General features: G+C 47.9%; 2 protein-coding genes and 2 long non-coding RNA genes across 15 annotated transcripts in view; 2 read left to right on the top strand and 2 right to left on the bottom strand.

Moving 5' to 3' along the window:
* AZIN2 (antizyme inhibitor 2) overlaps positions 1-15650 on the bottom strand; it is a 23341-nt gene extending 7691 nt beyond the window's left edge. The window contains exons 1-8 of one of the 3 annotated variants that reach the window (XM_036351563.1): positions 15530-15650; positions 15310-15430; positions 14341-14568; positions 12576-12749; positions 4679-4851; positions 3590-3724; positions 2736-2901; positions 677-839 (exon numbers count right to left, since the gene is read on the bottom strand). In XM_036351563.1, the coding sequence (XP_036207456.1) occupies positions 677-839; positions 2736-2901; positions 3590-3724; positions 4679-4851; positions 12576-12749; positions 14341-14445 (916 nt within the window). In that variant the 5' untranslated portion in view covers positions 14446-14568; positions 15310-15430; positions 15530-15650. Of the gene's footprint in view, positions 1-676; positions 840-2735; positions 2902-3589; positions 3725-4678; positions 4852-6332; positions 6503-12575; positions 12750-14340; positions 14569-15309; positions 15431-15529 lie in introns of those variants that run through there. The other 2 variants (XM_036351565.1, XM_036351564.1) reach the window with 2 other exon arrangements.
* A 186-nt stretch (positions 15651-15836) lies between these two features.
* On the top strand, positions 15837-21966 carry LOC118677319. Its single transcript, XR_004974371.1, has 3 exons — positions 15837-16073; positions 16158-16286; positions 21306-21966. It is a non-coding gene; the product is annotated as an uncharacterized LOC118677319 (long non-coding RNA).
* An 11765-nt stretch (positions 21967-33731) lies between these two features.
* LOC118677292 lies at positions 33732-36680 on the bottom strand. The gene is made up of 3 exons (XR_004974365.1): positions 35692-36680; positions 34623-35032; positions 33732-33880 (listed from the first exon to the last, which is right to left on the bottom strand). It is a non-coding gene; the product is annotated as an uncharacterized LOC118677292 (long non-coding RNA).
* Positions 36681-46351: 9671 nt separating this feature from the next.
* On the top strand, positions 46352-67580 carry AK2 (adenylate kinase 2). 10 transcript variants are annotated; one of them, XM_036349011.1, is made up of 9 exons: positions 52080-52813; positions 52930-53026; positions 54245-54308; positions 56449-56574; positions 58084-58194; positions 58323-58417; positions 63332-63404; positions 64299-64494; positions 65688-66681. In XM_036349011.1, exons 4-9 carry the CDS (start codon positions 56500-56502, stop codon positions 65792-65794), a joined length of 657 nt encoding a protein of 218 aa, XP_036204904.1. In that variant the 5' UTR covers positions 52080-52813; positions 52930-53026; positions 54245-54308; positions 56449-56499; the 3' UTR covers positions 65795-66681. The 10 variants fall into 10 exon arrangements, with proteins under 10 accessions (XP_036204911.1, XP_036204902.1, XP_036204903.1 ...); XM_036349012.1 differs by lacking the exons at positions 52080-52813; positions 52930-53026 and adding an exon at positions 46378-46515; XM_036349015.1 differs by lacking the exons at positions 52080-52813; positions 52930-53026; positions 54245-54308 and adding exons at positions 46378-46515; positions 47761-47805.
* Positions 67581-70099: the final 2519 nt, after the last annotated feature.

Below are 70099 nucleotides of genomic sequence, written 5' to 3'. Positions count from 1 at the left end.
ACACACACACACACACACCATTCACCATTCTACGTGAAGCCTACCACCCCTCCATATGGATTCTCTTGTGGGGCTGCCGAGAGAACTGATCTATCAGGAAGTGCAGGAAACAGTGCTGATGTTAGCAGGGTGGGCAGAGACATCTTGAATCAGCCCAGCCTAAACTTGAATACCAGCACTGCCCCTTATCAGCTGTGTGACCTTGGGCTAGTGACTCAACCTCTCCTTGCCTACCTCTGTCCTCTGATTAGTGGGCTTAGACAAATATAAGTTGTCATTAATAGTTTTCATTCTGTTAGAGATGCAGTTGGGTGAGTAAGAGCCTGTACTCAGGAGAGGAGACGAACTTGGGATCAAATGCAGGCTTTACCTCTTTACAGCTTTAAGCAATTCACTTATATTTTCTTTAAGTCTCAATGTCCTCATTTGTACAATACAATTAATAAAATACCTGTTTTACCTAAGGTTGTTTTGATCTTAATCTTCATAAAATACGAGCATGCATGGGATGAAAGATGCTACATGAGTGTCGGGAGTGAGGCGACTTGCTTGTAAGTCTTCCTACAGCAAGGACCCAGTCTCTAGATTCCCCCACTCCCTTACACCAGACCCTGCTCAGCCAGCCAGTCCTTAGCTCCAGTGAAGAACGAGGCTCCGCGGGCCGACTGGCACCTACCCTCCCTGCCAGGCTGGTCCAGAAGAACCTCCTTCTTGGCGATGATGCTGACTGCCAAGGTGAAGGCTGAGGTCACGTAGTAACGCCCCAGCTTGGCAAAGATGTCCACGCCACAGCCCTCCGGGAAGTACAGGTCCAAGGCCGAGCTGATTACAGAAGCAATCTGGTGGTAGGAGAATGGGGTGGACAGCTACATGTTTGGAAGTGGGGTTTATGCTGAAAACTTGCTACAGCTCCAAGTCTATTTCTTTTTCCTTTTTTAAAAAATATATTTGTATTGATTTCAGAGAGAGAGGGAGAGGGAGGGAGGGAGAGAAGCATCAATGATGAGAGAGAATCATTTATCGGCTGCCTTCTGTACGCCCCCTACTGGGGATTGAGCCCACAACCTGGGTATGTGCCCTTGACCAGATTCAAACCTGGGACCCTTCAGTCCACAGGCTGACGGTCTATCTACTGAGCCAAACCAGCTAGGGCCCAAGTCTATTTCTTGAAAACTTCTTTGATTTCAGAAAGAGGGACTTGGCCCACACACACACACAGAGCCGCTAAGGCCCCAGCTGGTAACCATGAACAGCTGGCCAAGAAGGTAGGCGGGAGACAGAGCTGGGTAAGGCCCCTCACGCTTGTGTAAATCAGCCTTCTCAACGCCCCCACAGTGGGAAGAGGCACTCTTAAAGTAACATGTGGTACTCAGATTCCAGAAGCCCTGGGTGGATTTTTCTTTCATAAATAACCACTTTGTTAAATGACACGATTTTTTTTTTTTTTACAGAAAATAGAGCCACAAAGAAGGATCAAAATCACCCCTAATTTCAGCATGGATGGATCTAGAGGGTATTATGCTAAGTGAAATGAGTCTGTCAGAGAAAGGCAACTACCATATGGTTTCACTTATATGTGGGATCTAAAGAACAAAATAAAGGAACAAACAAAATTGAGCGGACTCATAGACACAGGGAGCAGACTGATGGCTGCCAGAGGGGAAGGGAGCTGGGGGATGGGTAAAAAAGGTGACGGTACTAAGAAGTACAGACTGATAGTTACAAAATAGTCACAGGGTTGTAAAGTACAGCATAGGGAATGTAGCCAAAAATATTACAATAACTATGTATGGTGCCAGGCGGATATTAGAAATATTGGGGAGAACATTTTGTAAAGTATATTATTAACCACTATGCTGTCCACCTGAAACAAACACACAACAATACTGAATGTAAACTGTATTTAAAGTTCTTTTTTAAAAACACCATTCCTAATTCTGTTATCCAGATGAACCTAATCATTAACTTTTTGGAGTAGCTCTAATTCTTTTTTTTTATACAAACACTATTTTTTATGATAAACAAGATAGAGTTATACATATGTTTTTTATAACCTGTTTTACTCAATAGACTCAATAGACTGTGAATGTAAATGTTTTCATCATAAGAATGTTTCATAACTTAACCAACCCCGAGTGTTAGGTGGACCAGGGAGGTCCCGTGGAATTCTGTGACATGCAATGCTGCAGTTCATCTGCGAGGCTCATTCTTTGTGTCTGTAGCAGGTTATTTTCCTTGGCTCAGTCCTGGATGTGGATATTCCCCAAAGAAGCTCTTACTGCTAAGGAGAAGCGACCCCTAGTGGTTGGAGTGGGGATTGAGCGACACATTTTTCTGGGTTTCATCTCAGATGGGAAGGTGAACAGGTTTGCTTTCCTTTTCCTGCCCTCTCAATTGATTTCTTATCAACCCAGACCTTCAGAAAGCTTTATGAATTATGAAAATATGGCCTGGTTAAGCCTCAAACAAGTGCATGGTCTGGAGCTAGGCAGAGCTGGTGTGAGGCCAGCTCTACCGTGGACTCAGGAAGTGACATAACTTCTATAAGCCGCATTTGCTCAGCAGGAGCACAAGGTTAATAATAAGATCCAGGTAAAGCACCAAGCACAGGACTTAACACATAGGATCAGCTCATAGTGGACTCCCTATCGGCATTATAACCCTCCCCGTCCCTCCCCCCCCCCCCCCCCCCCCCTGCACAGAGCCCATTGAGACACTTCTGACCCCAGGATTACCTCTTCGAATCTCACTTTGGCCCCCTCCACTCCAGGGAAGCCACCACCAAGGTCCAGGATGTGCATCCTGTGGCCCAGCTCGGTGCCCATTTCAAACACAATCCGGGCGTCAGCGATGAACTGAGCATAGGCCTCAGGGTCAGGACAGCAGCTGCCAACGTGAAAACTGGGGGAGGAGGAAAAGCCTTGGCTTACACACAGGGCCCCAGGTGCCACGACCTCAGCCCCAGCCAGGAAAGGCACACTGGACATGTGCCCATTTGACAGATGTGATGACTGAGGGCCTAAGAGGTTAAATGGGTGGCTGAGGGCCATGTGGCAAGTGAGGAGTGGGCAGGAAGCTTGGCACTTGGTGCCCCTGCCATCCCTCCATTCTACCTGTAGGACTGAGCCTTCTGGGACAAGTCAGCCAGATCTGGATGCCTCCCTCCGTCAGTGGTGTGGCCTGCGGGAGCTTTAGCTTCCTCATCTGTTATGCGGGGATAAGACCCCACAAGGCTGTGAGGTAATGCACATGTAACATGTAACAGGGCCTGGACTGTCCTAAGTACAGAATAAATGAAAGCTGTGTTGTTAAGTCATTGCAAGGGTGTGGCCTACAGGCTGGTAAAACTCCTAAAAAGCCAGGTCCCTCCTGAGACCTCCCAGGACAAGACTTGGGGAGTGTGAGGTTGGGGCAGTAGGACATGCCAACCCCTCTTTACAAAGAGAGGACACTCTCAGAAGACAGAATCCCAGGCCCAGGGACAGGCCTTCCTTGGAGGACCTTGGGGAGGTCTCATACAGAATGAATTCCTGGGAAAGAGGCAGCCGGCCTGGTGTGGGAGGAGGTGGTGGGGCTTCCAGGCACTCACCTCACACCCACCACCTCTGCGTGGCTCTTCTTGGCATTCTGGAGCAGGTGTCTGCAGGAATCCAGCAAAGCTCCAAACTTGAGGCTGAGGCAGCTCTGGGAGTGGGAGTCATCGGTGGCGATGCACAGCAGCATCCTGAGGGGAGACAGCACCTCTGCCGGGTGGGCCCGCCTCCCCCACCCCAACCACTTCTTCTCTGAGTCAAGGGGTGTGAACCCCTGTGGCTCAGAGCCCTCCAACCCTACAGGCCCCCAACCCCTTCCTCTCCCTGTACAGCCAGTGGGCCTCTGAGTCCCGTCCATTCCATTCCCTAAACATCCCTAGGCCCTTCCCTGCAGCCCCTGCCCTGGTGGCGACCTCTCTAGTTCTCCCCGGCAGTTCCACTTCCTCCGACTCAGCCACTACACCCGCCCGGCTTTTCCAGCTTCTCTTGTGTGAGGGAAGCCATTCTGTTTTTCAAACACAGTCTTGCTGAGAACCCCGATGTCGTGTATAACAGACAAAATGGAAGCTGCTGTGGGTGAACCAGAGTGGCCCACCCCCTGGCCTCCCCTCCACCCAGAGGCCTCTCCATGGAATCCCAGGGCACAAGTGACCATGTGAGGGCCTCAGCCTGAGCAAACCGTCCAGTGCTGACCCCTGGCCAAGCCCAGGTCCCTGCCCCGTGACCAGCATCATTCACTGTCTCCCTCACTCCTCGCACATGGTATGCTCGCACTGCATTTCTGCTTGTCTCTCAAAGGCCCCGTGCGATTTCTGACCTCCATGCATTTGCTTACACAGCTGGCTCTGATGCACTGTATGTGCCCTCCCCAAATTCGATTCACTACTCCAGGCCCAGCTGAAATGCCACCTCCTTCACGAACCTTCCCCAACCACCCCATCTCAGCCATGACCTCGAACTCCATCACACTATGGCTGTAATCAGTTATCTCTGCCTTTGTCGGTGGCAGGCCCTGGCATCCTTGGTCCAGTCCAAGGGTGCCTGCCCCCACCCCCTGTGACCGTGGGTGGGGTCAGGGCAGGGTCCTTGCTCCGGCTCCACTCCTCCCACCCCTCCGCCTCCCATACGAGTGGCTCTCAGCTTACTTGGCACTGGGGTGGTTCTTCACCACCTTTGCCAGCTCCATCTCGTTGTCAAAGCTCAGCAGCTGGATCCCGTACTTGGCAGCATACTTGATCTGTGCAATTTGCTTACAGGGATTGGCGAAGATGATCTTACTGGCAGGGACGCCAATACGCTGGACCAACTCCATCTCTGCCTGTGGGGTCCCAAAGGTGGTAGTGAGGAGGCACCAGGGCCTGCTGGGCCCACAGAAGCCAAGGAAACACAGATGAGGGGCAAAATCCTAGCTATGCATGCAGAGATCCCTACGAAGTAGGCCTCGCTGTTCAATAGCAGATATTACAAACCAGGACTCCCGCTGGCTCCCCACTGTTTGACAGGCAGGGCTGCCAGGTATGGCTGCACAGGTGATGCTCTGCACAGTCCGAGGGGTCCCATTCACAAACATCACATGGTAGATGTGTGTATTTATTACAGCTTCCAGGCAGTAAAGCATCTCCTTCTAACAAAGAGTACATTATTATAACAACTGAGTGTCTTAAGGAAGGGGCACATTTCCTAATTCACACAAAGGCATTATGTGGGCTCAGTGGCCCTGGCAGCAGACTTCTGACACGCTTTCCTGGCAGGTTTAAATGCTTATAGAATGTTAGTTGATGTATAAGGAAGTTCACAGCATCCGGAGTCTTTGGCACAGGCCTGCTGTGTGTATAGCCCCTCTCCCCAGGGGCCCCCTCTCCCTCGCCTTTACAGAACACTGCTCCACCTGATGGTTGCATTAATGATACAATGATGATGACAATGACAGCCACCATGATCATTGAGCACCTACCACAAGCAGGTGCCCAGTGAGATGCTTACTACATCAGGTGCTGGCAGACTTTTTCTACAAAGGGCCGGAGAGCAAATAGTTCAGGCTCCGTCCACACAGTTTCTGTCACAGTTACCCCACTGCCATTGCAGCCACAGACAATGCATAAGTGAATGAGCAAGGCTGGGATCCAATACCACTTCACAAATCAGGCGGGCTGAACTGGGCCCACACCCACTGCTTGCCAACCCTCACTGTCGATTCACTGTTCTATTTACTCCTCACGGCAACCCCATCAGAGGGGTGTTAGCTCCATTCAACAGAGAAGGAGCCTGGTGCTGAGAGAGGCCATGTAGCAAGTAGGTGGCAGAACCAACTTTCACACTCGGGTCTGACTCTCCATGATTAAGGGACGGAAGTTGAGAGGAAGTCAGTTTGGAAACATGGTAGGAGACAGAGGCCATTTTTAACCAGCCTGAGTTTGGAATAAGACTCTAGTTTTCATTTAGCACCTTTTCAGCACAAGGTGTTGATGCGCATCATCTCGAGTGATGCCTATAACTATCCTAGGAAATATTCATTAGTCGCATTTTCCAGATGCCAGAGAGGTCCGCCTGCCTGTGGTGACACAGCCAGGACACAAAGGTCCAAGTCCAGGGCCGGACAGCTCGCTCCCCAAGAGCCTGGGTCTGAGTGGCTACAAAGCTGCTTTATTCCCCACTTCACCACATGAGGTGAGAGAAAGAAGCAGTGCTAGCCCTTCGGGGACCTGAGGTTTAGCTTTGATTATAAATATTTAAATAATAACCATCATTGTCATCATGGAAATATGCAAATCAAAACCACAATGAGATATCACCTCACACCTGTCAGAATGGCCATCATCAAAAAGAAACAAGCAAGAGCTTGCTGTGCAGAGAAAAATGAGCCCGCACACACTGCTGGTGGGAAGGTAAATTGGTGCCACCACGATGGAAAACAATACGGAGGTTTCTCAAAAATGAAGACCTGTGATCCAGCAATCCCACTTCTTGGTATTTATCTGAAGAAATAAAAAACACTAATTCAAAAAGATATATGCAGCCCTATCCTGCTTGGCTCGATGGATAGAGCATTGGCCTGCAGACTAAAGGGTCCCGGGTTTAATTCCAGTCAAGGGCACATGCCCGGGTTGTGGGCTTGATCCCCAGTAGGGGGCGTGCAGGAGGCAGCCAATCAATGATTCTCTCTCATCATTGATGTTTCTATCTCTCTCTCCCTCTCCCTTTCTCTCTCGGAAATCAATAAAAATATATTTTAAAAAAGATATATGCACTTCATGTTCACTGTAGCATTATTTGCAATAGCCAAGATGTAATATTCCATACATATACAATGGAATATTACTCAGCCATAAAAAAGAATGAAATTTTGCCATTTGCAACACAATTGATGGGCTTAGAACGTATTATGCTAAGTAAAATAAGTCTGACAGAGAAAGGCAAACACCATATATGATTTCACTTTTATGTGGAATCTAAAAAGCAATAAACAAAAGACAACAAAAACAACCTCATAGATATAGAGAACAAACCTATGGTTACCAGAGGGAAAGGGAAATGAGAGAAGGGGGGAAAAAGGTGAAGGGGAAAAATAGGTACAAATTTCCAGTTATAAAGTACATACGTCACCCGGCCTGATTCCTTGTCAGGGCACATACCTAGGCTGCAGGTTCCATCCCCTATTGGGGCGCATACAGGAGGCAACCAATCGATGTTTCTCTCTTTTTCTCTCTTTCTCTCCCTTTCTTTCTCTAAAATCAATAAACATATCCTCAGGTGAGGATTAAAAAAAATACATAAGGCATGGGAATTAATGTACAGCACAGAGAATACAATCAATAGTATCGTAATAACTATGTAAGGTGACAGATGGTTACTAGACTTATCACGGTCATCACTGCGTAAGGTGTATAAAAGTCTAATCACTGTGTCATACACCTGGAACTGATATAATATTGCATATGTCAACTATAATTTTAAAACAAATTTTTAAAAAAACATAAACGTATGCCAGCCACTGCATCAAATATTTTATTTATATTCTTATTTAATCTTTATAATAATCTTATGAGATCGGAAACAGAGGCTTAGAGAGGTTAAGTCACTTGTCCAAAGTAACATAGTTCATAAGCGGCACAGCTGGAATTCTACCCCAGAACTGTCAGACTTGAGCAGCCAGCTCTTAGCCACAGGACCATGGAGAATTAACCCTCGATCCTGAACTGGCAGGTGTTCCTGGAGCTCTAGGAGCTGCCAGGCTCCGTGCTGGGTGCTATGAAAAGAAGTGGTAGGTAAGGCAGACGGGCCTCTGACCCTGTGTCCCTTCAGGCTGGAGGGGCGGACAGGTAGGAATGAATGAACACTGAATTAGAGTGGAATTACAAATGGATAAGAGCCGTGAGGAAAACGTACAGGATATCGGAGAGAATGTGAGTGGGGAGACCCGGGTGTAGGGGAGGACGGCCGTTCTGAGGGTCAGAAATTTAAGCTGAGACCCACAGGAGGCCTGGAGGGCCAAGATGGAAGGAAGGAAAGGAGGCTTCCGGTAGTAAAGGAAGTGCCTGTGCAGAGGCTCTGAGGCCAGAGGTGCTCAGCCTGATCCGGGAGGACGGGCAGTGGCCTGGGCAGGGTGCACACAGTGGGGACGATGAGGTTGGAGGGAGGTGGGCAGAGCCCATGGGGAAACCAAGGAGGCTGATGTGGATTCACCTTTTGTCCTGTGAGTGATGGGAAACAGGTTGAAGGGTTTCAAGAAGGGAACTGACATGCGCAGATTTGCATTTTAAAGGCAAGCTCTAAGTCTGGTTCCCCTGGAGGGCCTGAGCAGGGGGAGGGGGAGACAGGTCCCAATCACCCTGGCAGAGACAGCAGAGTCTGCAGAGAAAGGCAGGGAGCTGTGTTCCGGAAGCAGGGCTGGCAGGCTGGGGGGTGGGGTACACGTGGGGACGCAGGGTGAGGATGTCTGAGGGGGACTCCATGCCCAGCAGACCAAGGGACCCCTCTCGAAGAAGATTGTTAGTGCATTTGAACGCACTGGATTCCAGGCATCCCATGTCATTATCAAGCCAGCAGCTGGGTAGATAGGTCTGGGAAGGAGATCAAAACGTGGGAGGTGGTGGCGTACTGATGGCATTGAAAGCCATGGGAGGAGCTGGAATTCCCTAAGCAGAGGGAGAGTTTATAAGAGAAGGGAGCCTGAGATGGAACCCAGAGGGACTCTCCCATTGAGAGAGCAGCCCGGCCTGTGTGGCCCAATGGTTGAGCGTCGGCCTATGAAACAAGAGGTCACAGTTCGATTCCTGTCAGAGCACATGCCCAGGTTTTGAGTTTGATCCCCGGGGGGGGGGGGCATGCGGGAGGCAGCCAATCAATGATTCCCTCTCATCATTGTTTCTTTCTCTCCCTCTCCCTTCCTCTCTGAAATCAGTAAAAATATTTTTTTTAAAAAAAGAAAGAGCAGTAGAAGACGAGGAAAGGCTGGCACCCAGGACCTGCAGAGAGGTGAGGATAATACAGAGATTATAATGCCATTCGTGTCCAAGCAAGGCCTGCCCACAACTCACGTCTGTATGAGAGGCCATGTCACTGTGGGAGGCACCCCGTGGGGTGGGGCAGGGGCAGAGCAGCATTCACTTTCATCTGATTGCCTTCCCAAGTCTTTAAAAGCAGGAGCACCTGTTACTATTGAATATCTTTTGTCATTAAATGGGGAGTGGCTACTCAGTGGGCATCAGGTTTCAGTTTGGCGAGATGAGTAAGATCGAGAGGCCTGCCAACAACATTGTGCTTAGTTAACCACACTGAACCAAAAATGCGTTAAGAGTATCCTAGGTCTCATGTTAAGCGTCCTTACCAAAAACAAACAAAAAGTCCCTGCATTGAATATTGTTGAGAGGCCAAATAATTAGAGGACCAAGGAGTGTCCCCAACAAGGTCTAAATGCATCAACATGGACCCATATTCAAGACCTGCTGAGTTGAAAGCTATTGCTGAACAGTACATACATGACCATCTTTTATATTTTATTGCAAAATCACAAGATATCGTGTATACAGTGGGGCCTTGACTTACGAGTTTAACTCGTTCCGTGACGGAGCTCATAACTCAAATTACTCGTATGTCAAATCAACAGTGAACGAGTGAGACATGTGATGCTGGGGTGATGTTGTGGCGTTCACTGTGACGTTCGCTGGGCCAACTAGCGATGGGGTATCTGAAGCTGGCTCGTAACCTGAATTTTAGCTCGCAACTCAAAGCAAAAAATCGGCCGAGAGACGGCTCATATCTCGAAAAAGTCGTCAGTCGGGACACTCATAAGTCAAGGCCCCACTGTATTTTCTACAGGTCACATTTAAATACTGTATACCTACCAAACTCAAGTTCATGATGGCAGTTAACTCTGGAGACATAATGCTGATGTCCTATGTGTGCGTGCTTGCGCGCGCGCGCGTGTGTGTGTGTGTGTGTGTGTGTGAATACATATGCTATTTGAATAATTCAAAATGAAGGTTTAAAATAAAGTGCTCACTGCATCCTGGGGACGTTGGCAAGAGGAGTTTCCCTGGAGTGGTGAGAGTGGATGTCGGAAGCAATGGCATAAGGAGTGGGTGCGAAGAAAAGTGACAAGCACAGACACACGAGTGTAGACAACTCATTTTGGACTTGAAGAAGGAGCAAGGGATGAGTGTGGGCTACGATGTGTCCAGGAAAGGCTTTTTAAGATGGAAGCATGCTGAGGGAGACAGCCAGAGAGGGCAAGGGATGGGGTCAGGAGAGATGACATAAGGTCTTTGGGAAGGTGGACCAGAGCCCCGTGCAAGGCGTGGCCTGTGCCCTTGACCCTGGAGCCCTTTGATGTGGATTTGTACTCCCAGCCCCAGCTCACCACCAAGCCTTCAGTCGATGTGCTGTGTGGCCACCAGCTATGGCTGACCAGAAGAGGGCAGCCTTGGACTTCCATAGAAAGCTGGGCGCCCCACAGTCACCTCTCAGAAAAGGCACCCAAAGGACTGCGTGATTCCTGCCACCAGCAGGGGGTCTTGGCCTCTTCCGCCCTCCAGTTATCATCTGTCACTAGCCTAGTCCCAGCTCAGCCACCCTCTCCCTAGGATCTTGGAAAATACAGCGGCTATAGAATCAGAGACCCCCTTGCTATACACAAGCAGCCACTGCCCAGTGAGTCACTCAAGCTCTGTGCTTACACACTAAATGCTTCCTCACGGGACTGCAGTCAGAATCAGGATAATAATAATTGCCTCACGGCGTTGTTGCAAGAATAAAATGAGATCACGTACAGAAAACGCTTGGCAAAGCACCTGGCACAACAGGAGCGCTCAGCGAATGGCAGATGCTTTTAAAGTCCCCACTAACTTCAAGGTCTTTCTAAGCCCTAACTCCCCTGGGAGGCCAGCCCCTGAGGCTAGAGGGCCAAGGGCCCCAGCTTGGTTTCCAGAAGCAGAGGACTGTAGTAGTGGGGTTCGGTCCTGTTCTTCACCCCTCGACCCAGGGGGCAGAAAAGATCCCCTTCCTCCTTGCCCACAGCAGAGGCCCATGGGTGCAGGGACAGTCCTGGCTCTGCCACGAGCAGGCTGTTAGCTGGTCCCCACAGGCCTCCAGTGTAAAATGGCAACCCCTCTCCCTTTACCCTCCCAGGGCTTTATAGACCACACGCACAACACTAGGTGCGTAAAGCAAGAGCTCATGCAAGGGGGCTTTGCGGGTGACAAGAGGGAGAAACTCATTTGTCAATAACAACATTAACATCAGTCTCTGATGATAAAGGTTCACCTGCTCGTTCTGACAGTCCCACCCTGGTTCACACCTGTGTCCCCCTGGGACCCCACCAGCCCTGCATTCCGACCCAAGGCTAGCTCTTCTCCTTTCTCCCCAGGAGCCCCTTCTAAACTCTCCTCACAACACCCAGTCATATTGCCGCCGTTAAGGGGCTTAAAATGGGTCATAAAAAGGGGTTCCCCTCAAAACAATCATTTCTGACTGTTACCAAAAATGGCAGGAGTGACACTATCACAAACCAAAGCACCTCAGGGCATCTGCACTTGCTTCTGCAGAGAACGCCCTTCTCCTCGTTACCCGCCTGGCTGGATATTTTGCTTCCTTCAGGTCTGTACTTTCTCTGGCCAATCTAAAAGTGCTATATTCTTACCCAATATTCCCTACTTCCTTTTCCCGTTTTCATTTTCTCCATAGCATTTACCATCTAAAACACTATCGATTTTCATTGTTTAACTTATTTTAGAAAGCAAGCTCCATGAAAAGGGGGCCTCTTGTTGTGGTTTCATTTGTTTTGTTCTCTTGCTAAATCCCCACCTAGCATAGTACTTGGCGCCACAGTAAGTGCTCAATAAATGTCTGCTGAGTAAATAAATACACCCAAGGCTGTACTCCGAGGAAATTTTATAGCTGAAAATTTCTCAAGTAAGAACAGAATGAAAATAGGTAAGCTAAGGCTTCAGTTCAGGGACAGCAGAGCCTGTCTTACTCAGCACTCTAAAGTCAGCCTCACCCAGCACAGTGACTAGCGCACTGTAGGAGAGTTCAGTGAATACAGAATAACAGTAAATAAGCAAAGTAAATCCAAACTGAGCAAAAGAGAATTAAGACAACAGCATTAATAAAATTGAAAGGCAATAGAATTGGCAGCAGTAACAAAACTCTAAAAGGATTAAGAAAATGTAGCGACATATTATTAAGATTATAAAAGAAAAAAGAAAACCATCAATAAGAGGATGTTTTTGTTTTGTTTTAACTAAAAGAATACCATGTATAATTCTATGCCAAGAAGTTTGAAAGACTCTATTTAAAAAGGCGACCCATCTACCCCAGGGATACACAAGGTTCTAATTTGGAACTTCAAGGCTGGCAAATTCCATGCTTGTTTTTCCCTCCCTTACCCTTAACACCCCTTCCAAGGGAGTGGCCTTTCCCAGAGGGCAAGGGGCCAACTGCAGGTCACTCCTGCCTCCCCAGGGCCCACCCACAGCGGCCCGGCCATGTGTGTGTGCTCAGTAGGCAGCGAGGGTCAGTGTGTTGGTGGGGGCAGGGGCTCACCTTGTTGGCACAGCTGAAGCCCAGCCCCAGCTCAGCCAGGACCTTCAGCACGCCCAGGCTGCTGTTGCACTTGACAGCGTAAAAGGGCCGGACTCTAGGCAGGCACTTCAGAAAGCAGAAGTGCTTCCTCACTACCGCGCCCAGGTCGGCCACGAAGAAGGCAGTGGCCTCACCCTGCACAACAAGATGGGTGAATGTGAGAGAGACCCCCCCCCCCAGCTCCCGCCTTGTGCATGCCACCCCTGGTCTTCTCAAGTATCTGCCCCAAATGTGGCTGTGGCCACAAAGCTGCCTGCTCTAAGTCTTCTGGGGGGCTCCCAAGTCTACAGGACAGATGGCAAACTCCCCAGCCCGGCATGCAAGGATCTGTGGCCCAGCCCCTCCCTGCAGCGCCAACTCCAGCTGCAGGCTGAATTCTTTATTTTCCCACCCCCCAGCCTCTGTTCCCACCCTGCCCTCCACATGGAATACCCTACCCCCACTGTGCCTGGCAAATACCTCATCTACCTTCAGTTTCACCTGGGACACTACCTCCCCCCAATCCCAAAAGGCAGCTCTGCTTTTAACGCTCCCACTGCATTTTGCACTTGCTTCCAAAGTATCACAACTGTGTGCGCATCTGTCTTCCCCAGAAAAAAGATAAATTCCTTGGAGGCCAAAGTTGTGGCCCGCAGCCCATTGCTTTTCACATACTGGTGCTTGCGGGAGTACCACTGCCACTGTCACCCATGCCTGTCTGTGGTCAGCTGGTTACCACAGATTTGCTGAGGGCTGACTACGCATAAGGCTACGGGTGAGACCACATTGCTGAAACCTCCGCTGGGACTGTTTCCCTTTATGCAACACTTTTTTTTTTTAACTGACGCCCACTTGGTGTTGGACATTATGCCAAGGGACAGAGACGACCAGGCAGGGCTCCAGCCCTGAAGGGACTAGGGTCTGGAAGAGAACACATCCCTATGCAATTACAAGTGCGTTCAGTAAGTGCCAGATGGAAGTTTCTATGCAATGCAGTTGGGGCCATGGGGAAAGAATTTACAAAATCTGCCTGGGCCATCAGAAAACGGTGACACTGGTGAGTAATAAGGCATGAGTAGAAATAGGTAAGAGGCCGGGAAAAGAGTGTTCTAGGCACAGGGGTGATAATAGGGCACATGGCGTCACTGGGACACAAGGCAGAGTAGTTCAGCTCTGATGGAGCATATACCATGGGAGAAGCCAGAAATGGAGCTGTGAAGGCAGAGGGATTCTGATTTGATCCTATAGGCAACTGGGAACAGCCAAAGAATTCTGATATCGAGCAAGGCTGTGTAAAGCGAGTGTGTGTGTGGCAGGAGGGGGGGGCTGGGAGATGAGGCAGGAAAGAGGTTGGGGGGCCTTTAGAGAGATGGAATCTGAACTAGAAAGAGGTTTAGGAGGAGCACACTGGAGGGTATTTTAAGGCGGCTGAACTCACAGAGCTTGGCGATGCCTAGATGAGGGGGGGGGGGGGGGCGGGCGGGCAGGGGAAGAAGGGCCCCCAGGTTTCTGACCTAGATCTAGGGCCTGGGTTGATGATAGTGGTGCTGTCCTCAAGGCAGGAACAGGAGGGGCAGGTTTGGGAGGCAAGGACCAGGAACTGGGGATAAAATGGGTCTGGCTCTTGCAATTAGCAAGTTATGAATAGCAAGTGAAAGAATAAGATGAGGCCCCAGGGGTCCTTTCAGAGGAGGTAGCTGGGCCTGCACCAGGGACCGGGGCTCCAACCCCACCCGCACCCCCTCACCGTGGTGGCCTGAGAGGCCCCCATAGTGAGCTCCTCCAGCAGATCTCGGGTGCTGAAGCCCTCCTCCACCATCACAAAGTCCGTTTCGCTCAGGTAGCCTGCCATGCCGAGGAGGAGGAGGAGGAGGAGAAGGAGGAGGAGGAGGAGGAGGAGCCGATGGGCTGGATGGAGCCGCCGCCGCTGCCTCTGCCTCCGCCGCCGCTGCCGCCTTAGAAAGTATGCAACACACTGCGGGGGAGAAGGAGGTGCTGCTGGCCTGGGGTCGATGGGGCGGGGGCGGGGAGGGGGGGACTGGCCTGGGGTCGATGGGCGGGGTGGGGGGGCGGGGCCTCCGCTGACCCCCTCACTTCCCCAAGCCACAGTGCCCAGTCCTGTCACACCCGCCACGCCCCTAGCACAAGCCTGGGGAGCTCAGGTTCACTGGGAAGGGTAGAGACAATCGCGAATCCTGGACTGGGACTCGGCATTATAGGCTTAGATGTCAGTGCCTCTCCGAGCCTCAGTGTCCCCATCCATAAAATGGATGCATTGTTTTGGAGATTCTTTCCAGTTTTAGTAAAAAAAAAAAAAAAAAAAAAAAAAAAGGGAAGAGAGTAAGGGAGCAGGAAAGCCGAGCGTCTCGGGAGGCCGCTTCCAGCTGCCCCAGCCCTGACCACGCCCACCTAAGGAGGCTGCAGAGGCTGCGCCGAGCCCAGCACCCGAGCTGAAGTTCGAGCCCGCTCTCCGCTGCGTGACCTTGGGGACTCCCCATCCCCTCTCAGAGCCTCAGCTTCTACATTTTTAAAGGGGGGCAGCTGGCCTTGGAGTGCTAGGATTCTAAGCGTGCATGGGGGCGCCTTGCGGGCTCCAGGGGCGAGGACCAAAGGCTGAGGGTCCTTCCCGGGGAGCCCTCCCGAGTGCAGGGCCGAGGTCCCGCCCCCGACCCCCATACACACACACACACACACACACACACACACACACCCTTACCACGCCCCGTCCTCCTTCGCAGGGGCCAGAGCCAGGCGCACTGCTAGGGGGGGTCGCCGGTGACCTCGAAACTTGTGCAACACCCCGAGGAGGAGTGGCAGTTGCGGAGCCGAGGCCCCTGCTGAAAGGAGGCAAGAGAGGCCAGGGGCACGTCAGCACTGGAGACCGGAGCCGAGGGCGCCCGCCCCCTGAGGCTCCCCGCGCCACTCCCCGCACTCGCCTTAAAACGCATTTACACGGCTTCGGCCCATAGATCTCCCCAGCGAGTGAATCGGGTCCTCCGCGCCTCCGCGCCTCCGCTCGCTCGCTCCCCCCCGATCCGGCCCGCGGCCTGCGCCCCGCCCGCCCAGCAGCCACCGACCCCACGCTCCGCCTTCCTCCCGCGGCCGCTTATATAAGCCCCGCCCCGGCCCCGCCCCTGCCGCTCAGGCCCCGCCTCCGCTCGGCCGCCCCGCCGTAGCCCTGGCAACCGCGTGCCGTCATCCCATTGGTCAATTCTGACATAAAGCATTCAGCTCTGCCAGAGGGTCCGCAAATCTGAGCATCTGTCCTCCCGGCCGGCCGATCCCTTGCCCACCCGACCCCTGGAAATCGGAACCGCAGCGTCACCATCTCACAATTCCCGGCGTCGACGCGGTGGGACTCTTAGTTCCTGGTCGTGGATCGTAGAGAGTGGACAGGAAGCCAAATTTCCTATTTGCTCCTGGGAAGACTTTTCTGTGACTACCTCCTCTGCCCTGTCTGGCTCCTCCCTCGCAGTCCAGGTAAAAGGTCATCTTGTATTACTTTTTGAATAAAACCCGTTTTTATTTCATTACCTCTTCCAGCATCTTCTCTGACACCTCCAGCTCGAACCCAGCCGAAGTATCTTCAGAGAGCCTTCTGTGATGTTCTCAGCTTAGGGCCATCCCTCCCTCATTTCATCCTCTGAATCCGGCAAACGCCTAGCAACTCTCCTAGGAAATGTGCCTCCTAAGGTAAGCGTTCTCTGACTCCCCACTCAAAGCATTTCTCCTCTTCTATCCCCGAAAAACTCCTCCTCATCCGTCTAAGTCCAGTATGCCACTCCCCTGTTGAGCCTCCCCGGACTTCCCTAGCGTGGGGACTCATATCTGTGGGGACCCCTCAGGCCTTCGGCTCTGGTGACCCACAGGGTGAGAGTCCTGACGTCGTTTTACACCTCTTGTTCGGTCACACTTCTCGTGGAGTGTGTGAGCTCTCAAGGGCAGGAACCGCGGGCGTGGCTCCTCCCAGTGCCCAGTGAGTGCCTGGCACAAATAAAAGTGCTGAAGAGGATTCAATATCTGTTACTCAAAAGCTAATTTAGAAGTTCATCTGGAACAGTGATGATATGAGAACAACTAAGACATTCTTGAAAAAGAAGAAAGAGGCCTCCCTGTACCGGATAAAAACATATTTTTAAAGTGATAGTCTTTGAAATAGCATGGTGGTGGTGCAGGACGAGACGGCAGTAGCACCGAACAGAGTCTAGAGTAGCCTGGTGCACATTGGAGGATGCAGTACACAGTGAAGACAGCATTTCAAATCAGGGTGGCCAAAGAGCTCATATGTGTTCATGTCCCCTGTCAGGCTGCAGGCTTCTTGAACGGCAGGGGCACTTCTGGTCCTGCCGCAGTACCTGCCAGGGGCGACCTGAAAAACCTAATCAGAGCATGCACAGATGGTGTAGAGCAGTGACCACGGAGTCTGGAGGAGCCATTTTCTACTTCTCACCCAGCCTGGCCACAGGACTGCTGGGTGTACTTGGTTGGGGTCATTCTGCTTAGATAGTCACTTCTGCCTGGCTTGGGTTCAGACTGAATGATTCCTCTGTGCCCTTCTACTTGGAACCTTTTTGCTTTCTATGCATAAGTACGGCCTTTCAGGAGGCAGTCACTTTACAGGAGGGGTCAGTTGCAAGCCCCTTCTTTGAAAGATTCATAGTCATTTCCACTATAGTATGAATTAGTGACTGAGGTCCTCCTGAGAACAAGCATCTACTGACTGTAAGGAGGTAGACCAGGACAGCCATGAAATGCTGAAGGGAACCCTCAAGAAAAGATGAGAGGAGGGGAGGGGCGCCCAAACAAACTTTGGCTCTATTTTTTTTAATATATTTTTATTGATTTCAGAGAGGAAGGGAGAAGGAGAGAGAGAAACATCAATGATGAGAGAGAATCATTGATCAGCTGCCTCCTGCATGCCCTCTACGGGGGATTGAGCCCACAACCCAGGCATGTGCCCTTGACCAGAATCGAACCTGAGACTCTTTAGTGCGCAGGCCAACGCTTTATCCACTGAGCCAAATCAACTAGGGCGGCTCTATTTTTTTTAAACCACTTTTGAGCTGGCTGTATTTGGCTTCCATGGTCTAAATCTATCTCACGAGCTCATTTCATCCCTTGGTACAGAGTAGGCACATTCACTATGCTTACCGAATGAATGAATCAATGAAGGTAAGAAGGAACGAATCAGAATCCAGTCTGTTCATATATTATCTGTCAAGGGCTAGTGGACAGGATACAAATAAGCTGGATGTATCTTTTTCCCTACTGCATATTTATATCACTAAATCTCCATGGCAACCCTATGTCACAGGGGCTATAATTGTTCCCATTTTACAAATGAAAAATCTGAGACTCAGAGAAGTTCAGGAATTTGCCAAGGGTCACATAGCAAGTAAGGGTGGAGCCTGGATTCAAAGCTATCTGTCCTGACTCCTACCCTTTATGTTTAACTGCCAACCAGTGGCTGAGCATTCTGGCTGCAGCTCAACAAAAATCACCCAGTCATCCTGCTGGCATCCAGCCCAAAAATTGTCAGCCCCTCTCCTGCCAGTCTCTCATGCCACTGTTATCCATAAATGCTGTGCAGAGCCCTCAAGAATATGTTGCTGCCCTAGCCGGTTTGGCTCAATGGATAGAGCATCGGCCTGTGGACTGAAAGGTCCCGGGTTCAATTCTGGTCAAGGGCACATGGCCAGGTTGCAGGCTCAATATCCGATATCCGGTTGGGGATTGCAGGAGGTAGCCAATCAATGATTCTCATCATTGATGTTCCTATCTCTCCCTCTCCCTTCCTCTCTGGGAGATATATATATATATATATATATATATATATATATATATATATATATATATATATATATATATATATTGCTGAAGCAGGACAAAAAAAAACTCTGATCTCTGGCCAGGATCGTGTCAATCAATTTCAATCTATTTTTCCTAAACCAATCATAATCATCATCACAAAGACTGCAATAAGAAAGATGTCTTATGTCTGCCTAGAGCTGGAGAATTTGCAAAAATACTTTCCTATTGATCATTTCATTCAGGCTTCCCAGTACTTCCTGGGATTGGATGTGAGCTAAATTTAGGTTTGGCTGAGGAAAATAGAAAATCCCCAAATAACAGAGCCATAAACAAACATAGGTTTATCCTACCAAGTATGTCGTCGATAATATTGGAGGCATGCCATGCCCAGCTCCTAGCTTCTAGCTTCGTGGTACAAAATGGCTGTTGGAGCTCCAGCCACATTCCCAGGGCTAATATGTAACCCAGTGGTCGGCAAACTGCAGCTCAAAAGCCGCATACGGCTCTTTGGCCCCTTGAGTGTGGCCACAAAGTTTCAATTGCACTGTACGTGCGCGCCCGCATGTGGTATTTTGTGAAAGAGCCACACTCAAGGGGGCGCAGTTTGCCGACCACTGATCTAAGCAATATGTGAATGTGTGTGACCACACACCTTGTTCTTGGTCCATGTCCTTTTTGATTGATCAGTGCCATCTCCATACACAGGTTGTTAAATATTATAAACATCAACCCTGCACATTCCAAGCATCAGGAAGCCTCCCGTTAAGCAGCCACCTTCAAATTCCACCTGTGTTAATTTCCTAGGGCTCCTGTGAAAAAGTACCAAAATCTGGGTAGTTTAAAATAGATATTTATTGTCTCACAGTTCTGGGAGCTAGAAGTCCAAGCTCAAGGTGTTGGCAGTGCCATGCTCTCTTTGGTGGTTCTAGGGGAGAGTCTTTGCTGCTTCTAGCTTCTGGTGTTTGCTGGCAATCCTTGGAGATCCTTGGCATTCCTGGGCTTGTAGGCTTATCACTCCAGTCACATGACTGTCTTCTCCCATTGTGTCTTCACATCATCTTCCCTCTGTACATGTCTGTCTCTGTGCTCAAATTTCCCTGTTTAATAAGTATTCCAGTCATTCTGAATTAGGACCCACCCAAATGACCTCATTTTAAATTGATTGTGTAAAGACCCTGTTTTCAAATAAGGTCACATGCTGTGGTATTTGGGTTAGAGAGGTGGGAAGATATAGTCAGTAGTTGGGTATGTTGTTACTTCCTCCCACACCCAATAAAGTCAAAATACTAGGGAAGAAAGGGAGACTGGATATTGTGTGAAGACTGGCAGTCTCTGCCACAAGTAGGAAAGGTTATTCCCCCTTCTACTGATCACATACCAGTTAGAATGATTATGGGATTTACTCCATAGGGAGAGGTGAACAGAGAAGTAAATAAGCATTTATTAAGCACCTATTGTGTGACAGTTACCATGATGAATGTTTACAAATACATGGTTGTATTTAATCTTTGTTTGTGTTGTTAATCCCCACCCAAGGATATTTTTTCCATTGATTTTTAGAGAGAGTTGAAGGGAGGGAGGGGGAGAGAGAGAGACAGAGAAACATCAATGTGAGAGAGACACACACTGATTAGTTGCCTCCCACAGGGGCCCTAACAGGGGTTAGGGATCAAACCTGCAACCTAGGTATGTGCCTTTGACCAGGAATCAAACCTGCAACCCTTTGGTCCGAGGGCTGACACTCTAGCCACTTAGCAAACCAGCCAGGGCTATTTCATCTTTATACAACCCAGCAAGATGGACATTATTGGCCCCATTTCACAGATGAGAAAATTGGTGTTAAATCCTTTGTCCAAGATTACACTGTTAGTGTGAGCAATAGAGCTTGAACTTAACTCTGGTCTGAAACTTTATGCCTGTGAAATGGGCCCTGAGAATGGAGCATAAAGCCAGAACAAAGCATGCTTCAATCAGGCCAACAGCAAACAGCAGGAGACCTGAGGGGGTCTGGAACTCAGAGTGAGATCACAGATGAACTGGTAGAAGAGCATCAACCTGAAGTCAGCACTGCCAACTCCCTGGGGGCATCAGTGAGATGGAGACCCTGAAGAAACCGCAGCCAGATGTTGAAAGCAGCCTTAGGCATTGTAAAGTCAGAGCTGTCTTTAAGTTAAGGATGGAAACTAATAACAGCAGCAGCCACCGTTTGTTGAGCATCTACTATACTCCAGAAACTGTATTATGTATTTAACATTAATAATAGCTTACATTACCAGAGTAGTTGCTATCATGCAACCTTGTACAATTGATATGACCTTGAATCTCACAACAATCCTTTGAAGTTTGTGCTATTAATATTACAAGAGAGAAAACAAGCTAGAGAGGCTAACTAACCTGTTCAAGGTCACACAGCTAGTAAATGGCACCTCTATGCTACATGCATTTCCTCCATCTTCACAACAAGCCTGCAAGGTGGGAATTATTACTCTCATTTCACAATTCAGGAATCTGAGGCCCAGAGATGCCAAGTACTTGCCCAAGATGACACAGCTGGCAAATGACAGAGCCAGGGCTCTGGCTCGGGGCTGTGCACTGGTGAGGAATTTGAAATGGTACAGGCCAGGATCATGTTGGAGCAGATCCTGGACCCCAACTCTTGGAATCCCAAATCCTAGTTATTAGTAAGGCATCTGTCCCCTGACACAGAGGCAGGCAGGACAGAGGCCTGGTCTGTGCCTCAGAACCCAGCCCAGGACCTGGTACCGAGCTGGGCCTCTTTCTAAATTCAGCGTGTTGACTGACTATGGGGTTACAGTCACACCCTTCCCTAGACCGACAAAATGCTAAGTTGCTGAATTGGGTAGTTTGGATTTCTTTATGTTTCTTTTCACTCTCTTTTAGGCTGAATGCAAATGTGAAAAAATAATAGTGTGCAACGATTAAGGAATCCACACACCTTCTCTCAAGCCAGACCTAGTCATTTCTGACAAATGTGATGAGAATACAACCATCACCACCAAAAAAACCCACAGATACTCCGCTGAAAAGTCTCACTTTCTCCAGCTGCTGTCTCCAGGGCCACCTGAGAGTGGAATGGAAAGGGATTGATCCAATGGTGCTCAGATGGGTGGGCTTCAGAACCACCTGGAAGGCTTGCTAAAACAGGTTTCTGGGCCCCACCCCAGAGTTTCTGAGCCACTAAGCCTTATAGCAATCATTTCAAACTCAAAGGCTAACACGGGCCAAATAAATGAGGCCTGCGGGCCGCGAGTTTGACATGCTTGCCTTAGAGTATGCATTTCTGACAAATTCCCAGACGATGCTGATGCTGCTGGCCCAGGAACCACACTGTGAAAACCCCTGGCCTGAATGAACTTGAAGCACAGCAGACAGAGGTCAAAGCTGTGTACCCTTGAAAGAAAGCATTGGGCTCTCACCCCAACCCAGCTCAGGTGAGAGGTAGGGTGAGGCAAACACCAACCTGGGCTGGAAGGCTGTGTGTCCCTAGATAATAAACGAACAGACTCCAGGGGTATATAAACTTCAATTCATCTCTGGGGCAACTCTCACTGGCTGTGTGACCTTGGAAAAGTTACTTATCTTGTATGAACCTGACTTACGCATCTGTACAATGGGCATGAAAAGGGAGTGCCTACTTTCTAGAACTGGTTCTAGGAGTCCATGAGCTCTTGCTGGGTGCTTGGCTCATACCTTAGTAAATGCATTCTAAGTGGTCGCTCTTGGTATTACTACCCTGAGCCAGGGGGTCAGAGGAGAAAGTCCAGCAAAGGGTCAGGGATACTGCTGAGGAAGGATGGGAGAAGCAGCCCACAAGGAGGTTTGGGAACCTGAGCTGAGGAACACCCAGCCAGGGTCAGAGGTCCAGGAAGAGGGTCAGCATGTTGTGAGGAGGTGGGTGGCGGAATTCTATTCCATTCCCTGTGGGATTGCACAGGGGCAGAGGCCAATGTGCGGAGCACTGAGTCATGCAAGCCTGTCCCAAGCTGAGCCACTTTTGAAATTGCTGTAGTCACGTTCTCCTCTCGAAAACTGCTCGCTCATCTCAAGGGAAAGTGGAGCCAGGCAGCCATGTCTGCACCTCCGGCTCTCCCTTCCCTCTCCCTCCTCCCCCTCCCCCACTGCTGATTGAACCATAAGACATCCATGTACCTCCAGGTAACTGACCAATCAGAGACACAGAGACTGTGGTTGGGTGATAAGTCAGAGCCAGGGTGACTGGAATCCACTCTAGAAGGAGCCAAAGAGCGTTTGCCTCCATCTCCGAGGCTTCTGGCCACACAGCAGAGTCCTCAATGCATGGACACTAGATCTCCTGCCTTTGGAAGGCACAGCGCCACTTCCTCTGCTTTCCATTGGTTAAAGTCCCACGGAGCGGCCCCAGATTCAGTGTGGATGGGACCACACAAGGCGTGAGTATTGGGAGTCATGGTCTACGGGGGACATCATTGGAAACCAGCTGCCACAAACCCAACCTCTACACATCCACTGTGCCCACTCTGTCTAGATCAGCGGTTCTCAACCTGTGGGTCGCGACCCCTTTGGGTGTCGAACGACCGTTTCACAGGGGTGGCCTAAGACCATCGGAAAACACATATATAATTACATATTGTTTTTGTGGTTAATCACGATGCTTTAATTATGTTCAATTTGTAACAATGAAATTGGGGGTCACCACAACATAAGGAACTGTATTAAAGGGTCGCGGCATTAGGAAGGTTGAGAACCACTGGTCTAAATCATCATGATCGTCTCTAACCCAGAGGTCTGCAATAATTTTCTAGGTAATCCCCTGCGCTACTCCTACCTCTTGCCAATCTAGTCCCCACACTATCACCCATGTTCTTATTAAAATGCAAAGAATGTCCAAATGCAGATTCAGTCGATCCCTGTTTAAAACCCTGCACTGACTTCCCACTGCTCTTGGGATGAAGTCCCAGATTCTTTTTTTTTTTTTAAATATATTTTATTGATTTTCCACAGAGAGGAAGGGAGAGAGATAGTTAGAAACATCGATGAGAGAGAAACATCGATCAGCTGCCTCCTGCACATCCCCTACAGGGGACGTGCCCGCAACCCAAGTACATGCCCGCAACCCAAGTACATGCCCTTGACCGGAATCGAACCTGGGACCTTTCAGTCCACAGGCCGACGCTCTATCCACTGAGCCAAACCGGTTTCGGCAAGTCCCAGATTCTTAAAAAGCCTGTGAGGCCCTCCATCAGGGCTCTAGGTCCAGCTGCATCTACTCAGCTCCTCTCTCCCCCTGCCACCACCATCGGGCCTTCCTGCAGCTCCTCACACCTGCCACACACTTTCCTCTCCTGGGGCCTTCCCTTTGCCTCTTCATGTGACCCAGCCACTCTCCACCTTCAGGTCTCTGCTTCCTAGGAAGTGTCCTCTCCTCGGAGAGGCTGTCTTGGTGCTTTGGATCATCAACACATTGTTCTTGTTGGGAGGAAAGAGAAAATCCAGCTCAAACTGGCCCTAGTGCAAAGGGAATTTATTGCCTCATGTAAGAGAGCCACTGAGGGATCAAACCTCAGACACAGACTTTGCTTCAAGTGTCAGCTCTGCGTTCTGCGGGGTGGGCTTCCTCCTCAGGCAGCCCTGGACCCCTGGACTGTGTCTGCTTGGCCCTGTTGCTTGACGTGGGTCTCCGGCCACCCCCTCCCCAGCTTAGGAAGGAAGGAAGGTGGGGAAGGGGCGGTTCCTCCAAGGAATAAGTGGGGTATTGTTACATGAAGAAGGGAGGTGCATTGCAGGCAGGTAAAAACCACCAAAGCATTCCCTTTACCCTCCATGCCAGCACCCTGAACATTTCCTTCACATACCCCGGCATTCTCTTTTTTTTATTTCTCTTTATTGTTGAAAGTATTACAGATATCCCCCCTTTTTTCCCATTGACCCCCTCTCTCAATATTATATATATATATATATATATATATATATATATATACACAAACCCATCAAGACAATATAAATGTTTCAAATAAAATATTAAAAGGAATTAAAAGAAAAATATAGTTCCCAGAAATAGACAGAAATCATAACTTTGAGGGGTGTTTAAGCACCTTAAGTCATCTCATAACAAGGGCATCCCGACAAATACATGCCTATTTTAGAGGTAAGAGGAGCACCCCATTAGCCAGCTGCGCCCCGTGCCTGCCCCCAGAGCCCCTCCACCACCACCTAACCCGGGAGACGCCCGAGCCTCACCTGTTCAAGGGATTAGTGAGGCCGCCTCCCCGCTGCCCGCGCTGAGGTTTCCCGGGTGCACTAATTAGTAGGTATTGGTTTTTATCACCTACACGTTTTATCGGACTTGTTTCCATGAGGTGTGCGCCTGTGACCGTGCAGCGCAGGAGGCCGGCAGAGGAGCGCAAGCAAACCCGTCGGTCCGGAGTCGGCATCTGCTGCAGTTTCCGGCGGCGCTGCCTGGACCGGCGCGGCGAGGGCCAAGTTCCGCCGGCAGCTCCCACCCGAGGCTGCCGAACCTCCCGCCGCCGCCGGCCGCAGAGCAGCCCGCCCCGCCCCTGCAGGGCAGAGCCTCGTCGGGCTCACACGGAGGACGCGCGTAGGGCTGTGATCTACGAGGTTGCTCGCGGGTCGAAAGGCAAACCCAACGAAGTGCCGCCCATTCCTCGCCGTCTCCTTCCCTGGGGATTCTGAGTACAGTCCCCGTTCCAGCGAGGAGGCCGCAGCGGCGCTCCGCCCGCACCGGGGACCCTGCGGGTGCGCGGGGAGAGGAGGCGGCGGACACCGGGGACGCGCGCCCGGCGCACGGAGACCAGCGGCCAGCCCCGGGCGCGGTGCAGCCACTGCCCTGCACGGACCGGGCTGGGCGGGCGCACGAGGAGCCGGGACCCGAAGTCGGGCAGAGGCGGGCCGCTCCCCGCGGGCTCCGGACCCCGGGGGGCGGGCGGGGAGGCGAGGCTTGGCCGGCGCGCCGCGCTCCGGCGGCCGAGGGCAGCGAGGTCAGCCCTGGAGGACCGACTGCCCTCGGTCCCCTGGGGAGGGAGGGACCCCGCTCGGCCCACGGGCTGCGGACACCCATTCACCCCAAAGCCCGTTCCCGCGGCCGCCACCCCTTCCGCGCACCGCGGCCCCTCGGCCGCCCCAGGGAGGATGGGAAGGACCAGGCGAGGGGCCGCCGTGGCCGCGCCTCCCGGGAGCACCGCAAAGGCTGAAGGGCGGCCCTCGAATAGGGAGCCCTGGGCGGCCATCGCTCCGACCCCCGCCCGCCGCGTCCCCGGTCCAGACCGCCGCCGCCGCGCAGCCCGCTGCTCCCCTCATCTCCGGGCGGAACAATTAACCGGTTATTAATGCGGATTAATTATTAACCAATTAATAATGTGGATTAACCGTGAACCGGTTAAAATGCGGATTAACTTTAACCAGTTAATAATGCAGATTTTGTAATCCAAAGAAAACACTATAATTTCAAGAGAAACATCAAAAGTGCTTTATTGAAAGTAACGTCCATCACTAGCTACACATCCCCCCATCTTTTGGGTAATTTGTGGATAGCGTCCTGCCGGGGTCCAACCCCAGCAGGTCCAGGGGTTCCCAAAGGCATAGACGGAGTCGGCGAAGAAGGAATGACACGGAGACAGCGTTCAGTTGATCAGCAGCCTAGCCAGGATCTCCAGCCAGGATCTCCAGCCAAGTTCTGCTGTTTATTGTCTTGTTACATCCGTATTTATACCAGTTGATTTTAATCCTGTCAATTTCTATTACAAAGGTTAGGGCGTTTCTTATCTCCATTCCAGGGAGTAAAGATTATGTAGCTTAAGCATGATTGTTTGTAGTGATTAACTACCCGCCTGGCACTTAGTTAAGGAGTTTCATCCCCTCCCTGACTTCAGGGAAAAATTCCTACCTGGGGAAACAACCTTTCTTGGAGAGGTGACCTTGGTTAAAACACACAGCGCTAAGGGGAGCAAACATATTAAGAACAGTATGCTATATACGCCAGGTCCCTTGAAACATATGCTGTGCAGATGTTTCTTTCCTGCAGCGACTGTGTCAAGCAGCAAGGATGGACCGGCTTCTGGCAAATTCCCCCTTTTTTATTTTTTAAATGATAGCGCATGCAAATCAGTGGCCACCTCTCAGACTGGGCCATTTAAGTCTCGGAAGAAGAGTGGCAAGCAATGATAGTGAGCATAGCTATAAACATAGTGGATGGAGCGCAGAAGGAGCCTCATTCCTGTAGAAGGTTGCCAGCCTCTTCAGTCCAGGGATTTCAGCTGTCCTCAAGTTGTTGGTTTGGTTGTCTTTGTTGGTCTGGCTAGTGGGCGGCGTCACTGGCGACAGGCTTCCCGAAGCATCAGCAAGTTGAAGGGCTGCATCAAAGGGTCCATCAGGGCCGTGGTTGATGGTGGTGTCGATGTCCAAGGAGGAGTAAGCTGTGCCCTCTGGATCCAGCTATTATGGAAAATGGAGGGTAGTAGAAAAAGAAGAGAAAGCAAAAGAACTACAAGGCATGGAAGTGTTTAGAAAAAAGAGGGAGAAGAAAGGGAAGAAGGCAGCATCCTGACACAGCCCTTTCCTTCAGCTTCCCCTTTCCCTGTGGTCCCAGGTAGAAATGGGAAACAAGTCCTGTTGCAGTGAGAGGGCAGCTGCTGTCAGCCAGTCTCTGTCTTTACCTGGGTCCCGATCTGAGCTGGGCATGGGAAGCAGGAAGCAGCCATGGGGACAGGAGACCTTCCTCAGAAGGGGCGAGTGTTCAAGCCCCTGCACCATTGGGGAGGGGGGTCTGTGCCCCACCTTTGTTGCACCCCAAGTTTTCTCCTACTGGCCCCCGACTGTGCCTGTCTTAGGTTGCCCCACCCTGTGGAGTCTTACCCGTCGTTGACTACCAGCCATCTCTGGGCCAAGTAGGGTGATGTGAGGTTCAGTTTTGTCTCCTTGATAGCCTATGTCCCTCTGGCCTCCATGCCCAGCAACTGCCTTTGGATTCCCTCGCCTGCTGGCGGGGCTCTGGCATTGATCATAGGGAACTCAGGTTTCTTCTCTAGAGAGGGCCCAGCTTACACCATTGGGCCAGAGACAGATCCATGGTACCAGCCACCATGAGGCTTCAACCTCAGCATGAACAGAGAGCTCAGGCAACAGCTATGGGCAATTGGATTGTAAGAAGAGGGTCCCTCTTGGCACAAGGGTAAGAGGCGCCAATACAGGACAAAGGAGAGTCCTGGAACAGGGCTTTCTCAGCCCAGGATGTCAGGCTCTTGGCACAAGACAACTCCATGTATGGGGCATATACCAAACACCCCTAGTCACGGCATAAAAGGGAGGTTCCCTTCCTGGAACAGTAGGGTAGGGAGATTCTAGAAAACGCTGTGTTCAGGAAAGAAGGAGAAAGGCCAAAGAACCAGCAAACAAGCAGTTAGATTTTGAAAAAAGGAAAAAGGAAAGGAGATGTGGGGCAAAGCTGGGACATGTGGAAAGACAAAATGGAGGCACATGTGATCCTCCCAATGGACAGATTGTTCCAGCTCAGGTCTGCACATCTGCTGCAGACGGGCACTGGTCAGGTGTGCTATGATGAGGCAGAGATGGCGGGCGGTGAGACATAAGGTCGGACTAGACGGTCTGGAATCCACACAGGTGAGTCTGCGTCCTGTGGAAATATACAAGCATATCCTCTCCCCTGGGTTAAAAGTACATCAGGTCCCTTCCAGGCTCCTGTAAGCAAGTCTCTCCATTTGACGAGGGCTTTAGGTTTAGTTAGATCAGGGTTCCAATGCCTGTACATCGGGGAATTTCCCTCAGAATCTACATTTAGTATATTAATTACAAATTGAGCATGTTGTAGAACATGATGAGGAGAGGAATATTTAAACTCATTTTCTTGTAATTTTTTAATTTGTGTTTTTAAAGTTTGGTGAGCCCTTTCTACTATTGCTTGGCCTTGAGGATTGTAGGGTATTCCTGTAGTATGTGCGATGCCGAATGTAGAGCATAAGTTTTTAAAAGCTCTAGAGGTATAGGCAGGCCCATTGTCAGTTTTAAGTGCCCTTGGTATTCCTAGGTAGGAAAAGCATTGGAATAGATGTTGACTTACATCTTTAAAGGCTTCTCCTGTACGTGCAGAAGCAAGGATAACATGAGAAAAGGTATCAATACAAACATGCACATAGCAAAGTTTGCCAAAAGATGGGACATGAGTAATATCCATCTGCCATAAGTCACAGGGTCTAAGTCCTCTTGGATTGACTCCAGTAGCAGGGCTAGGAAAATGAGTAGGACAATGGCCGCAGTCACGCACAATACTTCGAGCAGCTTCTCTAGATATGCGATAATATAGACGGAGAGCAGAAGCATTTTGATGGTGAATGGCATGAGATCGCCGGGCTTCTTCTAGAGCTGTACAAACTACTGGGCGAGTTAGTAAATCCGCCTGATAATTTCCTTCACTTAAGGGTCCTGGTAGGCAGGAATGAGCTCTAATATGTCCAATATAGAAAGCCTTTTCTCGTTTGTGAATGCAAGTTTGTAGCTGAGTTAACAAAGAGAAAATGGCTGTTCTTCCTTGTGGGAGAGAGGCGGTCTCAATATGAGGAAATAATTTAACTATATATTGAGAGTCAGTGTACAAGTTAAAGGGAACCTGTTGCAATTGTTCAAAAGCATAAATGACTGCCAAAAGCTCTGTTCTCTGAGCTGACGTCTCTAGAGTTTGTTGAACATGGGTTATTGAGTCAATGATTGTTACTGCCCTACCATTAGAGGAACCATCTGTGAATACTAAGGAGGCAGGAGGTGATAATGGTTCTTTTGAACATTTGATAGGAAATATAAACGGATGTAGGGAGAGAAATTGCAATATAGGTGATCTTGGCAAATGATGTAAAATTTGTCCTGGGAAGTTACCTATAGCTATTTGCCACTCTTCTTCAAATTGTAATAGTGTGTCTAATTGTTCTCTTTTATAAGGTATTATTATCTCAGTAACTTCTCTTCCAAAGAGTTCGATACTGCGTCGTCTACCTTTGATAATGAGAGTGGCCACTAGGGAGGGATAGGGTGGTACAATCTTCCTAGGAGTGACAGGTAAATGTATCCATTCTAATGGTCCTTCCTGCCACAAGCATCCTGTAGGAGTATATTTAGTGGCTAGAATAATTAAGGCCCAAGATTTGGAATAATCTAGATACTGTAGTTGCTGTTTATTGATGGCCTGTTCTATTTTTGCTATAGCCTTTTCTCCTTCTACAGTTAATTGTCGGGGAGACTTAGGGTTAGAATCTCCCTTTAAAATGTCAAATAGAGGTTTTAAGTCAAGAGTGGTTATTTTTAGATATGGCCTGACCCAGTTGATATCACCTAATAGTTTCTGATAATCATTCAATGTGTTTAAATGATCTTTTCTTAATTGTAGAGGCTGATGGGTGATAGTAGAGGTATGTAATATTCTGCCTAAGTATGAAAAAGAAGGTTCAGTCTGAATCTTTTCTGGGGCTATTTTTAGACCATGTTCTTCTAAAGCAAGGATGGTCTGAGTAAGAATTTCCTGTAAAGTAGCCCGATCTTTATGAGCTAGTAAAATATCATCCATATAATGAATAAGATATAGATCTGAAAATTTCTTTCTAATAACTTGCAATGCCTGATCTACAAACTTTTGACATAATGTAGGACTATTTTTCATCCCTTGTGGGAGAACCTTCCATTGGTATCTCTGATAAGGCTGTTTAAAGTTTTCTGATGGTATGCTGAATGCGAATCTTTGACAATCAGCTGGGTGAAGAGGTATAGTGAAAAAACAATCCTGTAAGTCAATAACAACAACACAATACTCCTGTGGAATTGCCACAGGGGAGGGCAATCCAGGTTGTAAGGAGCCCATATCTTCCATGGTGGCATTTATTGCTCTTAGATCTTGCAAAAGTCTCCACTTGCCTGATTTCTTTCTTATTACAAATATGGGTGTGTTCCAGGGACTATTTGATGGCTCTATATGTCCCTCTGCTAATTGCTGATCAATTAATTGTCGGGCTGCTGATATTTTCTCAGATGTTAAGGGCCATTGCTCAACCCATACTGGTTGTGACGATTTCCAGACTATGGGATCAGCAGTCCTAAGGGCAATGGCCCCAATTACAGATCCTGTCGAGGAGTGTGAGGTATTACTTTCCTTTCCTAATCCCTTTCCTGGATTAAATCTCATGTCTAGCATCTGTGATGTTACTCTATCACTGGGGCTATATAATACAACTCCCATTTGAGACAAGATATCTCTTCCCCATAATGTAAAGGGGATAGTCGTAATTACATAGGGACAGAATGTTCCTGAATGTTGATCTTCATCAGTCCAAGTTAGAATCTGAGAACTCTTTTTTACATTAGATGCCTTGCCTAGTCCTACTAGGGAAGTGGAGGTGGTGTGCGTGGGCCATGAAGAGGGCCAATCCTTCTCTGCTATGCAGGAAACATCTGCTCCTGTATCCAATAGACCTTCAATTGGTTTTCCCTGAATTTGTAAAATTTTTGTAGGTCTAGTAGCATGGATTTCTTGTATCCAAAATGCTGCATCACTAGATCCAAAGCCTCCGGCCCCTCTAGCTTCCTGGGTAACAGCTGTCCCTATTTTATGTATTGGTAACAGGATTAATTGGGCAATTCTCTGGTTGGGCTGAATCTGTATAGTTGTGGTGGGTGGGGAAAGTAAAATCTGTATTTCTCCTGTGTAGTCTGCATCAACAACTCCTGGGATGACTAAGATCCCCTGTAACGAGGTGGAGCTCCGTCCTAATATTAAACCTACGGTTCCCTCAGGCAGCGGCCCAGACACTCCTGTAGGAATGGCTGCTACTGGCGAGTCTGGGGTTAGTACTGCATGGGTGGTTGAGTGGAGGTCCAATCCTGCACTGCCTGGGGTTGCCCTGAAGAGGTCACTGACTGATCGAAATTTGCAAAGGGGTTGAAGGTTGATGCCCCTATTATTGCAGGGGCCTGGGGCTGGCCCCTTCTCAAGTTTCCCGATTGAGGTGATGGGATATAACCTCCTTGGGAGCTATTTGTAGAGTTTAAAGGCCGACCATTTTTATGGTATTTTGATCTACATTCCTTTGCCCAATGGAATCCTTTCTGACATCGGGGACAAACGGTTTTTGGAGGATTAATATTATTCCCTAATGTATTTCCAGGCTGTCGAGGAGCTTGCCATCTGGCCTGAGTATTATTGTTTTTATTTGGGCATTCTCTGCTAAAGTGCCCAGATAAGCCACAAGAGTAGCAGTTCATATTTCTTTTATTACCTGTAGTATTGCTGGCTTGTCCTATAGCCTGTACATATTGAGGGTATGTCTCCCCTTTGAGAGCTGCAGCTATAGCTACACCCTGTATAAATGCTGGACTTACATCAGCACACTGTTTTATAAAATCATTTATAGTTCCTGTTCTGCGAATCGGCCTTAATAAAGCCTGACAGGTATTATTAGCATTTTCAAAAGCCAGTTGTTTGATTAGGATATCGGCTGCCTCTTTGTTATTGATTACTCTCTTGACTGCCTGCATGAGGCGAGAAAGGAAATCCTGATATGGTTCCTCGACCTTCTGTTTAACCTCTGTAAGGGTGGTGGTTTTTCCTGCTGTATAAGGTAGGGATTTCCAGGCACTTACTGCACAACTGGTTACTTTGGTAAGTGCCTCTGTGGGCATATTCATTTGCTCCTCAGCCGTGTTAAAATCACCTTCTCCTAATATCATGTCTAGGGTTATTCTTTTTCTGGTTTTTTCGCTAGTGGCTACAGCTTTCTTAGCAAGATCTTCATATTCAGTTTTCCATAATAAGTAATCGCCTCCTGAGAGACAGGATTTACAAACCTGTGACCAATCATAAGGAGTCATCCATTTACTGGCTAGGGTTTCTACCAAGGTTTGTGTGTAAGGAGCTAGAGGTCCATATTCAGAGCAGGCCAATTTTAATTCTTTAAGTACTTTGTAAGGTATAGGCTCCAAGGTGGGGTTTCTATTCCCACCAGACTCATTCTCATATGTAACTGGGAAGCAGAGTGAGAATTCAAGATCTCCATTAGCTTCAGCTTCTCTTATTGCCCTTTGAAATTTAGACATGGAGCTCATAGGAGCCACAGGACCTGGTTTAGGCTTCCTTTCTAATTTGGGGAGCCTGTTTTGAATGGGAGGGCCATTCTCCTCTCTATTGACTGGAAAGGAACAATGGTCATGTTTATGATATTTATTCTCCTCCCGATCAGTAGGCATAGCTAAATTGCTTTTAGATTGAGCTGAAGACAATGATGATGTGTCCTCTCTGGGTGGAGCTGAGGGACTATTTAAATTTTGAGAAAGTTCAACCGTTTTTGCCTCTGGTGCCAAGGTGTCACAGATTGAATCCCAGAGGGAAAAGAAACATGGCAGGACCTTGTCAGATTCATGGTGTTTCTTTAATTGCTTTCCTACTTCAACCCAAGTTTTTAAATTAACAGTTCCATCCTCTGGAAGCCATTGACATACTTCTTCTATAAAACTTTCTGTCTCACTGGGAAAAACCTCAACTCCAATTCTGCTAGTAAGCATATGCGTTAAAAGATTAATACAGAGTCTTTTTTCTTTAGACTCAGTATGACCCACCTTGTCAATCTAAGTTCTGTACTAACTACCCGCTTACCCTACTTATTCTCTATGGGGTGGGGGGGGGTCTGCAGCACCCTACGGTGCAGTCCTATCGGTCCCAAGTACGGGGGGACTTACCTAAGGGAACCCTGTTCGGGCGCCAGATGCCGGGGTCCAACCCCAGCAGGTCCAGGGGTTCCCAAAGGCATAGACGGAGTCGGCGAAGAAGGAATGACACGGAGACAGCGTTCAGTTGATCAGCAGCCTAGCCAGGATCTCCAGCCAGGATCTCCAGCCAAGTTCTGGTCTGGATCTCCAGCAAAGTTCTGCTGTTTATTGTCTTGTTACATCCGTATTTATACCAGTTGATTTTAATCCTGTCAATTTCTATTACAAAGGTTAGGGCGTTTCTTATCTCCATTCCAGGGAGTAAAGATTATGTAGCTTAAGCATGATTGTTTGTAGTGATTAACTACCCGCCTGGCACTTAGTTAAGGAGTTTCATCCCCTCCCTGACTTCAGGGAAAAATTCCTACCTGGGGAAACAACCTTTCTTGGAGAGGTGACCTTGGTTAAAACACACAGCGCTAAGGGGAGCAAACATATTAAGAACAGTATGCTATATACGCCAGGTCCCTTGAAACATATGCTGTGCAGATGTTTCTTTCCTGCAGCGACTGTGTCAAGCAGCAAGGATGGACCGGCTTCCGGCAGCGTCCCAATAGAACTTTTCTTGTTTTGAGGCAAACCATTCAGAGGCCCAATTTTCCACTTCTTCATACATTTGGAAGTGCTGCTCAGAAAGTGCTTGTGCCATCAATCGGGACAAGTGGTATCAAATCGCAGATATATCAACAGATGTGTAACTCCAGCTATTGAAAAAGATCCGCGTTAGTAACCGGTACACCTCGCACATGGATATTTACATGTCTATATACACATACATACTGTCGCTCTATATCTATATAATTTATTTTTTCTGACCTGTTAGAGTAAGTTGCAGACATAATTCCCTTTCACTCCTAATATATAATCAATGTGTAATTTATCTGGAATGTCTTCCCTCCAGATTTCCATATGGTTCACTCTGCATAAGGCACCCCTCACCTCCTCCAAGTCTTTGTTCAAAGGAGGCATTCTCAGAGAGGCCTACCTGAGATAGCTAAAACCCTTTACAATTTCAGCACACCTGCTCCATACACACTGTCCTCACTCTTGGTCCTCTTACCCTCCTTTACTTTTTCCTGTCTTACAGCACCTTTCACTTGTAGGATACCTTAGAACTGATATAGGAAACCTCTGTATTTTAAGCTTCATAAGGACAAGGATCTTGTGTTCGCTGAAATATCCCAAGCTCCTAAAACAGCACATAGCAGATGGTCAGTAAATACTTATTCAATGAATGAATGAGGCAACCCAAGGTCACAGCAAATGAATGGTGCAGGGCTTTTCATCAGGCCCTGCCACAGGCCAGGCACTGCTCTCAGAGCTTTTCTGTGAGGCCCCTGAAGTTGCAGAGGCTCTCACTGGAACCATCTGTGACACTGGTTTATGTAGATCCTACCCATTGTGAGGTTGACCCAAATGATGAGATCTCAATTTTGTCGTCCTTACCTTTGACTTCCCTTTTTCTCTCCATCCCCTACCCCAAAGCTGTCCTTGAGAGGCAGGGTGGTGTGGAGCCACTGAGCACTAGATGGGAGTCTTTGGAAAAGTCACTTCCCTCTCTGGGCCTCAGTTCCCACGACCTCTGACACTCTTGGTGGCGTGGATATCACCCTCCAGTCTCTTTCTATCCTCACCCCGGGGAGTCTGGGTGGAGACTGTGGCCTGTTCCCTGATGGCAGAAGGTGTGGCTTGTTCTCAAAGGGAAGAGATGAGAGAAGTATTCTCCGGCTTGGGTGTGCTGCTTGCCTGCCTCTTCCTTTGGGAATTAGATCTGGATTTGAATCGAAAGCTGCCACACCCTGGTGGCTCTATGATCCTGGCAGTTGCCTCCGTGTTCTGGGTCTCAGTTTTCTGTCCTGTAAAACAGGTTTAGTAATATCTTCTTCAGAGGGTGTTGGGGAGAATTAATTAAAATATGCATACAGAGCACTTTGCATGTCCCCTGACACATAGAAAGTGTTCCCCAAATAGTAGCTGTTATTAGCTTCTGAGCCCTGAGTGGGTGCCTGCATGTACACATGGTGGGGAAAAGACGGGGGGACAGGGGCATTTCTGGAGCCCTCTCTGCACAGCGGGTGTGGGCCTGGCCACTGTGTGTAACTGTTGCGGGGCTGTGGATATGTAGGAGACACCAGCCCCTGACCTTTAGACAGAGCTCCAGGCCCCTCGTCTCCCCATTTTGAAGACTGAGCCCAGAAGTCTGAGTCACAGAAAGCACTTGAAGGTCCCTGGGAAAGCCATCTGGGCCAGGAGCACTTAGAAGATGCTTCCCCCACCTGTTTAGTTTATTGAAACATTCTATTCATCACTTAGAGCTGCCAAAGAAATAATTCCGAAAAGTTAATGGCTTAAAACAACAAACGTATTCTCTCACTCAGAGTCTGAGGATCAGGAATCAGGAAACGGCTAGCTGGGTGGCCTGGCTCAAAGTCCCGAATGAGTTTGTGGTCCAGCAATCAGCCAAGGCTGCAGACCTCGGAAGGCAGGCATTCACGGGGACTGAGGATACACTTACTGTGAGTTCATGCACATAGCTGTTGGCAGGAGGCTTCGGTTCCTTGCCGAGCATATTTCTCCATAGCGATGCTCAACGCATGGCCTCTTCCAGAACAAGCTATCTGAGAGAAAGAGACCAGTATCCTGTTCTCAGCAGTGACATACTATCCCTTCTGCACACCCTATCGGCCACACAGACCAACCTGACACGGGGTGTGTGTGTGTGTGTGCGTGTGTGTGTGTGTGTGTGTGTGTGTGATTGCACAAGGGGAAGCACACCAGGGCTTGCTGAGGACTATTTGGAGTGCTGCCCATCACAGATATAATTTGCATATGATGACATTCGCAGATCCTGGGTGTACAGTGTGGTCAGTTTTAGCTATCAAATGTTCTTGTGTAACCCACACTCCTACTCAGGTTTAGAACATCTTTCCCACCTCAGAATATTCCTCATCCTCAGAACGTCCCTCAGAACATCCAGCACCTCACGTCCCCAGGCCAGCCCCTCTCATCCCAAGCAACCACTGGTCTTATTTCTATCTGGATATAACCCACAGTTTTGCCTGGTCTAGAACGCCATAAGAATGGAATCACACAGTCTGTACTCTTTTGTGTCTGGCTTCTTTGCTCTGCATGATGATTTTGAGATTCATCCATGATGTTGCCGGTATCAATGGTTCGTTCTTTTTTGTTGCTGAGTTAGGCCCTCCCCTCTCTGTGTGATTCTGACCCTCATTCGATGTGCCCTTGACTCAGGAGCCCTCTCCTGGGTGGCGGTTAACGCCTGACGTTTCTCCTTCCACTGGACAGCGGCTGTCTCTCATTTATTTCTGGGTCCCCAACATGAGCACAGTGCCTGGCAGGCAGCAGGTGCTGGGAGCTGGCCCATCTGGAAGGTAGCGGTGGGCAGGAACACGGAGCAGGCAGGCCCGACATCGGACATCAGCAGGACCTGTTCACTGGGGCCGGAAATCACTCCAAGACCCAGCATCCACAGACCTGGGATGAGCTCTGAGGGCCTCCAATCAGAGGTTCCTGGACAAAGAAGGGGTTTCATTCTGACAAACACTGAGAACCAATGAGTGCAGGACTGTTACTCTGGAGGTCACCCTCTGGCCACTGAAAAGCTCATTGACTGGGGACAGGTCTGAAAAGAAAGTAAAAAACAGATTCTCCCTCTCCTTCCTCCTCCCCTTTCACCCAAACACCCAACAACTAGCCCCTCCCCTCAGGCAGGGGTTTGAAGCCCCACCCCCTGTGAGTATCTCTCTCCAGCTCCTCCTCACACTTACACTGGCCTCACCCTTGGCAAGCCCAGAGGAGACCAGGGCTAGGGCTCCAACACCCAGTAGGTTTTCTGGAATCCCAGGGCCCCTAGAGGGTAGACTTAGGGCTCAGGGGCCGAATCCCTGTTCTGCCACCTCTGGCTGAGTGACCTCGGTCAGTGACTTCCTCCTCCGTAAATGGGAGCATAATTCTTAGCTGCTAGGGTGAGTGCAGGACTGACTGAGGTCAAGTGCTCCGCACAGTGGCTGGCAGAGAAAGGGCGATGTGCCGCGGTGGGACAAGGTGTCAGTTGGACCTTTTCTAAAAATTGTTAACCCAGAAAAGTAGAATTAGCACCAGAATCTGGAGCCCAGAGCAAAAAGCATGAAGTGCTCCACCATCCAAGCGCAGCGGACGCCTGGCTCCCTCAGGGCTTGATTAGGACCTGCCATTGCAGCAGGACCAGCACTACTCACAGGGCTGGAGGTAAGGAAAGAAGCCACCCAACCCTCTCTCCCTGAGGGGCAGCGCAGGGGGCAATGGATTGTTCCTCTCCCAGGGCCAGGCAGATACATCTAATTGTATTTTGCAAAGATGGCCACCCTCCCACTTGCTCCTGTGCAACGGGACCCTATCACCCCTCCATCAAGAGGACCAGTCAGATCCCCTCCCCTTGAATCTGGGCTGGCCTTGGTGACTCACCTGTAACAACAGAATGCAGCAGAGGTTACTCCCCATGACTCCCCGTGACTTCTGGGGTGAGGCCAAAAGGAACCTTGCAGCTTCTTCCTTGGCCTCCTGGAAAGCGCACTTTCTCCTGAGACACGCCCTCTCAGAGCCCGGCTGCTGTGCTGTGAGAAGCCAAGTCACACGGACCGGCCACGTGCAGATGCTCCAGGTGACCGTGCCCGCTAAGCCTTCAAGTCCTTCTGGCTCAGGTACCAGCCACGTGAGTGAAGCAGCCTCCCAGGCGATTTTAGCCCCAGCCATTCTCGCCTTTCCAGCTAAGGGCCCAGACGTCATGGAATGCATTAGTTATCTATCCTGCATAACAAACTACTCCAAGATATCGCTGCTGAAAACAACAAACATTTATCACCTCCTACCGTTTCTGAGAGTCAGGAATCTGAGAGCAGCTTATCTGGGTGGTTCTGACACAGGGTCAGTCTTTCGTGAAATTGCAGTCCAGCTGTCGGCCAGGGCCACAGTCATCTAAGACTTGCTCTGGGGCTGGAGGACCCAATTCCAAGCTCATTCACACGGCTGATGGAAGTAGGCCTGGGTTCCTTTCCAGACGGGCCTCTCCATACATGAGTGTCCTCAAGACATGGCAGCTGGCTTCCCCCAGAGTGGGTGATCTAAAGGACAGAGAGTCATGACCTAGACTCAAAAGTGGAGGGACATACTATTGCTTCTGCCCCATTTTACTGGCCACCCAGACCAGCCCTGAGACAAAGCGGGAGGGGACCACACACGGGCATGAATACTGGGAGGCTTGCGTCATTGAAAACTATCTTGGAGGCTGCCTACCGCAGCAGAGCCCAGCCACCGCCACCCACCGCCACCCACCGTGCCCTGTCCGTTCCTGACCCACAGCATCCATGAGCAGGAGAAAACGATGATTGCTTTAGGCCAGGGGTCCTCAAACTACGGCCCGCGGGCCACATGCAAATACAAATATTGTATTTTTTCCCGTTTTGTTTTTTTACTTCAAAATAAGATATGTGCAGTGTGCATAGGAATTTGTTCATAGTTTTTTTTTTTTAACTATAGTCCGGCCTTCCAACGGTCTGAGGGACAGTGAACTGGCCCCCTGTTTAAAAAGTTTGAGGACCCCTGCTTTAGGCTGTGAAATTTGTGGTGATCTGTTTCACAACAGTAGGTAACTGGAACAGAGGCAAGGGAATAATTCATCCAGCTTGCCACCAGAGGGAGCCTGACCTCTCATTCCTGGTGGGTGTCACCTGAGCCACTGCACCTGCCCACTGCCCTGGGGCTACTGAGATAAGGGAAAGGGCACTGCAGAGAGCAGGCCAAGGAAGGATGTGGCCAGGTGGTGAGTGAGCAAGAAGAGGAAGACAGAGTCAGCCCATGTCCACAGGCCCTGGGACTGGGGCTACAGAGGGTAAAAGTGATGAGGGCAGCAAGCCTGCTAGGGGCACAGAGATGAGCCGTGAAGGGTGAGCCTGTGACCACCAGCTGAGGAGGGCTGTTTGGCACCAGCATGGCCTGTGGGGTCCCCACGCCCCGCACACACACATACCATGTCTATAATGGGCTGAACAGCTGTGATGACTGAGAGGACAGGAACACAGCCACATTACAAGCAGTAAAGAAGGAGCCAGCCAGGGGCCAGCAGGGGCTACCTAAGGAAACAAGTCCTTTTCTTCCTTTTCATTCCTCCCCACCAGAGGGCAGGGGAGCAAGCCACGCCCATCTCCTCGCAGGCCACAAGTCCGTCTGCTGGGACTTTGAATCCAATAGCAATTGGCCTTTGAAAATGCAGAGACCAAGTGAATGCCCAAAACAAGAGACTTCATTCATAACCAAAAATGACCAAGTTTTGGAAACAGGTGGAGATGTCATCAAGGGGGCCAGATGCCCATCAGGAAAGGGAGAATGGCAGATTACAGTTGGTAGAAGTTGTGTTCTTTTTTTCTTTTTTTAAATATATTTCTTTATTGATTTCAGAGAAGAAGGGAGAAGGAGAGAGAGATAGAAACATCAATGATGAGAGAGAATCATTGATTGGCTGCCTCCTGCACGCCCCCCACTGGGGATCAAGCCCGCAACCCAGGCATGTGCCCTTGGCCAGAATTGAACCTGGGACCCTTCAACCAGCAGGCCGACGCTCTATCCACTGAGGCAAGCTGGCCAGGGCAGAAGTTGTGTTCTTAAAGACTGATACTTATCTTTACATGTTAATGTTTCTCAATCAAACTAGTTCCAGGAACTATTATTATTATTATTATTATTATCATCATCATCCTTGGCTCCTCCTCTTTCACTTCAATCATTCACTCACTCATTCACTCCTCTTTCATATCATACATTCATTCATTCACAAGCACTTACTGTATGCCCAGCACTGTGCTAAGCACCGTACTGTGATAACTACAGTAAATTAGAAGTGCAGTCCATTGATCATCATGTCCTGTTCATTCAATTTCCAATTATCTCTTAAGCCTTTGTCCACTTCCCCCACCCCAAATGTCTCTGGCTTGGCTCAGGCCTCAGTAACTCTCATTTGGATTATTTCCTTCGCTCTGATCTCTTACTATCCAGTCCATTCTCCGACCCTTTTCAAGAGAGATCTTTCCATAGTGCAAACAGGATTGTCACTCCCTGTTGAAGATGACTAGCTGTCCCCCAGCATCCAACCTTCCTTTAGTAATGAAGCTTCTAATTTTAGCATCTGTCTGTCCAGCACCCTGGCTGCTAGTGATGGTCATGTGACTAAATTCTGGACAGTGCGATGTTAAAGTGATGAGTGCGAGTGTCAGGTTATGCGGTTAAAGGGAGCGGTGTGTTTTTCATGACCCCTTTACTCCTGCCTGCTGGCTCACATGCAGACGTGATCATGGAAGCTGGAGCCACGCTCCTGGACCACAAGAAGGAAGAAATATGTTAAGGATGTCAGAGCCACATGCCAGAAGGAGCCAGGGTTCCTGATGATTGTGGAGCCACTATGCCCACTCTGGCTTGCCTACCCGGGTTCTTTCACAAGTGAGAAGTAAACGCCTATCTTGTTTAAGCCATTGTTATTGTGGAGTCTTTGTTATACTAGCTGAACCCGTTTTCCGACTAATAAACACTGTAACTCAAGATTGTAACTCACTGTAACTCCGATGGCTACTACTGATTCAGTCAATTCCAAGCCCCTAAACCTGGTCCCTAAGGCCCTTTGAGATGTAGCCTCTGTCAGCCTAATCTCTTGTCCCTCTTTAATTTAAACTCCATGCTCTAGTCCTACCACACTACCAAATGCACTAGGCTCGTTCATGCTTCCAGGCCTTCACGTAAACGATTCCCTTTCTTCTTTACGGTCTCCTTTCTGCTCACCCTCCAGGACTCAGTTCCGGAGTCATGTCCTTTATAAAGTTATCCCAAACCCCATATCCCTCCACCCCAGATTAAGTTATGTGCCCTGCTAAATGCTCCCTTAGCACTTTGTCTATTTTACTCATGTCTGCTAGACTATAAACTTCAGGAGGACAAGTCTTGACACTAACTGTCTAGTCCCTAGCTTATCAGGAGAGCTCAACAAATATACATCAGATGAGTGAATAACTAAATTAACCAGCCATTTATCAACCTGTATTATCACCCTCTGCTCACTCCGTTGTCTGACTCTGCCATTATCTGAGGTCCCTGACACAGAGTTCTGACTATCAGGCACAGTAGGTGCTCAATAAATGTTGTTCTAGGGGCTCTTCAAACTCAGTGCCCTTTGCTCTGCATCACCGTTTTCCAATAGAATTTCTAGGTTCATCCCACCAGGGTGATCTCACAGTGTCCAGTGTGCAGCATTTCCCAACAAAATGTGCATTTGTTGCTGTTGACATCATAAGCCTTCTCTCAGAAGGCTGGTGACTTTTACGAAAATCAGCATTTGGCCACAGTGGTCTCAAAAGAGCAGCTGAAAGGCTCTGCTTGTTCAGGTGGCATGGGCTTAGCTGGGTTTTTAGAAAAACCACATCTCAGTGTTGTGGCTTGGGTGTCAGAGAGACAGGAAGCATGTTATGAGATTGGGTCCGGTGGGGTGAAGCCCCAGAGGGGCACAGAAGAAGGGTGTGCTCTGTCGATGGGAAGGGGAGGGTCTGTGTAGGTACCTGGAACTCAAAGTCCATGTAAGTAGGTCCTGGCTCATTTGGCAAGAGCCTCCTGTCCAGCCTCTTTTTTTTATTTTTGGTTGTTCCTCACCCGAGGACAGTTTTCCACTGATTCTTAGACGTAGTGGGAGGGAGGTGGAGAGACAAAGAGAGGGAGAAACATCGACGTGAGAGAGACACATTGGTTGGTTGCCTCCTGCATGTGCCCAGACCAGAGCTGGGGATTGAGCTTGCAGAGCTTGCAACTGAGGTACGTGCCCTTGACCGGAATTGAATCCTTCAGTCCGCAGGGCGATGCTCTATCCACTGAGCCAAACTGACTTGGAATGCCCAGCCTCTTTATTCTGACCCCACTGAAGGCCAGCTCAGTTAGGATGGGCTAGGTTTTGTTACAGTAAGAAACAACTTGGAAAATCCCCGTAGCTTAAAACATCAAAATAAATGTTTTGCTCAAACAATATACTCATTTGAATCAACTAGGGGTCTTTGGTCAAGGGAGGCTCAAACCCTGACCACAGCATTCGAGGTGCAGTCTCGACATGGCTTCTTCTGCAGTCCTCGGTTATAACGCTCTTCACTAGTCCTCAGTGGGTTATTCAGAGTGATTGTTCCCCAGTTTAGTTGTATCTCCAGCTTGGTCCTGGGAGGAGGCTGAGTGTGAGATCTACCTACTCTACCACCATCTTGAAAGCTCTCTCCTAAACGGTAACTTTTTAAAAATTAAATGGTGACTCGTGTGGATGCCAAGAGGCAGGAGTAAAGTGAAAGCCGGTGGCACCTCCCTTCATTGAGGCTGGAAGAGTAAGACCCCTGGAACTGCCATTTCTCCCTCCTTCGCTCTCACACAGTCAGGAGCTGAGCTCAGGGCTGTTTCGCAGGCCAGGGATTTTGTTGGACACAAATAGACAGAATGGACCTCCTGACCTGCTTTGGTTCTTGACAGCCAAGGCCAATGGAGCCCATAAAACAGAGCCATGACATGGTCAGCCAGGCTCTGTGGAGGTCAGCATTGGGTTTCAGGGTTGCAGGAAGCCTGGCCCCCCTACGCCTGAGAAATTGACTCTGGGATGTGTGCTTTGCTCTCATCACTCGTACCTGATGTGCAGGCAGCCACATAACCAGCTCCTGCCTGAGCAGTCAGAAGCCAGGAGGGAACCAGCCTCCTGGGAATGGGAGGTGGGAGCTCTCGCACGCAGGTGAGGAATCTTCCTTCTCTGGGCCGGCAGCAGCCTACATCTCCGTAGGGAACCTTAGAAGGCCTGAGGCGCCTGTACGGCCACCTGGGAGCTTACACATTGTCCCCTGCTTATCCAAGCAGGGAAGTACAGGGCCATTCTTTAATTCTGCTGGTATTTTTCAATTAATCACACCTCTATCCTGATGGGACACCCGGGCAAAGCCAAGAGCTTGGATTCTAAAGTAACTCCGAGGCTGCAGGTCCGCCAGGAGGAGGTTGTGATCATCCCGGTGAGAGGAGAAGGTGGCCTGAGCCCGTGTTGTAGCAGGGGGGATGGAAGAAGGAGGCAGACATGGGAGGTGCTAAGGAGATTCAGGCAGATGGAACTCTCTGACCATGTGGATCTGGAGGGAGTGAGGAGGGAAAGGAAGGAGTCAGGCCGACTCCCAGGACCGATCTAGGAAAGATATTTTTTTTTTTTTTTTTAATTTGGCACCGAAAGTAAGTTGTCAGCAAATCTGACCGGAAAGACATTCCAATTTGACAGATAGAGACTCTATAATCTTTATGTATCCCATACATTTTATTGAGGAAATATTAATGTCTCTCATGGCATGGGGCTGTCTTGGACCATACTAATGTGCTGCATGCAGGTGCCCTGGATCACCTTTGTCTAAAGTCCAAAGGAATTCCCAGCTCTGAATCACTCATGATTTGAGATAAGGGACTGTGGGCCTGGAACAGTGGCAGCAGCGGTGAGGCAGCTATCCACTGCACAAGCTCCTCCCAAGAGGCCTGTGGGGATGTGCTGGGTTCCACTTGCTTTCCATTCCTTAGTCCACAGGCACCCCCCTCAAGGCCTCTTCCAGTCTATTGGTCACGGTGCCCACCATCCCCCAACCCACAATGGGCAGCAACATATTCTGCCACCCCCTGCAGCACATTGGGTCATGGGGGGGCCTGTGGGGGTCTCTCAGGTCCTTTCCCTGCATCATGGGGTGGGGGTGGGTCTCTGAGATCCTGTCTCTCTTGGGCCCTCCCACCGCCCCCTGCCTCCAGAAAAGTGATAGATCTTCTTCTAGGATGTCCCACACCTGTCTGGGAATCCTATCATTGCCACGCCACAGGCCAGCTGCCCTCAGGGCATGGAGAGGCAAGCCCAGGACCCCTTCTCAGGTACCCATATAGTTCAGCCCTCTACTTTCTCACGGGTTCTGCTCCCCTCTGAACGCAGATGTTTAGTTTCTCACAGTCGGGAATTGACTGTTTCTTCTGCTTTTCTTTTCCTGAGGTCGGGACCTCAGCCTTGGAGGCCCTCAGATGAGACTCTTTCTCTTTCTCTTTCACTCTTTGCCTTCTCTAGAGTCATCCCTAGTGTAAGGTGGAAAACAGTAGTTGCAGAAAGAGATTAGTTAATACTAAAAATGACACTCATGCCCACCCACAAACAGGCTGCCTCTTTCTAGAAGACACCTTGCTTTCCCCATGGCCATCCCCTCAGGTTACCAGCTCACCTGTCTCCCTCCTTCCCCTGAAAAGCCTCAAGAATGAAGAAGGATCTTGACTCGGACATTGCGACCTCAATCCACCGCCCCCCTCCCCATCCCAACCTCCAACTGAATCAGCTGCCTTGTTAAAGGTCATGGACAAACCCGTTGAGGCCAATTCCAAGGGGCTTTTCTCAGTCCTCATCTTTGATTCCAGATTGTATTATTGTTCAGAAATATTCCCTGCTCCTACACTTGGGCCTGTCCCAGAGAGAGGAAGATATTCCTGGTCCCAGTGATTACAGTTGGACCATGAGACTTGCTGTGGCAAGTGAAATGTAAGTGCATGTGACCTGTGGCATTTTTAAAAATTGAATAAATAAACCCTGCATTTTGTGTATTAATGTGTAGTCATAGTTGCTTTTCCTCCTGGGGGCGGGGTGGGGTCCATGCCTGGTCAGCATCACTGTAGGGATTGCTGGTAGAGAAGGAAGGCTATCCTATGCCCCTTGCCGGAGCCCTGGGCAAACCTTGATAAACTCTGGTCTTCTTGGATTGAAGTGAATTTTGGCCACAAAGAAGCTTCCTCCAGGGAATATATGCTTGCTTTCCCACCCTCACCCCAACCCCCGTGAACCCTGAGCTCATGAACCCCAACCCTCATGGCACCACCTTGTTCTTCCCAGCCTTGTGACTCTGTCTCTGTGTGGCTTTGGACTGGCCTCTGCAAATCTTCCTGAAAAATGGCCATAACAAGTCCTGCCCCTTCCAGGGCAGGCTCCTCGTGGAATGAGGGACAGGGTGGAGATGAGGAACGGATGTTAACTCATTTTGTGAGAGGAGGTAAAATAGAAGAGACCAAGCTGATTCCCGGGACGTGGAAAACGAGTTACTCTGAGCCTGTGGGGAAACATGACTGTTTCACAATCACACTCTGGACTAGAGGTCCAAAGGGGCCCTTGGGGCTGCTCTTGCCAGAGTTTCAGGGGTTGTTGCTTCATAGGGGGTATGGATGAAACGTTTACACCCCAAAAAGCTGCAGAAACGATTTCTCTGTCCAAGAATGGTCATCTCTTTTGAGAAGAAAAAAAAACAACAAGAAAAAAAACCAACTACCTTTCCCTGACTTAAAAAGGTCATTTTCTTATTATAAAAGTAATGTCTGTTTATTCTAGAATTCATTATAGAACTTTTTGAAAATATAAAAATGCCCTAAGAAGGGGAGAAGTTCATGTAATGACACTATAACTATCAAATGAAATTGGGGTTTTGTTGTAACTGCAATTTTGTTTCCTGTTTGATGAACATCTTTCCATGTGATCAAATATCGTGGGGACTGAGGGATTAGGGGGCAGGGGGGATTCCAGTATACAAATTTGTTACCATGTATTTCAGCAATTTCTTATTGTTGAACATTTGGGATATTTCCTTTGTTTTTTTGTTAGTGTTTGGACTTTGGGGCTATTGTAAGTGCTACAATTAGCATCTTTGTTACACAAGTCTATACATATCCTTGATTATGTCCTTTAAGTTCCTGGAAGTGGAACTGCCGGACCAAAGGATGTTTGATACAAATTGCCAATTTGTCTTCTAAAACTGATTTCACCATTTACACTCCCACGGGCGATTTCATAGGAATCGCGGGAGCTGCCGGCGCCTTTAACTGTCAAAAAGCCTAAACCAGAACTACTCCCAGGGGCCCTCTTGCCTGGCTTCACCTTTTCCCCGCCCACTCGGCACACCCGCCGCGAGCTCCACCCCCTTCGGTTTACGAGGGCCCACCCCTTCCTCACTCCTGCCGCGTGGTTGGTAGCTTAAAGTGTCCGTCGCGCTCAGGGGCGGGAAGAAGAGACTGACAGACGTGAAGACGGGCCAGTGTGAGCGGCGAGCGGGCCGTGCGTGCGTGCGTGCGTGGCGCGCTGGCCTGGAAGCGCTGGACCTGAGAAGTGTGCAGGCGGTTACAGCGGGAGGCTTCGGCAGCCATGGCTCCCAACGTTCCCGCGGCCGAGCCGGCCCCAGAGAGTCCTAAAGGCATCCGGGCCGTGCTGCTGGGGCCGCCCGGGGCCGGCAAGGGCACCCAGGTGAGCTGAAGGGCCGCGCTTGACGGCAGAGCCCTGGGGACCCCAAGGTCAGGGCAGCTGGCGGTCCGGATGGCCCCAGCGCTGGGCCGCGGGCTGACTCCCGGGGCGCTCTGGCCCGCAGGTGGATGCTGGCCAGGCTTTGGGAGGGCGGGGGGGCCCAAATTGGAGGTCGGGGAAGTGTGAGTTAGGATGAGCGTTCTTGAGGGACCCAGGCTTGAGGTGTGGAGGTAGGAGGGCCAAAGACTGATTGGATCTCGTAAGGAGTTAGAAGCTGAGCCGGTTTGAAGGGTAGGGCGAGCCCTGGGCTGAGACGTCTAGATTGCAGCCCGAGTGGTGGCAGGGACCCCGGACGCCCTGCTGCTCGGAAGTGAGTTGCCCAGGGTTACGTTCCAGGCACGGGATAGGGGATCGTTTCTTATAATGATTAATGCCTGAAGGCGGCGGGGCACCTCCAGCGCTGGGGGCAGAGTGGGAGCTGGCATGTGCTGATTGTGCTGCTGCTGAGAGGAGGGAGGTAGACCCGCGTGAACCAGTGAAGCTGGGGGTTAAGAAGGGGGGATGGGAAAGGGCACCTCAATCTACAGGTAAGAAAACAGGCCCCGAGAGGTCAGGTGGCTGGCTTTCCGACGTTAGCAAAATTGACTTAATGGAGCCTGGAACCATGGGGCTCCACGTAATTGGAGTCTGAAGTTACCTCTGCCCTAGCAGACTGTGGGGCCTCACTCGGTGTCTGGGGTGGAATGGGCCTAGAGATCAAGGTTGGGATTTATGATCTTATTTAGGATTTGGAAGCCCATTGGTTGGATTAGCAACCCTTCGGCCTAGGGTCTGGCATTACTCCCCTCCCCCACCCCGGCCCCAGGCTCTTGCTGCTAAATGAATGGGGTTCTGGGGACTGCTCTGTGCCCACTCTTCTCTTACTGTACTCGCAAAGTCTTGTAAACAGACCATCTTGTCTTACTCATTTTTGGGACCCCTGTGGCACCCAGCACATTACTTGGTACTTGATGGGGATGCTGGAAATGGATGCATACAGGTTCATGTGGATGATGAGAAGGGACGTCTGGGAGATTCAGTTCATTTCTGGGATTTTGCTTTTTAGCTCCGGATACTAGGTCAAGAAGGACCACTTAACCTTTTTTTCTTATTAGCCAGAGCTGATTGATCCTTGGAACTCACTGTTGCCTAATCCACCTGTCCTTAATAACACTGCAGTCTCCTCTTTCCTGTTGCTACCACCCTCAGCTATTAGGTAACCTGTCGTCTTAGAAGACTCTGCAGATTTTTGCTGTGAGTATAAACAGGGTAGCTCAAAGGCATTGGTTATTATTTTTCCTTAGTTCATATTGAAGTTAATAATTTCAGTAGTGGTGAAATGGATAACCCAGCCCAGTGCTGGGACAGTGGCTTTATAGTCTAGCAAACTTTGTAACTTCCAAACCTCAGTGTTCTCACAGGAAAAGTAGGTCCCCTACCTTACTACCTTACTCATTTAGATAGAGCAGTGCCCATGTAGATAGACCAAAACGAGGATCTTGGAAGATAATTTTATATGTGTGTGTAGAGCACCTATAGGTACCTAGATGACAACCTGGCACATAGTAGGTATTCAATAGTTATTGACTCCCTCCTCTTAGTAACACATCTCCCCACCCTCCCAACTCAGATGTATTTCAGTATAAAGGATGATGTAGTCAGAAAGAGTTGAAGAAAATTATGAGCTGATATGTAAGGGTGCAGATATGTGGGTGTTGGTCAGAGGCTTTGTGGAAGTAGAGCAAGCATGCTTGAAGTAGAGAGATGTAATTAGAGCTGGGACTTGAAGGAAGGGTAAGATTTACATGAGTTACCCTATACAGCTTTTCATAATTGGAACAATAGGTGGTTGTAGTTTTATGGAATTAAAAAAAAGTGTTCATAAATCAGAGGTTGCGAAGTGGCAGCCTACAGCAGCATTTAGCCTGCAGGTGCTCCCTAACTTTATTATGAAGTTTGAATACACAAAAGAAGACAGGATGGTATAATGAGCCCCCATACACCCATTATCCAGCCTTAATCACCATAAGCTGGGGGCCATTCCTTCCCCATTTACTCTCCCTTCTCAAATTATTTTAAAGCAGCACCCAGACATTATATCATTTCATTTGCAAATATTTCAGTGTGTGTCTCTAAAAGATAAATTATTTTTTGTAAACAAGCACAATATCCCCTTAAAATATTAACAATTTTTATTAGTAGTCAATGTTCACATTTCCCTTTGTCTCACAAATGTGATCATTGTAAGTCTTAATTTACAGCTTTCCTCCTAGCTTTGTTTGTTTGTTTGTTGCAGGTTAGTTTTGTTGTTGTTTTTGCAGTTTTTTTGTGGGAGAAACTGAGTTGTTTGTCCTGGGAGTGTCCCTTTTTCTGGGAATTTTTTATTGTATCTCCATGGCATATTTAACATCTTCCCCTTTCCTCTCTATTTCCTGTGAATTGGTAGTTTAATCATACACTTACCAAATCTGAGTTCAGTTTCGTAGCCCACCTAGATCACAGGTGGTGCTGTGCTGTGCATTAGGAGGCACATCAGGTCTACTTGTCTCTGATGATGCCGGTTCCAGAATTCATCGTGGATGGCAAAATGGTGGTGTTCTAATTATATCATTCTCTTTTTGTTTATTAACTGAAATGCTTCTGTAAAGAGAAACTTCCCACCTGCTATTTGGTATGGTTTGTATAGAAAAGGCAGAATAAATGCTTGCTTTGTTCCTTTTTCAATTAATTTTATTTATTGATTTTAGAGGGAGAGGAAAGGAGAGAGAGAAACAGAGACAGAGAAACACTGATTTGTTGTTCCACTTATTTATGCATTAATTGGTTGCTTCTTATATGTGCCCTGATCAGAGATCAAACCTGCAACCTAGGCATATCAGGACAGTGCTCTAACCAATGGACCTATCAGCCACGGCTCTGATTTATTTATTTGTCAACTTTCAAAATAATAAGTTGAGCCCTGGCCGGCGTGGCTCAGTTGGTTAGAACATCATTCTGTATGCCGGAAGGTGGCAGGTTCGATTCCTGATCAGGGTACATACCCAGGTTGCAGGTTCAGTCCCTGGTCTGCAGCTTGCAAGGAGGTGGCCAGTTGATGTTTCTCTCTCACATTGATGTCTGTCTGTGTGTGTCTCTCTCTCAAATAAATAAAATAAGTTGACCACACAGAGTTTTCAGTTGTGGAATTTCAGTTAATATCCAGAGCTCTAGTTTCTCTTGAGAAGTCAGATCTGGGGGCTCTGGGCCTCCAATCCGGCCTGGCATGCAGTTGAATGGTGAGGCCGCTTTGGGTGGCTCATGTGCGCTGTGGTCCCCTGCAGAGTCCTCTGCCCTGCTTGCTTACATTTGCCCCACTTCATTCACTTGCATTGCCTGCCTGGCCCCTATTGGTAAATGTTTGCAGGGTTTTTTTTTGTTTTTTTTTTTTTAAATATATTTTATTGATTTTTTACAGAGAGGAAGGGAGAGAGATAGAGAGTTAGAAACATCGATCAGCTGCCTCCTGCACATCTCCCACTGGGGATGTGCCCGCAACCCAAGTACATGCCCTTGACCGGAATCGAACCTGGGACCTTTCAGTCCGCAGGCCGACGCTCTATCCACTGAGCCAAACCGGTTTCAGCTTTTGATGTAAAATCTTTACCCTAGGTTTGTGCCTAGTACCTACTCAGTAATGTTTGTTTTCTTCCCACGAGTACATCTTTATATACCTGCATAACTCATTCAATGTTTTTATGTTGGTGTGACTGAAATTAAATGTTTCCTATTAAAACTCTTTTTTAAAAATATGTTTTTAAAATTGATTTTAGAGAGAGAGAGGAAGGGGGAGGTGTATTTGGAGAGAAACATCAATGATTGGCTGCCTCTTGCACGCCCCCCCACTGGGGATGGAGCCTGCAACTGCAACTGGGGCAAGTGCCCTCCCTGTTCATGGGTCGGTGCTCAACCATTGAGCAACACTGGCCAGGAACTGCCTACTTTTTCATCAACATAATGATGTTTAAAACATCTAGTATACGTGGGTTATTTTATTTAAATGACTTTACTTCCCAGTGTTCCTTTTGTGATTGGATGTTCCTACAGTGTGGCCAAAACACAGATGTGTTTTGTGTTTTCTTTGCCAGCCCCTCTTCACATTTTTTTTCATGTGTCCAATCTATACCAAATGAAGGCCAGGCACACTTAAGCAATTAGTTATCATCTTGCAAGTCAGGCTGTCAGTTATGTCCATGCAGTGACACTCATTTCCCCTTTTACAGTTAGAGAAACTGAAGTTCAAAGTGCTTGTCCTCTATGTGACATAGCAAATACTTGGCAGATCTTGTACCTGCATGACTCAAGAGCTCCTGCTCTCTCTGCTGCTATCTGCTGCCCTGGGTTAGATTTTTCTCCCGCCCTATGCGTGTTTTGTTGGATACGTCTCGTGCTGAAGATGGAGAGAGCAGCCCTTGCCCTGGAGGAGGGGGTGTAATATACAAAATAGCCACCCTTTGCTCGATTATGTAAGACTCCTGGCCAAAGACTTTGCATGTGTTCTATTATTTAAACCCACAACCCAAGAGGTAGGTCCTGTTATCCATGCCTTTTTACTGGTAAACTGAAGCCCAGAGGCTGTATCCTCCCCCAAGATGCTCATAAAGTAGTGAGGGCAGGATTTGAACTCTGATTCTTGAGCAGCAGAGTCACCACCTTACATTGTCACTATTAGTCAAGGTATTGGGGCAGAAGTGAACATTCATGCAAACAATACATGCTAGTGCAAAGTCCCATGTGGGAAGGGGCAGGTGAGTGACTAGGTTAGTTCAGGATTAGATCAAGAACTAGAATTTGTTGACAGTCTTCTGTTCTTCCTCCTACCCACTCAGTGATTTTGGTAATAATATCCCCAATTTATAGACAAGGAAACAGCCTCAAAGAATCTCTTGCCTAAGGTTACATGGTAAGTTAAGAGGCAGAGCTGAAATTCAAACACAGGTTTCTATGCTTTTTAAAAACTTTTTTAATTGAAGTATTGGGTGGGGTGGGAACTGGGTGGAGAGGAGTTATGGGGGGTGGGGGAGAGGAACAAATGTAATAATCTGAACAATAAAGATTTAATTAATAAAAAAAAATTTTAAAAAACTTTTTTAATTGAAGTATTATCTAGAGAGACAGGTGCAAATGTCATAAGCAAGCAGCTTGATGAAATTTCACCATGTGAATGAATGTACTTGTGTAGCTTAGACCCATAAGCAGAAAACAACATTGCCAGGTCTATAATGTCCTCCTGTGCTCTCTTCCAGACACACACACTTTCCCAAGGACAGCCACTAAGGCTCTGGGTTGTGATTTAACAAGGCCATGTAGCAGCGATTTTCGACTGGTATACCGCAATACCCGACTAGTCGGGCACTGACCTCTTTTCCCCTAGATTGTCATATTTTAAAAATGACAGCCAACACAAGAGCCATCTGGTGTGAATGAATCAAATGTCAGTTGGGCAAAAAATATATCTTTTAGTATACTGCAGAATTTTAGTAATTTTATGTGTGCCACGAGATGAAAAAGGTTGAAAATCACTGCCATATAGCATCATGGTTAAGAGCTAGGGCTCAACAGTCTTGAGGCCTGTTGCTAACTATTATTATTAGCTACGTGATCTTGGACAACTTAGCCTCTGAATATCATTTGTAAAATGCAGATAAAAATAATTCCTACCTCATGGATTTGTAATGTATTATGGATACTAAATACCATAAAACAACACATGGAAAAATTGCTTGGCATGTTGTAAACTCAAAGTTTGCTGATGTTAAGACTTCTTGGAGGAAGAAGGGATAATTGGGTGGGAGAGATAAGCTCAGAATTTGACTACAGGGAAGGATAGAGGTTAGACCAGTAGGGGGAAGGGAAAGGGTATTCCTGCATAGAGAGGAGCTTTGAGCTAATGTCCATGGAGAGACTTATTTTATGTCTGAGAATTATACAGAGAGCAGCTGTTTGCAGTGGTGCAGGGAATACAGAATGGGATTTGTGGGGGTAAATTTGAAGAACTTTGGGGGTTTAGAAAGTTGATTGTGGAGGACGCTGAGTGCTAGGCTAAGATATATGGACTTCCCCATTGCACTGGGGAGACGTTGATGCCTCCTGAATGTGTGTGTTGGGGGTAGAGGAATGGGGTGGCGTAACATTTCCAACAGTGTCTTAGGAGATGATTCTAGCTACATATGCAGGAACCTTAGAGATGGGAGCCGAAAAAACTGGAGTCAGAAAGATGTCACAAGTAAGTTTGAGATTAAATCAAATCTGAACAACTGTTAGCTTCCCTTTATTTCCCTAAATGCCAGGCACTGTGCTGGATGCTTTTGCATATATAATCGTATTAAATCCCCACAACAGCTCTGCAGATGGACATGGTTGTCTGTATCTAGGGATGAAGAAACTGAGGCTTTAAGAAGGCTGCATTACTTGTTCCAGGGGATACAGTGAGTAAACTGTAAGTCTGGTGCCCACCCAAGATCTGTCCCACTGTAAAGCCCAGTCTTGCCCCCACTCCCCCAGGGCTTCACAGACTGTGGGCATCAGCATCCCAACACACTCAGTCATAAACTTTAAGGGTGGGCCTGGCTTTGTATTTTTAGCAAGTGCCCCAGATGATTGTGATAACACACTGAAGCTTGAGAGCACTAAAGCTACTGTTCTGCCTCCCTATTGGCTTTAGCCATTGTTACCCACGCCCCCCTCCCACAGTCCACCCCCTTCCCCACAGGGTTCTCATAGAGGTGATGGGCCTATTTCTCAGACTCGGCAATGGTCCATGGATTCAATTCCCGGTCAGGGCACATGCCCAGGTTGTAGACTCAGTCCCCAGTGAGGGGTGTGCAGGAAACAGCCGATCACTGCTTCTCTCTCATTATTGATGTTTCTATCTCTCTCCCTTTCCCTTCCTCTCTGAAATCAATAAAAATATATTTTTAAAAATACAGGTTCTCAGGCCCCACATTAAAAAATCAGAATCTGCATTTTAGAAGCACCCTCTCTCCATGGCCCTGCCTTGTGATTTGGAGTAGCATTACTCTAAAGCAGCGGTTCTCAACCTGTGGGTCGCGACCCCTTTGGCGGTCGAACGATCCTTTCACAGGGGTCGCCTCAGACCATCCTGCATAGTAGATATTTACATTATGATTCATAACAGTAGCAACATTACAGTTATGAAGTAGCAACGAAAATAATTTTATGGTTGGGTCACAACATGAAGAACTATTTAAAGGGCCAGAAGGTTGAGAACCACTGCTCTAAAGTGAAAGCTTGAAGTGTGAGGGGAATATGGTAAAGTTATTTCATCAAGCTTCTTCTGTAGTTTGCAAGTAAAGAGTAATACAGAGAAGAGCCCTGGCCAGTGTAGCTCAGTTGTTGTGCATCATCCTGTGCACTGAAAGGTTGCCAGTTCGATTCCCAGTCAGGGCACATGTCCGGTTATGGGCTCAATCCCTGGTAGGGGATGTTCAGGAGGCAGCTGATTGATATTCTGCTCTCATATCAATGTTTCTCTATCTCTCCTTCTCCCTTCTTCTCCCTCTAAAAAGCAATAAAAATATGTTTTTTTAAAAAGAGTAATGTAAAAAAAAGACATGAAAGGAGGTCTTTTGTTTACTGAATGCCTACTGTGTGTCTGATGTTTTGGGTACCTTATTTCATTTTATCCTCACAACAGCTCTAAGAAGTAGATGTTATCCATAATCCCATTTGACTGATGAGGAAACTGAGATTCTAAGAAGTTAAGTAACTAGCCCAAGGTCACACAGATATTGAGTGCTTTAGCCAGGATTCAGGTGCAAATATGTCTGACTCCAAAGTCTGAGCTCTTTGCAGCCCATGACCCTGACTCCCTTGCGGCAGCAGGGAATAAAGAGTTAGTCTGCAACGACATATTCCCTATTGGAGCATCCTTCCCTGTAGCTGTAGAATCCAGGCACCTGGAACAGCCCAGAAGAGTCCTGTAGTTTGGGGGTGAGGGGGTGAGGGTGGATACAAATAACAGTTAGGTTTTGTGCTGCTGACAGCACTTTTCTGGTGTTTTCGTCAGCCTTTCCCCTTGAACAAGCCTGACCTTCACACTTTTCACCCAAGTTAATTCAACAACCAAGGAGAAGATTGGCAGACAAGCACAGTTCTCTGGGTGTGTGGCCACTGGGCCAGTCTGGAAGACCAGAAGGTAGAGGGTCCTGACCTTCATTTGTTTTCCAGAGCTTTTAACAACTCACTTGGGTTCTGTTTTGCTATGAAGTTATTTTTTTTTTTAATATATTTTATTGATTTTTTACAGAGAGGAAGGGAGAGAGATAGAGAGTCAGAAACATCGATGAGAGAGAAACATCGATCAGCCGCCTCCTGCACATCTCCCACTGGAGATGTGCCCGCAACCCAGGCACATGCCCTTGACCGGAATCGAACCCGGGACCCTTCAGTCCGCAGGCCGACGCTCTATCCACTGAGCCAAACCAGTTCCGGCTGAAGTTATTTCTTTGCTTGAACTGAATCATTCCATGAATCACAAACCAGAATTTGCTGCATTGAGTCCCATCTATTAAGTTTTTATTATGTGCACCTACGAAAACCCGCAGTAACTGGTTTGAACAAGGATCCAAGCCTACTTTTTAAACAAAACAAGTGAGCCAGAAAGCTAATTATTAAGCTCCTTGAATTGAAGCTATTCTTCATGAGTTCTGCAGTTTTTTTGTTTGTTTTGTTCACAACCAGTGTTGAACCGTCCAGGGTCTCCTGTTGTTCTGGTCTTCAATGTGACATGTAGTCCACCAAACTATGAGCTCACAGAGGACAGAATCTCTGTCTCCTATTCATCTGTTTCCTTGGCTCCCAGGAGGGTTCTTGGAAGAGACATCAATATGATGAATGGGTAAATTCATTTCTGTAAAAATGAATATGGGCTTAGGTCAGGGGTTACAGTCATGGCTAATGTTCACTGAGCACTTACTATGAGCCTGGCCCTGCATATGCTGAAATGTGTATAATCTCATCAACCCAGTGGTGTGGGTACTATTACCATCTCCAGTTTACTTAGAGGAAATTTGAAACATAGAAAGGTGATATAATTTCTCTCAAGTAACATATCTGTCTAGTCATTGGCAGGCCTGAAGTCTGAAACCCAGGTCATTTGACTCTCAAGCCCATGCTCTTAGCTAAAGGGCCTTACTGCCTCCTAAAACTAACAAGTGCTTACTGTTTTTCAATGCTCTTTGTATATATTTCATCTGATCCTCACAGCTACCTTCCTTGATGGAGCCTTTATGCCTTCATTTTTAAACAGATGAGGAAATTGAGCCTCGGGGAGGTTAAGTGATTTGGCCAAGATAATGCAGCTACCTAGTGCCAGGGAAGGGGAAGAACTGTCTGCCTGGAGGAAACTGTGTTTTTCACCTTGCCCCGGCTGCCTCTAGGGCCAGTGGCCACAGCACTTGACAATCACACATTCAATCCTTTGGCAAATATTCATTCAACACATTACATGCCAGGCATTGTGCTTTATATACATGAACCCAAACTTCACAGTAACCATGTGAAGTATTGATACTACTTTTTTTATTCTTCCCATTTGTAATGGGGAAACTGAGGCTGATCTGTCACTAATGTATCTAGCAGAAGGAGTGAAAATAGCTAATATTTGTGATAGCGTTTTATGTGCTAGGTGCACTGCTTTAAGTACTTTACATGTATTATATCATGTCAGTATATGTTAGACTATACTACAGGTACTTTTATCTCTGTTACAGGTAAGGAAATTCGCATTTGCCAAAATTCACACAGCCAATAAGTTCCAGGGTCAGGTTCATACCCAGGAAGTCTGACTCTAGGGCCTGCAGTGGTAACTGGATTTTGATTTTTGTTTTCCCTCCACAGGCACCCAAATTGGCCAAAAACTTCTGTGTCTGCCATCTGGCAACTGGGGACATGCTGAGGGCCATGGTGGCTTCTGGCTCAGAGCTAGGGAAAAAGCTGAAGGCAACTATGGATGCCGGGAAGCTGGTAGGTTGGTGGTACCATTGAACGTTGATATTCCCCAGAGTCTAGATCTGCACTGCCTCCTGTGGTAGCCACTAGTCCCAGGGAGCTATTTAAATTCAATTTCACGTAAAAGCCAGTTCCCCAGTCTCACTTGCCACATGTCATGCATTTGCTCGCCAGCACAGATACAGGATGTTTCCATTGCTAGAAAGTTCTGTTGGACAGCCCTGTGCTCCAGGGCGTTTGAACAAACTGGCACATCATAGGAACTTTTAGAGCAGCAGGTTACTTGGTTTGTTCTGAATTTGTGGCACTTATTTTATTCACGGTATTCTGGAGGTTCCTCTGTGCTGATGCAATGTGTAATATACCCAATTTTTAGGGCCAAAAATGAAACTGTCATCACTAGGCCAGAACTCAAGGATGTGTTAAAGAAAGGAGTTAGGAGCCACAGGGTGGTTTTAATCTACGTTTGTAACTGTTCTCTGTCACTATCAGAGGAATTGCTTTTGACAGATGTAGTCCTTCCTGTTTGGGAGATAGAATAGTATTTTCTCTTGTTTCTAGTCCAGTTAATCTGATTGGACAAATACAATCTGATATTTACTAAATCTTTGATTAGTGCCAGAGCTTAATTGTAACAGTTATTCTGGGACATGGCTTCTGCAAATCACCTTTAGAAGTCATATTTTGCTTGGTCCTCTGGCCTTTTTATATCTTATTTAACATGGAAGGGAAGGTGCTGAACTTTGCCTCCATTCCCAAATTGATACTTCCTGTCAGGCTTTGAGATTCAGTGCCGGTATGGAATGGTACCCCTGACCACCTGTCCATTTGCCCGTTTGCTTCCAGCTTTCCTTTCATGTCAGTGAGGCCCTGTCAAGCTAGAAAGCTAGCTATTCTGGACTTTGGGTCTTGGCAGAAGATCCTGTACTGAGAAAAAGTTGGGATGTGGCAATGAGATTACTTATCTCCAACCTTCACTTCGTTGCAAAGCTTACACTTTGTCCCCAAGTTCACAGCTGGTCCCGGGAGATAAGAGCATTAGCTACCAAGATGGGCAGTCGTCACTGTAATACTAGCAGGGAACCTTTTCTCTGAAGGCCCAGGAGGAAAACCAGTCTTTGAAAGCTGGGAGGGGACCTCATTGGGGTTTTCACAAAGGCTCAAAGGTGTGTTGGGCTGGCCTCCTCAGCTCCTTGGTGCCAACCCAATCTTGCCAATCAGTGAACTTCTCTGTTGTGTCATGTCCAGGGTGGCCCAGGTCACTTTACTGTGAGCCTAATCAAGATTGGGAAACAGGAAAGTTGGAGCCTTTCTGCATTCTGGTCAACCCCCACCATCTCCTGCAGTCATCAGGTTATATAGACACAAACTTGTGACCCTGCAATTGGGTTAATGTCACTTAGTTCAGTGGTTGCCAACCTTTCAGACCTCATGGACCACCAGTGGCCCACGGACCACCGGTTGGCGACCACTGACCTAGTTTTATGGATTTAAACCCAAGGCTATTTTGTCCTTGACTTCCAGGTGAGTGATGAAATGGTCGTGGAACTCATTGAGAAGAATTTGGACACCCCTCCATGCAAAAATGGTTTTCTTCTAGACGGCTTCCCCCGGACTGTGAGGCAGGCAGAAATGGTGAGTGGGTTTGTTTTGTATCACCACTGCATGATAATGAGCTCTGGCCCTTAATCTCTTAATTCCTTTGAGGGAAATGGGTCTGATCAAGCTCCGGTAGCTTAGGTGGGACACACACTCTTTTACAGCTTGACGACCTCATGGAGAAGAGGAAAGAGAAGCTTGATTCTGTGATTGAATTCCGCATCCCAGACTCCCTGCTGATCCGGAGAATTACAGGAAGGTATTTGTCCCTAGAAGGTCCCTTCTTTTCATGCTTCTTCAGAGATTCGTCAGACCATGGGAACTGCTCTTGCCTAATCCCAGTCATGAAGCTTAATGCCATTTCAACTCAGATTGATTTTATTTGGTGATATCTGCTGAGGTGGTGATGGAATGGGATGTGGAAAGAAGAGTAAGGGATTTGAAGTCAGACAGCATCTCAGTCCTGTCACCCTTTTACTCTGATTCTAGGCAAGTAACTTAACCTCTCTGAGTCTGTTTCTTCATATTTAGAGTGGGGTTAATAATACCTGTTTGAGGAACTACTGCGCATGTTATCTATATATATAAAAGCCTAATATGCAAAGTGTCCTCTCGGGAGTTTGACCAACCGAGAGTTCAATCAATCGCTATGACGTGCGCTGACCACAGGGGGGCAGTGCAGAACAAAGGGAGGCCGCAGCTGGCAGCCACTAAGCACCCTACCTGTGCACAAAATTCGTGCACTGGGCCTCTAGTGTAACATATAAAGTGCATCATTCAGAGCCTTGCTTACAGTAGGTGCTTAAGAAGTGCTAAATTCTTTCCATGTATACCTCTGTTTTAATGCTTTTAAAAATCTGATTTCAGTTGGAATTGCCATACCTTGCTGTAGGGTTTTTATTAATTATACAAGTAATATGACCATCTACACAAAGTTTAGAAAATGAAGGGAAATTTTGCTCATCATACAGCCACTGTTGCCAAAACCACTGTTATTTTGTGTTTGTGCATGTCTTGTTTTAAAGTGCTTGTTTCTCTATCGTAGTCAACATTGAACACAAATGCACTGCATCCAAGCGAGTTGGTTCTGAAAGATCGCAGGCAATTTCCTCTGTCCTGTTTTACTAATCACTCTGCCGTCTCCTTTGTGTCTCCCAGAAATATGTTGAAAGCTCTCAGCCACTAATAGATCCTCCCACCCCTTTTTTATTGTGGGCTTTAGCTTTTATATTCCGTGGCCATTTTAATGGAATCTCAGGAAGGTGGTCAGCATACGTCATGGAACCAGACATCCATGACCATTATTTTTATTTGCTGTATGATTTTTCATGGATGAACCATCATTTACTTTATTGTTTCCTTATTGTTGTACATTTGTGTTTCTTCCAGTTGTTCACTTTTAAGTTGATGCTGTGATCATCATAATTCATGTAAATTCTTGGATTTAATTAAGGGGAAGCTGTTTTCTTATTGTAAATTTTATTACTCTGATTTCCTAATGAGGTTGAACATTGTTTCCATGTGTCTGCAGTCCAGATCTTCAAGGAGAGAGGCAGGCATGTAAACAGACAGCAGAGTGCATGATACAGGTGGTTTCCTGTAAGGTTATATTAGACACAGTGGAATCATCTTACGTTAATTTTCTTTTCAAGCGTCCAGGTTTCCTGTTCCTAGCTCTTCCATGGGCTCCTTCAATACAGGAACTTTTCTTTCTTTGAACCCCCACTGGCACAGGGTAGACAAAGTTGATACAGTGGTAGGGTTGATAAGATGGGACATACCAGGCCTGGGGTCCCTCGTATGCAAAGCAAATGTTAATAGTAATAGGTGACATTGGGGACCTTTAATTCATTCGGGCCAGCTTCTTGAGTGCCTGCTTTGTGCTCAGCACAGTACTAGACTCTGGGGCAGGGAGCAGGAGAGGGTATAGAACAGTGGTTCTCAACCTTCCTAATGTCGCGACCCTTTAATACAGTTCCTCATGTTGTGGTGACCCCCAATTTCATGGTTACAAATTGAACATAATTAAAGCATAGTGATTAATCACAAAAACAATATGTAATCAAATATGTGTTTTCCGATGGTCTTAGGCGACCCCTGTGAAAGGGTCGTTCAACCCCCAAAAGGGGCGCGACCCACAGGTTGAGAACCGCTGGTATAGAAGAACAACAACATGCCCATCTTAGACCTCGGAGTTTACAAACCATACCTGAAACCGGAGCTGTTAGTGTAGTAGGAAGTCCAAGAAGAGAGTTTGGGAGGAGGGAGAGAAGGCTGCCTAGGAGAGGTGTATGTCAAACTTGACCTTCCTGGATAAAGAGAATTTTGTTGGCTTTCCCAAAGGGAGTAGAGGCCAGAATGAGTATGGGTTGGGGGAGGGACTCTAGCTGGGGTTGGTGGCAAGGGTCTGTACAGACTTAGAGGAATGGCCTGGGGGGCTGGGCAGTAGAATGAGTGCTGTTGGGAAGGGAGGGTGGGAGCTAGACTGGGGAAGGTCTGCCAAGGACGTGACAGAGTCAGGAGTCGTGGCATGTTCTTAAGCCACTAGGTATTGTGGCAAAAACAACATTCTAAGAACATTAGCTTGGTCCTGGCATACAGGCTAAATGGGGAAAGGAGAAACAGACAAGGACTCCACCTAGCAGCCTGACTGGCCCACATGTGAAGTGGAGGCTTTTAACTGGGCTTGGCTGGTTGGGGACAGAGATGCTGAAGAACAAACTACAGGGTGGTTGTAGAGGACGAAACAGAGAAGACTCGGTCTCTCAATTTGGAAGTGAGTGGTTTGGTGTGACCCCTCCCTCGCAGTGGAGGAAATGGGCAGCCAGACTGTTGTTTCCAAGTTCCCTCCGCACGTTAGTGACAGAGCTGGCACCAGAGCCTGCTTTCTGCCTCCTGGAATTAAAAGTCAGGACCTAGTAGTTCATGTGGATCTTATTTAAATCTGACATGCTAAGGACCCCCTGTAGATATCCTCTGAATGAGCACAGACCTCACTTCTAATAAATTTATGAGTCATTATTTTATTTCTTGAATAAGTATGGTTGGTAGTTTGGGGTTTTAACCTATTCAGTGTTGGCTCTCTAGTATCCTAATTATCCTACCAGCTGGTTCTCTGGTATAATTAGCCTAATGTCTCCTACCGTCCCATTCTGTGGATGAGAATACAGGTGTCTGAAGTGCCGCACTCAAGGTCCCAGTGATTGCAGATTCCCAGCCCCGACCCCTCCACATCTTCACCTTCCCCAAGAGGCCAGGCTCTGTGACTCATAGAGCTGTTTTAGTCAGAACTTAAGACCAATTCCGTTTTGAGAATTTGGAGATTGGGCTTTCTCTTTTTCCTTTTAAGGAATGAGCCTTGCATTCCTCTTTAAATGATGTTTGTGAGTGGGGAAGGAGCACTATTGTTGTAACTGGAAGCTGAGGGAATGTGGGAGTGAGCAAGAGATGTAGAGAGGTGGACAGGAGAAAGTCGTGTTTATTGCCAGCTGGCTGCTCTGTGCCCTGTGCTCTCCAGAAAGTGAAGAAATACGGTCCACATCTCATGCCACCCCATTCCCAAAGGGAAAGCTAGATAAGCGGATCGGCCTGCACTCTCCCTCCCCTGGGTCTCCCACAGCTGAAATACAGGAGGGCCCATCCTCACCTTGCATGCTTGCAGTCACCGGCCCACTCAGTATAGATAATTTCTCTGCCATCACCTCTCCTCTCCCCAGTGCTATAAATGAACCACCTTATGCTATAAATGGACCACTTGACACCCCCCCCCCAAAAAAATGCGGTTATTGAAACAACATCATATTTTACACAGCTCTGAAGTCTAACACAGACTTTTCCTACATGATGAGCTGAGATATTGATCCCTTCGGCCATCAGAGCAGCAGGCAGGCCTGGGGAGGCCATACGTCCCCCGGAGGAGCAAGCACCTCGAGTACTGTATTTCTGTGCGTGTCAAGAGCTGAAAAATATTGGGACATACTGGTCTAATAGACCTTGAGGAGAGCTGCCATCAATTAAATAAGCAGCCCTAACCGGTTTGGCTCAGTGAATAGAGCGTCGGCCTGCGGACTCAAGGGTCCCAGGTTTGATTCCAGTCAAGGGCATGTACCTTGGTTGCGGGCACATCCCCAGTAGGGAGTGTGCAGGAGGCAGCTGATCAATGTTTCTCTCTCATCGATGTTTCTGGCTCTCTATCCTTCTCCCTTCTTCTCTGTAAAAATCAATAAAATATATTTTTTTAAAAAATTAAATAGGCAGACCTTGGTTGGCATGGACTTGGGAAACCACATGAGCTTGAGCAAGTGGGCCCTGGCTGCTGAGCCGTGTTTGGCCTGCCTCCTTCCCTTCTTAGGTTTCTGGGCTCCTGTGGCGTGGCCGCACCCAGTCAGGAACACAGGCATGTTGCCTAAGGGGCACAGCACAAATGTAGCTCCAGTGCCAAACACGTGCTGCTTCTTGGGCTCCTAATTCCATGGTTTATTCCATGGCTTGTTTAGTGAGTCGTTTTTCCCAGCACCTTGACTATTGCCCTTCAGTGGATGGGCTCGCTTTTACCTACGTGATCCCAAACGGTGCTGCTTCGTGTGGTGGTGTGTGCATCCATGGCACATATTTTCCCAGTAGCACCTTTCTGGATTTATAACCAAACTAGGTTAGGAAATAAGGTTGGTTTCTCTGTCCTCTGTCCCCCGTAGCATTTTACACAAATCTCTGTTAAGGGATTGTCTGGTTTAGTGTGGTTATTTATTTCCACATTTGCCTCCCGCACTGAATTAAGCACTGCTTGTGAGCAGGAAACTTGACTGGTTGCCCTGTGGCCCCTGGATTCAGCTTAAGGCCTGAATGGGACTAGGCACTTAGTAACAGTTGAATAAACGGGTGAATGGAATGAATGGCTGTGTGAGACCAGCACCAGAGTTCCTCTTTCAAGTCCTGAATTAGGTGGTTATACCAGCTCTTCAGCCAGACACTCATTTTCATGTTGGGTCAGAATAGAAAACACCCACTCAGGCATAAGCCCAGTATCTTCTTAAGCAAGAGTTGCCTCTAGCCGCGTTCTCTGCTGGGTTAAAGCCCTGCACCAGCTTCCCTGACTCTGCTCATCATCTTGAAGACCCCTGCAGTTCGGGATACTTTCGGGCCACCTGACTTGTGTTCCTTTGCTGTCTTTCAGGCTGATTCACCCCCTGAGTGGCCGTTCCTACCACGAGGAGTTCAACCCCCCAAAGGAGCCCATGAAAGATGACGTATGTAGCCTCAGGACAGGAAATTTCCTTTTCTTTCCCTCCCCTTTCTTTCTTTGCTTTTTTTCTTCTTTGTTTTTTCCACCTCCCCTCTGTGTCTTACCAGTATTACTAACTTAACCATGAGAAATATTAGTCACGTAAACCACATGGGCTGTTTAGTGAGTCGTTTCTCCAGCTGGTTTATTGCTCGACCTGGAGGTGGCTACCAGCGCCAGCTGTTTCCCAGAGCCCAGTTTGTACCTGCCTTTTGTCCAAGACAGCACCTTTCAGACACCACGGTAACCTAGATGGCCAATTAATTGGAGGGGCTGCTTGGAAGCCCAGAATCAGTCAGGGTGGAAAGGATAGTACTGGACAGAAGTTTGTTGACCTTCAGAAGAATGTCCTCTCTCTAGTGATTCTCCCGTGCCCTGCAGATTCAGAATATTTTGGCTGGAGACTGTCACATTCTTATGACAGTCTTTAATTGCTTGCAGGTGTAAAAGGGAGGGTCTCATACATATTCACTGTGTCATTTGCCATAAGTAGTCCATTTTGTATGTTTTAGAGCATGCAAGCAATAGTAAGAATTTCTTGTATTAACCCCTGTCTGTAAGACAAGTTCATTAGCTCACACAGATTTCAGTCCCATCATGTGTTCATTTTGTCACATTTCACATAGTAGTTCTACCATTCAGAGTTCTTTTGCACTTATTACTTTCAGATTGTTGATGGCTGACACTCTAGTAAAAACAGGAAATAGACAAATAAGATTATAATTGCTAATGCATCCCTGATTTTGATATGGTCTAGATTGTCTGTTTTTCCCTCTCATGGACTTTGGGATCAGACAGCAGCCCAAATCTGCATCTGGCTAACAGTCCCGGCCTTCCATTGTGCTCTTCCTGTTCTCAGATCACTGGGGAACCATTGATCCGAAGATCAGATGATAATGAGAAGGCCTTGAAAATCCGCCTGGAGGGCTATCACACGCAGACTACCCCGCTGGTGGAATACTACAGGAAACGGGGGATCCACGCTGCCATCGACGCCTCCCAGACCCCTGATGTCGTGTTTGCGAGCATTCTAGCAGCCTTCTCCAAAGCCACATGTAAAGACTTGGTTATGTTTATCTAATATTGGGTCTATAAAGGAATTTCTTTCTTCTTCCTATCCATGTTGAGGGAGAGGGTGGGAATGGCAGACCAGGCAGAAGGAAGGTTCCTCAAGCCAGCTAGAATATCATTTGATGAATTGATTAAAAACGCACTTGCTTGATGTATCTTTGGTGTATGTGCAACTCTCATCTCATCTGTATGTGTGTGTTGGTACAGGTATGTGTACACTCTCCTACTTTCTAAGTTATAGGTGAGGTGGCTTTCCCAGCTGTTTGCTTCTTTAGACATACTCTTGATTTGATTTCTTGACTAAAATAAATTAACTCAGATATCTGCCAGGTACCAATTCCCTGATATTTATTCCATCTCCAATAGCTGATTAGAAGTCCAACGTCAAGTGTAGTCAGGCAGGGCCCAAGTTCCTGGTGGCAGATTGTTTGCAGGGAATTCCACCTCTCTCCTAGCCCCGTGGTCGGCAAACTGCAGCTCGTGAGCCACATGCGGCTCTTTGGCCCCTTGAGTGTGGCTCTTCCTAAGCCTTAGGAGTACCCTAATTAAGTTAATAACAATGTACCTATCTATATAGTTTAAGTTTAAAAAATTTGGCTCTCAAAAGAAATTTCAGTCGTCGTACTGTTGATATTTGGCTCTGTTGACTAATGAGTTTGCCGACCACTGTCCTAGCCCATGGTGAAAAGCCTCATGAGTCCATGTATGGACAGGATTCATTGATTTCACACCCCCCCCCATATGGAAGTCAAAAGGTACTAAAATTACAGATTACAGAAATTAGTGGAAGAGGGTGTCACCAGAGAAAGAGCCAGGCCAAGCTGGGATATTTTTGTGGTCTGCATCATGGTTCTATAAAGTAGGGATCATTTGGGAACTGTGCTTGAAAACCAAATGTGGCCAAAGAATTAAACCAGATGACAGGTCCTTTTAAATTCAGAGTATCTTCTAAACACCTAGGCTAGGCATCTGAGAGCAGCCAGTCTGCTTCCTCCAAGTGGCTTTTATTTTTATTTTTAATTTTGCCTCTGTTTCCAAGGATGAACAGAACACTGATTTGGAGGTAGTCTCTTCTTGGATTCGTTTTGATTAGAATTTATTCAAACCCAGTCACTCTCCAGGATATGAAACTTAGATCAGATGTATACCTTTTAAACTCAAACCCTCTCCCTTCCAGATCCAATCCTTCGCCCCTTACTTCATGATGATGGTGGCCACAGACTCCCCAAGAAAAGATCACCCAAAAATAAAATCACCTATGACAGTAACCAACTTTATGCCTAACCTCAGCTCCCCAACTGTAAAGCATTTCCCGGGTTCCATACTGTGCCTTTTGGTCTCTGGTGTGATTCGTGGCAAATGGACAAATTAACAGCCTGCTGTGAGGGACCATGAAAGCCGCAGCCTCAGGAAAAACCATTAGAAAATCAGTGGCAGGTCCAGTAAATAATGCCTCCTGCCCTGGCATCATCTGCTGACTCAGTGCAGTGACTCTCAAGTGCCCAGTGCCCCCTGTCTGAACTCTCCTGCTCTCTTGGGACCACCAGGGGCTTGTCCTCTGCCTGGCAGCTGAACGTGGGTACGTGGCTGTCTTGCTTCTCTCTCTCTTTCTGGTTCGAGTGTCTGCTGGCTCTGCTCTTCCTTGTGTCCCTGCCTGTAAACTAACTCCGCCCAGTCTGGTGTGTGGTGTTTCTGGGAAGGAGTGAAACCAAAACTGTCAGCTGTCTGCAGGGAATGGGATCCTGGTCTGATTGAGGTGGCCTCGTGAATCTTGGAGTCTGCTCCACTCTGACTGGGGACAGTTGCAGGCACTTGGTCTCAAAGTTGAGGTCCTTGAATGTTTGTAACGTGCATGATCCTTGCTTCAGTATTTGTCATCCTTCCATATACATTTACCTGTGCGCGTACACACACAACACGTGTGTGTGATATTTGGGCTGTGGGTATAAACTAGATGTGGGGAATGTGTATGCCTTTTGGGGGGTGATTAGGATTCAATTTTTGCTTCATTTAATTCCAGAGCCTTAACCTCGGCAAGCATGAGAGCTTTCACCTGGCAAAGAAATGTCCGGTGTTTCATGCATTTGGTTGCTGGGGCGTGCATGCCAGCCTTCTCTGATGTTTACTTAGTTTTTAAAAACCCATTTTGTTCTCTCTTGTTTTCCTCTCTATTTCAGCCTAGTAGCAGAAGGCCAGGCGCGACTGCACCACTGCTCATCACCCCGCGGCGTGATCCCTGCTTTTAGGTGCTGGGGAGAGGGGAGGGGTGGTCAGGGGAAGGATGGAGAATCAAGTGTGGTGAAGGGCTCACGAAAAGCATTGGAAGGGCAGCAGTGTTGTAGGGAGGTGATTCTTTCGCATGTAGTAGGAGTCTTAAAGAGTATGTGTAATTAATTTTTGTAAAGACTGATTGAAGGATATAAGTAGAAATAAGGAGGTGCAGTACTATTTCTAAGGAATCAGTTTTTCATTTACTCTGGACTGGTAACAATGTTTTTTAAAGCCAGTTCCCTGAGACCTCAACTTTTATCTCAGAACCTCATGGGTTGTCCGCCCAGGAATGCAGGAAATCAAACTGTTGTCCTCTCTGTCCTATAACCAGGGACAGGCAGGGCTTGACTACTGACACTGGTTCCCCACACCCTGTGATCAAAAAATCATCTCCACATTTGAAAGAGATACAGGGTGTGCTCATCCTGGGGGCAGTGGCTCAGCAAAAAATGTTTACAGGAGTCATGGGGAGCGGGGACAGGCCGGTCTCACTCCCTTGCCGGCTTACCACTGATTTACCAGTCCACCTGCTCTCATGGGTGAGTGCTCAGCAACCACCCGATGTGTGCCACAACTCTACGCTCTTGCCTTCTTTCATCCACGGTGTGTGAAGGGGCCCTTCAAATAAATGAGCAAGTGTCCTAAGCAACATCATCCAAAGATTGTCCTTCCGGTCCTCACATCCTGTGACTGGGATCACTCGACAGCACTGTGATGTATTTTCAATGAGGTGCCTTTCTTAAAGACCAAATACTGCCTTGTTTGGCCCCTAAATCAATAAAGTATGTAAAAATTTGCATCCCCTGTTTTGGCTTTTTTTTCTTTTTTAGGGGATCTGGGCTAATAAAATGACATTGAATTCTGGATCTGGCTTGGAAGCCCTTCTTGTGCTCACTAGGAGCTGTGAGGTAGGAAGATCCAAGTATGTGCTCATAAGATGAGCCTGCACCCTCTTGACCTTTAGCTCATATGCAGGCTTTTCTTGTGCTTGGCACACAGGCAGCTTGTGCTTGGAGCTCTGGAGATGTACAACAAATCCCAGCCAATCATATACTCTGCTCCTGTTTGCTTGTGTGAAAAGAGACTGGTGATGATGTCTTCTCAGACTCGTTGGCATTAAATGAAGTTTATAAGGAGAAACTTTTTGACTTTCATGCAACCGACAGAATACATGCTATTTGGATGCAAATATACACAGAAAAATATGTTTCCTGCTAGGCTGGATAATTGTTGAGCGGACAGTTGTCCGCAGCCCAGAAAGCCAGTTGTTCTAATCCCTAAGCCAGATTTCTGGCTGTCTTTTCAGGTGCCTCTTTAACACCCTTGGTTGCTTCTTTATAAATCCACTTCTTCCCCGCCACAAACGAGCTTAAATTGTTTGACTAAACTGAAACTCTCATGCTTTGGAAGGGCTGCCAGTGCCAGTGCGGTTCCTGGGAAGTGACTGCGCTCCCTGAAACCAGGGGGAGCAGGGCCGCCATTCTCTCAGGCTCCTGTTGGGGGAGAAGCAGAGTTATCACTGGCTTGTTAAATCCTCCCCAGCCGACTCCTCTCTCCTGCTTCACCATTTCCCCGCCTCTGCAGAGTCGTTCAGGTGACAACGGGACTTATTTGCTGTGGCCTCTTCATTCCCTGAGCTATTTAATGCCCCATGAAAATTTTCTTCTCTATCTTGATCATTATGTAAACGGGGAAAATATTTGTCAAACCAGCCTGCACAGTGTGGTGAAGGAATAAAGTGAAAGAAGCCCAGTGAGCTGTTATTCGTTGGGCTTGGTTTCTTCATCTGGAAACAGATGGCTTCACATCTCCGGCCTCACAACCCTCTGCGAGAGTCCATGGCCAGCGTGGCTTTCGCGGGTTCAAAGACTTGGAGAGAGGGCTGACGCACAAATGATACAAACGATGGAATATTAATTTTTTAATTACCGGGGGAACCAGAGGACAGCCTAACCATAGCGGTTGCTCCATTCCCAGCTGCTTTTATTAGCTAGAATACACAATTGCCTTTAGGAATGCAAACAGACATATCAATGGTAATGTTTTGCAAACAGTAAGATTGTCAGGTCTTGGGGGAGTTTGCTTTAGGCCATTGAGTCAGCAGCAGGTAATAAAATGTAGATATTCACCCTGTGAATATCAAAAGGAGTCCTGGTCAGCCTTCTGCCAGACTCCACATTTATATCAATTACTGTTGATCTTGGTCGCCAGCAACCCTCATGAAGCATCCTAAGCAGTCGCAACTGTCATCCTCTCTCACAGATGAGGAAACCACGGCTCAGAGTGGTGCAGTGACTCATGAGGTCACACACAAGAGGCAGGACTCAAACTGTCACCTTGATTTTGTTGCTGAAGTGGTTTAGCAGCTTGCACAGCTCTCCAGCAGGAAGCGCCCTGCAGATGAGTTCTTTTTCGTGCACACACACTCGGAACTGATTGTGCAGAAGTCACTGCCCGTCTGATGACCCCGCATGTGCATCTTAGGATCTCTCACATGCACAGTGTTGCAGGATGAAGAGCAGTTTTGGGCCTCAGGAAGCCTCACTGGTCCTTTCTCAGGAAGACAGCTAAATGAGTCAGAAGACAGATTACAGCATCTCCTCCACCATGAGACCTTGGGCAAGTCATCTCACCTCATGAGCAGAATGGGAATGGGCCCTTCCCCGCAAGTGTGCTGACAACACTGGTGACCAATCTACTGGCCTGGGCCAGGATTCCCAGTATACAACTGGTGCTGCATATATGCTGATGGAGTTCACAGAGAAAATGTAGGCATTGGCAAGACCTATTGTCTCACTGACTTGGGAACTGGGCTAAGGATTCTTAACCTGAGGATCCCTTAGAAGTACATGGACCTCTGAAATTATGTGCAGAATTCTGTATTTTTGTATTTTCATAATTAGTCATTTAACATATACTAGTATTTAATGCTTACTGTGTAGTAGGTTCTGCATATGTTATTTATGTCCAATAACCATCTGAAGCAAGTACTATTATTATCTCTGTGTTATGTGTATGCGTTTTGAGGTTCAGACAGTCCAGGAATGGCAGGACCATAGTGAGCCTGCCTGTGGCTCCACTCCAGCCGCATCACCGCCAATTGCTTTGACACTTTGCTGAGAAAGGAGGAAGATTCTCAAAGCACTTGTGATGCAGACAAGTCTTTGAGCCATGGATCTGAACAAAAGAAGAAATTCAACTAGGTTTGCTCTGTCACAATGCAGAACCTGAGTGGGGAATGCTACTTCAGGTAAGGCCTTTTTCTATTTCACTGTTCTCTCTGACTCTTTTGCTGTGGGTGTTAAAGCTCCAATGGAT

The sequence above is a fragment of the Myotis myotis genome, unplaced genomic scaffold (assembly GCF_014108235.1).
Source record: "Myotis myotis isolate mMyoMyo1 unplaced genomic scaffold, mMyoMyo1.p scaffold_m19_p_2, whole genome shotgun sequence".
Taxonomy (NCBI): Eukaryota; Metazoa; Chordata; class Mammalia; order Chiroptera; family Vespertilionidae; genus Myotis; species Myotis myotis.
This window is presented reverse-complemented; position numbering and strand designations above follow the sequence as displayed.

Coding starts and splice junctions, on each gene's coding strand:
- AK2 (XM_036349009.1), top strand. CDS start 46,417: ATGGCTCCCAACGTTCCCGCGGCCGAGCCGGCCCCAGAGAGTCCTAAA. Junction 63,405..64,298: donor AGGAGCCCATGAAAGATGAC/GTATGTAGCCTC, acceptor TCCTGTTCTCAG/ATCACTGGGGAACCATTGAT. Junction 64,495..65,687: donor AGCCTTCTCCAAAGCCACAT/GTAAAGACTTGG, acceptor TCTCCCTTCCAG/ATCCAATCCTTCGCCCCTTA.